The sequence below is a fragment of the Micropterus dolomieu genome, linkage group LG21, assembly GCF_021292245.1.
Source record: "Micropterus dolomieu isolate WLL.071019.BEF.003 ecotype Adirondacks linkage group LG21, ASM2129224v1, whole genome shotgun sequence".
NCBI lineage: Eukaryota > Metazoa > Chordata > Actinopteri > Centrarchiformes > Centrarchidae > Micropterus > Micropterus dolomieu.
Window position 1 is genome coordinate 28,218,510 of NC_060170.1, and position 67,027 is coordinate 28,285,536.

At 40.7% G+C, this 67,027-nt stretch overlaps 4 protein-coding genes across 11 annotated transcripts in view; 2 read left to right on the forward strand and 2 right to left on the reverse strand.

Annotated features, from left to right (window-relative positions):
* Window positions 1-6,306, reverse strand: part of dbnlb (drebrin-like b) — a 10,755-nt gene extending 4,449 nt beyond the window's left edge. The window contains exons 1-11 of one of the 3 annotated variants that reach the window (XM_046035310.1): window positions 5,988-6,302; window positions 3,915-3,970; window positions 3,583-3,695; window positions 3,410-3,484; window positions 2,936-3,085; window positions 1,927-2,004; window positions 1,296-1,447; window positions 1,143-1,197; window positions 837-908; window positions 417-540; window positions 35-151 (exon numbers count right to left, since the gene is read on the reverse strand). In XM_046035310.1, the coding sequence (XP_045891266.1) occupies window positions 35-151; window positions 417-540; window positions 837-908; window positions 1,143-1,197; window positions 1,296-1,447; window positions 1,927-2,004; window positions 2,936-3,085; window positions 3,410-3,484; window positions 3,583-3,695; window positions 3,915-3,970; window positions 5,988-6,070 (1,075 nt within the window). In that variant the 5' untranslated portion in view covers window positions 6,071-6,302. Of the gene's footprint in view, window positions 1-34; window positions 152-416; window positions 541-836; window positions 909-1,142; window positions 1,198-1,295; window positions 1,448-1,926; window positions 2,005-2,935; window positions 3,086-3,409; window positions 3,485-3,582; window positions 3,696-3,914; window positions 3,971-5,987 lie in introns of all 3 variants that reach the window. The other 2 variants (XM_046035312.1, XM_046035311.1) reach the window with 2 other exon arrangements.
* Window positions 6,307-6,609: 303 nt separating this feature from the next.
* Window positions 6,610-12,883, reverse strand: ube2d4 (ubiquitin-conjugating enzyme E2D 4 (putative)). The gene is made up of 7 exons (XM_046035204.1): window positions 12,606-12,883; window positions 11,251-11,314; window positions 11,057-11,088; window positions 10,880-10,957; window positions 10,645-10,750; window positions 9,490-9,583; window positions 6,610-9,349 (listed from the first exon to the last, which is right to left on the reverse strand). The coding sequence occupies exons 1-7, from the start codon at window positions 12,627-12,629 to the stop codon at window positions 9,304-9,306; spliced, it is 444 nt and encodes a 147-aa protein (XP_045891160.1). The 5' UTR covers window positions 12,630-12,883; the 3' UTR covers window positions 6,610-9,303.
* A 14,399-nt stretch (window positions 12,884-27,282) lies between these two features.
* Window positions 27,283-58,256, forward strand: tcf7l1b (transcription factor 7 like 1b). Of its 4 annotated transcripts, none has more exons than XM_046034941.1 (12): window positions 27,283-28,134; window positions 28,255-28,327; window positions 28,436-28,563; window positions 45,781-45,864; window positions 52,764-52,899; window positions 53,405-53,507; window positions 54,058-54,141; window positions 55,873-56,016; window positions 56,162-56,324; window positions 56,427-56,534; window positions 56,717-56,768; window positions 57,358-58,256. In XM_046034941.1, the coding sequence occupies exons 1-12, from the start codon at window positions 27,958-27,960 to the stop codon at window positions 57,831-57,833; spliced, it is 1,728 nt and encodes a 575-aa protein (XP_045890897.1). In that variant the 5' UTR covers window positions 27,283-27,957; the 3' UTR covers window positions 57,834-58,256. The 4 variants fall into 4 exon arrangements, with proteins under 4 accessions (XP_045890897.1, XP_045890898.1, XP_045890899.1 ...); XM_046034942.1 differs by having other exon boundaries at window positions 56,165-56,324; XM_046034943.1 differs by lacking the exon at window positions 55,873-56,016.
* Window positions 58,257-63,364: 5,108 nt separating this feature from the next.
* tgoln2 (trans-golgi network protein 2) overlaps window positions 63,365-67,027 on the forward strand; it is a 6,999-nt gene continuing 3,336 nt past the window's right edge. Inside the window, exons 1-3 of one of the 3 annotated variants that reach the window (XM_046034381.1) lie at window positions 63,365-63,558; window positions 66,358-66,524; window positions 66,555-67,025. In XM_046034381.1, coding sequence (XP_045890337.1) covers window positions 63,504-63,558; window positions 66,358-66,524; window positions 66,555-67,025 — 693 coding nt within the window. In that variant the 5' untranslated portion in view covers window positions 63,365-63,503. Of the gene's footprint in view, window positions 63,559-66,357; window positions 67,026-67,027 lie in introns of all 3 variants that reach the window. The other 2 variants (XM_046034382.1, XM_046034380.1) reach the window with 2 other exon arrangements.

The window sequence follows — 67,027 nt, forward strand, 5'->3', positions numbered from 1 at the left end:
GTGTGTGTGTGTGTGTGTGTGTGTAAGCTCACACCTGTGGCACGGACAGGAGAGGCGGAGCCTGCTGGCACAGGAGAAGCTTGGCGCTGAGGTGAGCTGGCTCGCTCACTTTCATACACTGGCTTAGACAGAAAAGGGCTTTGCAGGCGCCCTGAGCAGAGACGCACATGGAACCCCCAAAACATGGCAAAAATGGAGAGAAAACAGAGTGCAGACAGGCTGAGCAGAAGAAGAGGAGACACCAGGATGGAGACACAGTGTTAAGTATGACAATTAGACCACTAGACAGTCTGATGGAAAGTTAAAGCACTACCTGAGAGACAGACTAAGAGCTTTGCAGTAATGCAGGAGGGGCACTGACATTTAAAGCAAACAGATTTTAAATGGAGAGGTCACGGTGTGTGCAGGGGCAATACCTGGCTGAGGGCTAGCAGGGGCAGCAGAGGGGGGGTCTGAGTCACTGGGAGTTATTCCCCTCTCTCTCTGCTTGAACATCTCTCTGGGGTTTACAGCACGCTGAGAGATGAGAGAAGCTGCCTCCTAGAAAAAAGAAAAGAAAACGAATAACAGGCACAATAAGCATCAGAGAGGCAGAGGTTATTTATAATGTAGTGGCAGGTGTTGCTGAGAGAACAACTACAGAACAGACAGATGTCTGATTTCTGTAAATGATCACAGAGAAAGTACAGATCATGCAGTAAGGACTGAAAGAGAGGTGTGTTACATCAAGCTTCGAATAGCTCACATCTGAAAGAGACAAACGCTTTTGTTGAGATAGGCGAGAAAAAGGGAAGTAGTTTGACCAGAGAAGAGCACTTTCGGGAAGGGGAACTCACGTTGGCCTTTTCCACAGATTCACCTCTCTTGACTGCTTTCTTCTGGACTGCCTGGTCCTCCTCCTGCTCCTCCTGATGATGTCAATATTAATGTTGGCTCTGCTGACATTAGCTACCTTCCTGTCTATGAGCGTTTACAACACGTGTGCACTACCTAATTGTATTTAACCATAAACATGATCGCAGACACTAAACACGAATGTAAACTTCACACCAATCCATATTCACATCACCTCCGCCAGGCTACTTCACAGCCCCAACCCATTTATTCAACCCTGTCACACAATGGGACAGCGAGACACTCACCCAGCGTTGTTTCTCCTGCTCTTTACTCCCAGTGTCCTGTTGCTGCTGATACTTCCTATTAAACAAATGGCGGTTTAGAAATGTAATTTGAACCTTTTAATAGGTGCCTCTGCAAACAGGCCTTAACCAGCATTTCCTTCAGTTGCTACCTACTTGTTCTGCTCAATTTGAGTGGCCCTCTCCTTGTCCCTTTTGTCCCTCTGCGCTGCCTCCTTGGCCTCTCTGTCTTTCCTGTCTCTCTCCAGCTGCTGGCGATCCTCCTCTGCCTTGCGCCTTTCCTCCTGGCGACGTTTCTCCTCTTCTTTCTAAAAAGCCAAACACACTGGCAAGGTCAGTGTTGCTTTGGTATTTTGTAAATATTATAGTCATTAAAAAGCTTGATTTCACAATAGCATATATAAGAAAGCTGCAAGACAGTGAGCACCACTTTCTGGGTGCACCTGTGAAAAGTATGGTGATGAACCAAAAATTGCAAACAAAAAGGACAAAGTTACAACAACAATTTCGCTGACTATCGTTACATTTGTGATGCAAGAAAACCTGCCTGCCTTGTATTTTTATATATTGGATTTTATGAGAAATGCAATAACTGTCAAATGTTTCAAAACTGCAAACTCAATATTTTAGGGAGTGCAATTTCAATGAGTCAAAAACATCTAGCATAAAAATAACAAATCTTTAAGGGAGTGTTTTTTAAGAGAAGCTTAACGGTGTTCTTCACACTCAGCTGTCTCAGAGGTGAAGTTGAAGTTGGCGTTAGCTTAACGCAAATTCAGGAGTCTACCTCTGCCTGAGCCCAGAAGTTGTCTTTGTTGGTCTTTCTGATTTCCGACACAGCGTTGGTCTTCTGGTACACCGAGCCCTACATGAAGGAAAAGACTATTTAATGACTGTGTAAACATTTTACTTAATAAGAAGTAAAAAAAAAAAATACAGAGTGATCCAACTGCCAGAATAGGTGTGTGCCATATCATATCATTCACAATATAATGTGTATAATTTTTATGACAAAAAATTACATCGTGATAATGCTGTTACGCACTGCAGTAACAAGCGACAGTAACATTGCTACCAGCTCTTTGCTCTTCTCATTTCCCTTACACTTGGATCCAAAAAGAGGAGCAACTGCAGTACTGTGGAAGTGGCTAAGTTATAAAAGATCAGAGGTACAAGCCAATACAACAAACTTATTTCACCTCCTCAAGCAGGAGCACCCGGTGGAGAATGAGGAGATCCTAACAGTTATTGTGAGTTCTAAACCAAAAAATATTCTCAGTATTTTGTCAAGAATTTTTTTAATCACAGAAATACCCTGAAACATTGCCCACCTCTATACCACAACTATTTTTTCGCATCATTTATTTAACCAAATCCATTTCTTTTCTTTGTTTTTCAGTCATTAAATGATTAAAAATGTACACTCTTCACACCATTTACTCAGTTAAAATGAACATGTGTATCATATAGTGTAAGTTGTTTTGTTCCTTAACAACTATCTTTCAGATATGATCAGCGGTCTCTTTCTCTCAGAGCATGAAAAAGAGACTAAATTCTGTGCACTTCGGTTGATATAGGACAGAATTTTTCAACTTTTCTGATTTGGTTGTACAGATACTGGCTTAGTGTGAATGGACAGCCATAACAAAGAGAGAAACTCCCCATACAAACATTTCAAATGTATCAATGTTTCAATATTAAGGCGCTTAGTCAAGATCTAGCCCTCTGCTTATCTTTCTAGCATAACACATAAGCAAACAGAAGGGCTCGAGGCAGGAACAACATGCGCTGCATACCACGGGACCCTGAGGGCCGCTGTCCTGGAATCGGCTGGAAGCTTCTTTGTGGAAGCTGTAGTTCGCTCCTGAAGCTTTGGCCACCTTTTGCATGATCACCTCAGGTTCCACGTCCTCATCTGCTCTGGCGTTTACTGTGACATGGGCCCCCTGAAACAGCATGAAATAAAAATGTTCCTTTTCAATGCTCAGAGAAATAGAGAAACAATAGTTTTTACCTTGGATTATGCATGCACCATCCAGTAGTTTGTTTACGTGGCTGTTAGCTGATATGATATGAATGACACTGAAACCAATCCAAACAAAAGCAATATCCCAACAATGTGTATAGTATTCTTTTTCATTTTCTTGCTTAATGATTATTTGTTCTGCTCAAAGCAATCATTAACACACAAATAACCTTCTCTGTAAACAGACTGTAGTAGAAATTCTAATGCATATTTAAACAAGACTTAAAAATCAGTGCATTGTTACCTTAAGAAAATTGGCCATGGCGCTGACATGATTTGCACATATTCCCTTCCTGGCGTCCTTTACTCCTTCTCCAGTCTGAAAAACACAAAGAATTATTCTACACATTCAAGGAAGGCCACTACAAAGAGGACAAAACCAAAAACAAATGTGCAATAGTTAAGTGTAGCACAAACCCAGTTGATGAGGACATATTTAGGCAGACCAGAATTTGGATCCTGTACTCGGCAGAAAGCATACATCACTTTTCCACTGTTCAGTTCTTCAACCAGCTCTTCCAGTCCTCCATCTGATACATAAACATTGTGGAAAAGTCAAATGGTTACTGTGGTTGGTTGTGTAACTGCAGACATTTTCCCCCTTACAAATGATAGGGTGAGTAAGCAGAGGCCCGCAGTCCTTTTGTGTAGATATTCCAGTACTGCAGCTGTAAGCTGACAATGAAATTCCTGCACGCATTTGCTAATATCACATTGAGAACATAAAAACTTTCACAATATATACTCACCCCCCTTTTCTGCCAGGCGGATATCATTACTGTTTCCCTCATAGGTGAACAAGGCCCTGGGGAAAACACAAGATTAAGGATATTAAAATACCAGCTAAACAATTCCCACCGACAGACAGAAAAGGGTTTGTTCTGGCCACTGATGTGCACCATTTCATAATAAACAAAACAATGGATGTTTTGTAAACCAATTTTAAGCAACCTTCACCCTTAAGCCCAACTCCAACAGGAAACATTTTACAGGGGAAGAAGGGTAGTGTAAACACACCAGAGTATCGCTGCAGTCATAATCTTATTTTAAATTCAACCAAGTCACTAACTTTTACAGGTTGCATGCCCGTGTACAAGTAAAGATTTCACTGACTTTTGCTTGATATTAAATGCCCAATAAAAATAACCAAGGATTAGCAGCCTTACACAAACTGAGTCCCTAGCTAATACTGGGCCATATCCTGTAGAAAGGCACATTTCTCATCTTTTCTACGTCATCTTCATTAGCATAGAGGGATTTGACGAATTCTTTGCTTGTGTGCTCTTCAAGTGGGTTATATAATGGTAGGAGAGTAATAATCAAAAGATCATGCTGACACACATAATGGCTTCTCAAATGATTTAATGCTTTTCTTTGTTGCGTACAATAGTAATGTCTTTGGGGTTCTGGACTGTTGGTTGGACAAAGCAAGACATCTCTGTGGGCTCTGGGAAACCCTGGAGGGCATTTTTCAGTGTAATGTGTCATTTTATAGTCACAGCAACTATTCGACAAATTGAGTAAATAATCTGCAGATTACTCCATAATAAAAATATTTGTTAGTTACACCCCTAGTTTAATGGCACACAGACAAGAGTAAATAATATCTAGGCCTAAGGCTTTAGGCCCCATTTCACAGAAAAACCACAGATGATTTTATGATTTTGCCTCAGACCAGTACTGCACCGCAGCAGAATCATAATTTGACCTGCTCTCATACAGAAACTTACAAGAGTTTCTGGTATTACAGTCATCTAGTCATGTGAAACATTGTAACTGACATGGCAATCGCCTTACATAAAAAAAAACAACAATTAAATCTCTATGTGGGATGTCAATTTCAGACCAGTACTGTTTGCAAAAATTTAAATATAGAAGCACAAGCTCAGTTTCAGTGGTCTTTAAAAGGCATATGCTTCTAAGCACGGGTTAGGTCATATTTTCAGAGTTAGGTAAGTGGAACTTAAACTACTCCATAAATGATGAATTATTTATCTTATCTTTACATTTTCCTGTCAGCTTCATTTCAGAAGTACTTCAAAAGGCATTGTAATAATTACAATAACAAAGTTGTGGTGTTACTAGGCGATGGATGTCCAATTGCCTTGAACTGAGTGAAGAGTGGAAAACATTCACAAGAGAGACATTTTCAGGCTGAATATGGGGCCAGCAGGACTCCCTGGGCAATTGCTCCTTAAGATTAATTAATTTCTCTCATCATTAAACACTGCAGCTGTCATCAACAGGTTTCATTTTAACCTCAAGGCGAGCGCAGGGTCCTCTGTAACATTAGGTAACGCCCAGAGGAAGTTCCTAGATTTGACTTTCACATATCGGTCATTTTTAGCTTCTGATATCTTACCAGGAAGTGGTTGAGTTAGCTAGAAATGTATTCATTCCATTTTAACACAGTCACGCTTAACAAATAATAAAATACATGCAACATGTTAGAGATTAAGTGGCTAGCCTGTTAGCTGGTCGGTGTTTCCAGCTAATTAACAATGTAACTAGCCATTCAGTTAGCTCCTCTTTAGCGTCACTACACATCAGACTGCCAATAATGTTACATGAGAGAAGGCTAAATAAACCCGCATGTAAACAAAGCTGACTTTATCTGTACCGTTACCACCAATTTAAGTAGATGGTTTGCTGCGGTTAACAAAATACCGTTAAGTCACAGGTTTATCTAGTTTGTCAAGTTTATCGTTACCGTTAGGTTAACGTTGACTTAACTTACTTGACTGGCGTAAGGTTAGCCAACACTGCAGATAACATAATACCTCCCATAAGTCTAACACTGTTTTAAAAATGCCGATCCTTACCAGTTGGTAGTGGATTTTTCATCTACCACTTCTTTAAATGCAGCTGTTAATGCAGGACCATTTTTGCTGAGGTTAACTGCCATCGTGACACTGAATCCAGCTAGCCAGCTAGCTATCCGGGATGCGCACTTCCTATTGGGAGGAGTGGCGGTGATGCTGATTTTCAGCTGTACAGGAAGCTGGTTAAGCTAGTAGTAGCTACATCTCAGTCACTGCATCCTGCGGGATGGCGTGACACTCCAAAATAACGGAGATAATTTGCCCTTTTCAATTATTCTGAACTCGGCTATGCATCTGTGCAAGCCATCTTCGCAAAGATAAGTGTTAACTGCACCGCAAAAACCTGCATAACATCCCACTGAATCAAACGCACCCTAGAGTGCAGCGCGCATGGGTGTGCAGTGGCACTATACCTGAAGAGCAACTTTTTACAGCACTTTATTGATCTTAACGTCAAAACTAAATTACTTTCCCGTACATATACAATATTTCCAGGTTTTTATTTGCTTATTTAGAACATTATCACTGCTTTAATATCATCAATGCACAGCTGGTTCTGGGTCATACTACTGCCAATTAAATACTACAACATAAAGACACACAAAATGACTGCAGACAGTGGTAAACCAAGATGAGCTTTATTTATATGTTATGAGAAGATCAATAGTTATATTGTGTGGGCTATGTGAGGACATGTGGACGTTCATGGCGGCAGTTCAAGCGCACATATTCCAAATTTTAAGATGCATGAAGGCTGGTCCTCAGAGAAAGCCAGACTGAAAATTTCAACAAAAATACTGGTGCAGTTTTCCATGTCTACTAATGAAATGAATCACCCATTTTGGGGATACAGCCCTGATAGCAAATTTACAGTTTCTGATGACGTTCTCTCTCTCTCTCTATATATATACACAAAATGAGGGTTAAGGCTAAAATTTTAGTCAGAGGTGTTAGGCAGATGAATTGTAACGAAATCCCTGATATCTGGCAAATGGCTGTGACAAGGTTCTCCAGAGTGCAAAGCATGCCAAGCTGCCTATATAAACTCTATTGAGCACACCGGACAAAGGAAGTCAATGTCGCATCACTCACATAACGAATTGAGGCTGCATTCAATCGTACAGCTGGAAGATACTCAGCTTTCAAATAAATAAATAGCCAGATGAACAAAGAACAATGCACAAAGTTTGAACTACTACTATTACACACAAGTCATTTTCAATTGTCTGGTAGCAAAAAGACTTCCACTGCATTTAGAGGATATATTTTCAAAACCTTTAACTATATACTGTATTTCAGGAGACCTTGTTTTCACAATTTTCTCTACAGCAGCTAACATTGATGAAAATCTATATTTGGCGCCTAAACCAAGGTTTTAATTCTACAATCAAAGCCTCTAAAATTTTCATGCTTTATTATGGACCTTTCTGGATGAATTTGCATGATAATGCCTCAATAGCAAATTATCTTCCCCTTTTATAACATCAAATAATTCCCTTTATATTGGCAGCATCAGCACATTATGAGCCTTGATTTAAAAAAAGAAAATCGTAGCACTTCCTAACTACTTTATCCAACAGTCACACTGGATTATATTAAAACTAGTATTACATTATGACACATCACAATCATGTTAAATTCTGGTGACATGAAAGAACAAAATTGCCTAAAACTAAAGCTTTCAAAGATACAATACAAAGGGTCACAAATGCATCACCCGGACAAACTGTTTTACTGTCAGTGTGGATTATTCATCCCAGAACAAAACAAACCTTTGCAGATCCGATCATGAATATGAACAAGTGACAAATATCACCTCACTTGATATTTAAAGCAGATTAAATTGTCATGTCAAGTTACTGTATTTATTCACCACAAGTAACAAATGCACATGACTTCAAACTACCAGGTTCTGCAAAATCTTAAGTCTGTTTAAGTTCCCATTTTGAGTATTAGCGACACCAGCTGTAACCAAAGGCCATGTCATTTTAGAAAAACAGTGGCATGTACGTGTTTGACAGCGTCATTCACATCCCAAGTGTTGTTCAAAAATAAATGGAAATGGTGGTGAAAAGAACTGGAGAGGGATAATGAAAAAAATCCTCCCTGTGACAAAATGACAGTACTTCTGGGACAGCATATTTTTTTGTGTAACACAGGACATCTACACCTATATGCATAAAGAACGTCAGGAGTGCTGATCTGTCTTTGATCATTTTTGCCTCTTTGGGAAGCATGAGCATTTTCTTTTATAGAAACAAACCAGTAAACTTAGATCAGTACTATTTTTTAGAAGCCCTGGTCATTTTTCTCACCATGGGTCACTGCACGTAAAGGCTGATGTTTCGATTGGATACCTGAGTAACTGTACTGAGGAGGTGGCACGCAGCTTAGCTATATGCCAAAGAGTAGCTATGTTCATTGCTACACAACAAGTAACAAATCAAACAGTAGTATTTGTGCACTATGGACACCAGCCATTGGTGGTTACTTACACAGGCTATAAAGGGCAATGACAGCATGTGTGAGAAAAATGGAAGTTGACATTCATCTTATGGAGGCCACAACAGTGAGGCAAGGGCCAGCTAGCTCCTAACAGTAGCTCTCCAGTGTCTTCAGAACCACTAAATACTGTTGCAATTTAAAATGCAGTGGGTGATAGAAACCAATGGTTCTTTCCGTCTTTCACATTGTTTCGGGGTAGAGACAGTATGTGCCAACAGATCAGCTGCTGGTAATGGCACTGCACCATTGTGTTGAACAGGGAACATTCTGCCTCAATTGCACATATACCGTAAATAATAACACAGAAAGGCCACTAGATACATGAAAACACAGTAATAACAAGATATCCAGTGGGACACAGACAGTACCTCTGAAATGAAGAGAGAGCCAATCTCCTACATAAATCAAACATTTTGCTTCAGAGTAGCACGACGATATGACTCATGGACAGTGAAAATGATGTGTATGAACAGCAACAATGATAGTGATAATCACAATAGCGGGAGTAACAGTTTTTAAGTCTGAGAGTGGCGGTATGGACTGTGAAGAGTTTCCGGTATTCCATATGGGAGTGCTTTAAGGAGCCCGTCAGGTCCTGCTCAGCAGATCCATACAAGTCATGAAGGACAGCACATGGTAGCAGCTCAGCACATGGAAAGCCAGGTGGCACTGTACCTCATTGTATCGCTTCCTCCTCCAAAAGATGGACTGTTGTCTAGTTTTTTTTTTTTTCCTGTTGCTCATTTGCCTTAAGTTACAAATCAAACATGTTTCTTTTGTTCTCATTTGTATTTTGATCTCCCTGGCATTCTCACATTGCATACTTCTGTGTCCAATCTCTTGCTAATTTGTTGTACCTGGAAAACACATGAGAGGTTGGGAAAAGGTTTCAGGTGAACTTGCAAACTAAGAACTTTTATCTACAAAAATAATGAGCCAGTATGACAGTGAGCAAAGCTGACAGATGTAATTAATCTCATTCATGTTTTACACTCACTTTTCCCTGTCAGCCTTGTATGTGTGAGCGATCTCTGGTACCAGTGGGTCGTCCGGGTTTGGATCACAAAGGAGAGAGCAGATAGACAATAATACTGTGGAAGAATGAATCATAAAATATTCAGATTACATTAAAAGAATCTCAGTGTGTGACAGTGAGAGGGGATGTATTGGCTATGGCCTCTTGAGAAGTAAAGCCCACTTACTTTTTAGACAGACCTACTCCTAACCCCAGCACAGCCAGGTGTGATTTTGACATCTTTAAATAATAATGATAGTAAGGCCGAGCGATATTTAAGAATATCAATATATACATGACCAAGTACCTTAAATATAATTAAGTGTTTGTTCCTTGAATATGTATTGTAATGATCAAATATATGCAGGCACTGATTCATTCATTCATACGGTACATTTTAGGTATCCTATTAAAAAACATTACACTGAAAAGTATTTCAGAACTTCAGTCGATACTGGAGTCTTTTTACATTTTAACATTTACAGGTACAATGTGCCCGAAAGAAATAATAATAATTTTCTGACAGATATACACGCACAGTATTTTAGAGCTGAGGACATACATCTGAAGGCATTAATGAGGCCTGGGAGTTTAAGTACAACTGAAAAGCAATCGAGATTAAGACCTTTTAATAGTCCAATCTAAGGTATCATATATATTTACTCTTTGAGCTGACGCTTTTATCCAAAGCGACTTACAATTGCTATATATGTCAGAGGTTGCACGCTTCTGGAGGAACTAGGGGTTAAGTGCCTTGCTCAGGGACACATTGGTGGGTGTGTCGCAGTGGGAATCGAACCAGCGCCTCTTACACCAAGGGCATGTGTCTTATCCACGGCGCTATTCGCCACCACACCATTTTACCTGAAAATGTAAACGTCAAAATGGCAACTTTATATTCATGAGTATTTTGTTTTAGATGTAGATACTGTATCTGTGCCACCCAGAGTGAGAGTGGCAACTTACACATCCTTTCTATATCATTCTGCATTTAGACTTGTCAAACCTACGTATAACTAATAACATTAATACTGCTTGCATTACATTTAACTGTGACAGAGGAAGGGCCATATTACTGTGCATGCTGTGTCAACATTCACAACTGTCTGTAATAAATAAACAGACTATATCCCTTACCTTTTGATACTGTAAGTGCAGGTGACCATTGTGATCTCAGTATGTCCAGACAAATACTCCCATTGCTGTTGATATTAGGGTGGTAGATTTTTGTTGTGAATGCAACCTGTGACAAAACAGGAAAAGAATGTCATAATTTTTCCAATGAAGCCAGTGCCTTTACCACAGTAAATGACAAGTGTGCTGAAATATGTGCCTCATTATGTGACATACAAGGCTGACACTGGACACTCACTTTGGGTGGTTTGAAGGGGTAATCTGTTGGGAAGTGAATGGTGAGGAAAAACACTCCACTCTGATATGGGCTGTCACTCTAGTGAAATGAAAATAGAAACAAGATAAGCATTTTTTTTGTCTTTGTTGTCACATTTCAAATCATATTTCAGTTCGGGTAAGATACAGTTTCACTTACCGGACCCATTATTGTTGCCTGCCAATGAAACACTGGGGGGAGATCAATTATACGTATGAGTATGAACACTGAGATGCAAACTCCTGAGATAACGACATACTCTACTGATGTAATCTTAAAAACAGATTTATACATAACAATACAGAATTATTATGTTCAGGCATACACTATGCAGCAATTTTCTAACTACTTACAATCCTCTCCAACTGGTCCAGCGGAGCATTGAGCAGGTGGGTCCCTCTGCAGGTCTGACAATTCCTAACAATCACATAATGAAACAGCTTTTAATTTACCATTATTGTATTGGGTAATGTGGCTACACAGGAAAATATGCTAATGCTTGAGCCTCAGCATTAGGCCACATAGGCCAAAATGATGGATCATGGATGAATTACATATATTTTAAAATTACTTAGAGAGAGAAATATAGCTTTGCGACAGAGTCCAACCTCTTTGAAACTTCAGCAGGGCTTGATCCATATAATTTTTTGGCTTTATGTAACTTTTGGGGACTGAACCCCAAATTTAAGCCACGTTGTAGTTACTACCCCTCTGATCAGCCATGTTTGCTCTACTGTCATGATCCAAGGCTGTTGACATGTAAATGGTGGTTTTAGGGCTGATGACTTCATTAACATTTTAGTCATCAATCAATTCAATCTAACTTGCACAAGGTTACATAGCTTAATACTAAGAAACAAATATGTTCTACAGGTGAAGGCATAAACTAGGATGTCAAAATACGTTTATCATACAAACTGTAAAAGGGTATGGCCAAACCCCATTCCATATAATCCATGAAATGACGATGAGCACAGACAGCAAAACAACAGATGGTTAAATAGAAATTAAGCCCGTTATTTAACATCTCTCCACAGAAAGCGTAACGTTATCTATTCTGTTATATAAATACACACCGTGGCCTGCCCCAGTGCCCCATTTACTATTCCATATATGGCAACACTGACACTAGGGTTCAATTTTGGCAACCGGCAAGCAGCTGTCATTCAGGGAGTAAACACATCCACCGCCATACGCTTCGTGACGAACCACAAAGATAAAGACAACTGACAGGCTAAGAAGTTAAAAGCAAACCCTGTTACATGTCAGTCCATCAAAACAAATACCAAAACACCTACTAAGGCTGGCTTATTGCTAGCCTAGCGCTGCAATGCGAAATTACTTGTTTAGCTTGTTAGTTAACTTAACGCTAGCCGCCTTACCTGAAGTATTGGATGTGGTGTCAGACAGAAAAAAATAAATATTAAACACAAACAAAGCGTATCTATCAAAATAATGGCAATGTTTACGGTGGTTGTTGATAGCTAACGTTAACTGTAGCAATGCACCAATAGGGCTACCACCAGTGGTTATCTCGTCTTTGTCTGCAAATAATTTTTTAAAAGAAGCACAAAAAGCAACCAAGCAAGGCTAAGTCGAGCTGAAGAAAGGGCTACACATTGGTGTGATCTTCACACAGCGTCCCACACTCGGAAAAATACGTCTATCAAATGGTATGGTGAGCACATGAAATAAATAACATACTCACCTTCTGGATTCTTTTCAACGCCATTGCATCAATGGCTATGCTAGGTAGCCTGTCAGCTAACAGTTAGCACTTCACACATACAATTTGGCTTCTGTAGCCGCGTACTTTCAAATCTCACTTTACGTATAATCAGGAATTCGCGTGTAACATAAAGCAGGCTCGGGGCTTTTGGTTTGTAGTATAAGCTATACGAGAAACTGTGTTTAAAATCTTGATTTTTCTTTAGCTATAGAACAACCGAGATATTTTGCTCTCTCCTCTTCGTGCCTGGCAGTTTTTTGGGGGAATATCGCGAGACTTTTCGAACACCGTGAATTCACAATTTCAACTTCCATGGCTGTAGTTCTAAATACATTTTTATTTTTCGACAGTTTTTGACACGGTCCACTTCACAGAATCAAAATTATAACACTTTCAGTCATTAGGGCAGATAATAACAATAGTTTTTTCCAGAAACAACTCCACGCTGCAGCCTACCTTTTGATCAAAATTATATTTTATCAGGATATAGCACGATGAAGTGCCAGACATTTACCTACCTACCTACCTATATTTTGGCTTTGGCTACCCATTCTGTCCCATCTGTTTGACACTCTATTACATCCTGCTTTAGATGAAGAGTCATTTTTTATTTGTATTTAATATGTTCAAGTAGGCCCCCCGCGACCCTGTAGGCAGGATAAGCGGTTGAGATGCATGGATGGATGTTCAAGTAGGCTAATTAAATCATCATCGCGATCAATGCAATCGCCATCCTTACCATCAAGTTCACAGCACTAACACTAGAGATAGGAAGGCGGTGATGTAACAACAGAGTAATACATGACTTCAACACAATAACTGAAACCAGGTGTCCACAAGATGTCACTATTTGAAAAGAGCAAAATACATACACAGAAAAGACATGGCCAGAATAGATGTATGTACAGCTTTCACCGAAAAACGTATTTGCAAAATTTTGCACAGTTCAATTTATAAAATTGAATATTGCATCCCCAGAATCAATTAATTTATTCAAAGTTTTGATTTCAAATTAATTTGTTCAAGTGCAAAAGTGCATAACAATGGAGCAGTAGAGTACAATAAAGCCACATGTATTATTTACAGGAACATAAGAATAAAGAAAAATACTATAGAATTGTTCATTCAATATCACTGTAAAGGCATATTCATCTGAGTCAGCTGCGTGCTCCGGTTTCTGCACAGCCTTGTCTTGCAAAGCCTCATGAGCTTCCCTTTATATGTCTTAAACAAGAGTGAAAAAAGAGCTCTCATTATTTTAGTGAGTATGTATGAATGGGTCGCAGTGTTCATTCTTCTTAAATGGCTGATTCAGTGTCAGGTTGAGGATCCTATCGTCAATGTGACACTGAGAGGGACCATTTTCCTTTGGAAAGCTGAAGATTCCTTCAGATAATATCTTATTGTTTGCGCATCTCTGTGCTCTCAATGACCTGCCTGTCCTCGGGGCCTGCCTGTAATCAGATTCAGCCAGCAGCAGAGGTAGCAGTTTGGGTCTTGTGCAGCAGGGGCCTTGTGTTCTGAGTTTGTCTACTTGGAGAGGCCATTTATCAGCATGAGGTTTTCAGACACAGTCAAGCCCACACTTTGTTGGCTTGAAGCCTCAGTTCACAAAGCCTCCCACAGTCACCCTACTGTAGTTTCCTCTGAGATCTCAAATCACATTTGGTTTGGTTGCTACTACTGTGTATTTTAAACCTATAGGGTTTGTAGTTGACAGATACAGTGAGCTCTTCATTTATGGGGTGATGCTGCTTTGTAAATGTTCAAAGCAATAAGCAAGCAATGTCTGTGTTTCTATAAGGTAAATATCACAGCCTTGTATAGGGAATTTCCTACCTATACCAAGAAGTTGAGTTTTTAGTTACAGGACTGGTGCCCCAAGTTCTGAATTGATGTATGAGCCAAAGTGTGAATGTGTCAGACCTGGGATGATATGGGTGGGGGTAGGAGCTTACTTGGCCTGTCTCATGAGGAATATAGCCTATAGTGCTGTTATTTGAAACCATGGACTCAACAGACTCCAGTGATCTGTCTTTTTGGTCACATGAATCATCATTAGTAGACGTTCCATTGTATAAGCGTTCCACTTATTGTGGCAATTATGCAAAAGCCATCTCTGAGCTTGAGTATATTCCTCTCTGTGGCACTTTTCCCATGGTTGCCACGACAAAGCGCATGTGCTCACTGTCATTTTCAAAATTAACTTAAATGGATCTTGCTAATGTCTGAATTATCCAATAAAAGCACAAACAATTAATGCTGAGCACAAGCTGGGCTCACAGTTCCCTGAGGTGTTCTACCTTCGGTCAGTGTATTAGCTTTCTGAGGGCTCTCTTATGGAACAAAGATCTGATTGTTTCCACATACTAAGAGATATTTGTTCACTCCTTGTATCAATGGTCTTGATTTGATTATACACTCAGGCAATATGTGCAAGCAATGCTCATGTTTGCAGTGAAGTCAGCACTCTGCACAATCAAATAATTCTTGAGCTAAGCAACTGGAAAAAGGGTCATTATGTATGGAGTAATCAGTGTTTCATGGCTCATTTCCTTAGCTGTGATTTGATTTTGCTTGTCAGTGTTAAGGTGGCCTTTGACCTAGCAAATCTCTGAATTACTCCTCAAATCTTCCTTTTTACTTTTGTGGGTATCAGCATTTATGAGTTTTACAACTTGGAGCGATCACCAAAAGTCCATTATAAGAGCTTGCTTTACCTTGACTTCTTCTTGTGTTGTGGACATTGAAACAAGCTGGCACATGTTTGTTTTCTTTTGGCTTCAATGTTTAAATGATGCAATCATATAAAAATTTATAGCTTCAAGGATGTGCTTATTAAATGGCATTATATGCTTAAACTGTGGTCGTAGAAAACTCTGCAGCTTTTATTGGCCTAATTACATAGCTGGTTACGGGATGTCTCATTTACAAGTAGGGGTCCTAGCACAAAAATAATACTTCAGTTTAATGATTTCAGTGACCAAACCCGTTTAAAGTGGCAGGCTGAGTGATGACTTGCTGAATGTGATGGTGATGGTTTGCTGAATAACAGTTTGTATACTGATTTGTATGAAGTATCAAATTACAAACGCTACTTTTGAAGAATACTTTTGTTGTTTGAAAAGCATCATGATTTAGGTAGTTTGAACTTAAGCAATGTATCAGATTTAAAGCTTATCATATGTTTTGCATGTAGCCTAATATCCTAATTGGGAAAGTAAACTCAGCCATTGGCGAAATGTGGTGCATTAAACATGGAAGATTTTCCTCTGAATTCTTCTAAAGTAAAATTATTATTTTTTTCACAAAATAGAAAACCTCAGGTTGAACCAGTTCTCCAAACTGCACTTATGTAATGTTCTTGTTCCACACATACTTTACTTTCTACATTTGGAATAAAGCAATATATCGAAACATTGTTGTTATTCTAACAGCAAACATGAGTTATGTATGTCTCATCTCCAAAATGATTTATGGGTTATTTTTCAATTCTTCTCTGATTATCAGGATTTAATTTCCCCCCAGAGAGAGCAAAAAGAATGAGCTCAGATCCAGCCCCCTGTGTCTATCACCTCTGATCCACCCATATCAGATGTGCATCATGTGGAGCACAGGCACAAACCACACATATAGTCATAAAGAACCAGTAATCCTTCGGGGTTAAGCACTTAAAGAGCAATCCCTAGAGCCCTCTGTGTCTCTGTGTTGCACCACAGTTCTGGCATGGTGATTGACAGTTCTGGAAACAGTTTTACTGTGCTGCTCTTGCAATGAGCAGTCTCCAGAGCCTAGGTAATAACTAGTCTGGAGTGTTGACTAATACATTTAGCGGTGGCTCTCCGTAATCAAATGCGTTCCAGCTGTTTGAGTTCTGATGAAAAATTCAGGTTCTCCCAGTTTGCTGAGCTTCCTTGAGACACAAAGGAGGGATTTCCTCTGAAACAGACAGGCAGTGGCAGCACCAACAAATGTCTTGGTACTGTTATCAAACAGAAAGTCTGACTAAATATAAACTTATATTATCTGCAGCCTAAGCCAGTGCAGAAATGAAGGATAAAGCAGGAGTTGTGTACAAGTTTTATACTGGCTGTGTCCTGAGACATGTACAATGAAAGTAGATTAATTGAAAATAAAATAAAAGGTCAAAAGGAAAATATCCTTGTAATCTTTATACTTTTGTTACAGCCAAGCACACACACACTTTCACACACACGTGCACACCCCATCCACAGAATATACGGGAGATTTGAATGTGAAAGTGGCTACATGGTGCATGGAGTTATTAAAGCAGCCACCTGTTGTTTGACTGGATTTTACTGTGCAGAGGTGTGTGTTGATAGTGTCTGTGATTGTGACTGGATTGTAAAACTAAGTGACTGGGTTATGCAGGGCTGTCCATCCTGCTGAACAATAAACAGTTTGTTTCCCAGGAGCACCCCTCATGTTCCTGTTGTTGGCTCCATCGCTGCTCACTGGGAAACGTCCTGGCCTCTATTGTCCAGAAGGTCAGAGGTCACAGGATGCTCCTAAAGGCCTAAAAGGGGAGGTAAGAGGTTGGATAGTGAGGCATGATAAAGAGCAAACCCCCCTTACACACATGCACCCCTTAAAAAACAAAACATTAAAATTGCTTTTTTCCCTCCCTTGTCACAACGTCTTTTATTCGAAATCCCAGTCATTATCAAGAGTTTCAGGAAATGCAATGAGGACAATGCTCTGACTGACTATTTCATATTGAGCATCCTGATTGCCTTTAGTACGTTCTTCATGTGTAGAGCTCTGTTCCTTGCATGCGTTCTTTGCACATCTTAAATAGAGGACTTAGTCCATAAAAATGGGAAATTCAATCTAAGCAGCTAGCGGAGGGTAAGGCATATCATTAAAGAAAAAAAAAAACAGCCAAGAAAGGAGCGGTTGTATTGTACCATTTTCACCACACAATTGTTATACTTTAGTGAAGGACAGAGCTTAAACACAGGCTGAGACTATGGAGCAGATACATGCTTCTGATTGCAGTGACCTTTCAAACAGCACAGCACATAAACAGCATACAAATGCTGTTTTTGCAGCCTGATTAAATATGTCGACTCATAGGAGCAGACGTTTATAAGAGTTGAACAGAGACACCATGCTGCCATAGTGGAAACTTCTAGCACCTCTCTTGAGACTTTACAAGCTGGCAGCACACTCTGAGGTGTGTATCAGCTCTTGTGATTGTGTGAAACAACATCCATTCAATATATTTTGTTGAAGTTTTTTTTAAGGCTTTTGAGCAATAGTCTTATTTTTTTTATTGCATTTGAACAGAATAGGTTTAGGGCCTGCAGACTGTCCTGTGCCCCAGTGCACTGGAGGAACGGGATGAGTAGACATGCTACTCTCTGGACATTCACAGGGACACATTTATCTTTTTTATGGCGCTAATCTCACTGGAGCTTTGAACAATATTCCAGATGCTTGTTGCATTACATTTTATTTTTTTGTTATTCACATTTTTTGTGCTATTCACAGCACAAACAGACTGTGATCCTTTCTGTTTGTATCCGTCCCCAAACTGATACAGTTTATTTTCATCTACATACCACACAGGTACCACATCACATTGGATACATAGTACAAACAGCTTGACATATGTTTCTCACCTTTATAGGTAAAATAACACATTATTTCCTAAACTAATTATTACATAATTGCAATGGTGGGAGATAAGCAAAGGAGGAAGTAGAATTCACATTTTCCCGCAACATCAGTGTAAGATTCTCCATCATAAATATTGTCCTGCATTCCCAACCTTACTGAAAGCAGCTATAATCTAGATTTTTATAATGAACAATGTATCAAATAACGATGTGACATTGAGAAAAGGATAGCTTATAGTGATGATAGAGAATCATCACATCTTTATCAATTATCTGCATCTTCCCTCCCCTCTGAGCTTTACAGAGAGTTCCAGTTCATTGTTTAGGTGTTTGTCCCACAACTTGCCTGTTTTGGTTGACTCTCACAGCGCTCATAGTGTCCAGCAGCAGGCAGCTGTTTTCAGCAAAAAGCCTTAAAACCCCATTGTACACTACCTGCTCAATACCAAACAGCAAACAGACACACTAGCTGGTAAACATGGTTGGGAATTTAGCAGTTAAAGAGACAAAGATTTCCTTCAGGAGTTGGTAGAGACCAAAAACAGAGCTTAAAGAGAGTGAATATCAAACTTAGGTTCACCAGGTGGAGTCCAAATGAGTGATAAAGTTGTTCCATAACTGCTGGATGTGCAAATAAGCTAAGATTTACTGACATGTTCATCAAAGGTATGTCAGTGTTGTGTTCACAGCTTGTTTAAGTAAATCACAGCGTTATTATGTTATTGGTGGATAACTGTGGAACTAACTGTGTTTTCTGGTGTTAAGTAGTTCAATCTGTAATGATGTGTCATATTTTATAAGTTTATAATATGTTTTGTATGTAAAATGAGCAAATTCAGCAAATTGGCGAAAGGATAATGTTTAGCTCTTAAAGGTAGTGGAGTAAAAGTATAAAATAACAGTACAATTCAAGCACTCATGTGAAAAGATCCTCAAATTAGTACTCATGTACAGTACTTGTGTAAATGCACTGTGTAAATCCACCACTGTTTTTTCCATTGTTCTTAGCCTTGTTATTGTATGAAGAAAGACTTGTAGTGTCTGGTGTAAGATTAGAAGTTAATGAAAGTAACTTGAGAGACAATGGGTGCAGCAGTCGGCCATCTTCACTTTTCAACCACAAGCAATTATGAATATAATGCTCATAGTTTGAGTTACATGTTATGAATCTTCCTCAAGGCCTGACCCTCACCTTGTCTTGCCCTTACAGATCAGGTTAGGAATTGTATTAGAGCAAGGACGTGACAGCTGGAAATGGTTTGAGGCTCTCCAGATAGTTTGTTTTCAGACCGCGCTGCAGGGATGTATGTGGTAGTGCTCATGTGCCTCATGGTGATAAAACTGTTACTGTGAATGATATCACTGTAAAAATTTGCACTGCAGCATATTTAGTTCTTAGTGTTCTCTGCAAGTATGACAGGCTGATCAGAACTGTCCAGGTATCCCAGTGATGTGTCACTATCTGAGTTAATTAGACTCCTCTGTGCTTCAAGCACTTTGACCTGTTGGAGATTCATTTCCTGGCCTGTTGTGTTTCTAAGTCTGCAAATGGGGTTCTGGCATAATTTGCGTTCTCACTTCCCAATCCTTCTCAGATGGTGGGGTGCTTTTCCTTTCTTTATGACCAAATAAATCTAACTGGTGCCAAAGGAAAAAAAATGGGATTAAAATTCCCCTTTCACTGTCTTAAGCAGCCCAGCTGCACTGCACTGTTTGTTTTCCACAGCACGGTGCAGCTGCAGAGTTGAGCATTACATAGAGAGGTGGGCCAAAGCAAAACAGAAAAGACTTATTTTTATTGGCACGTACCTTCTCACTCACCGAGTGATAATTGTATTGTGGAGCTAGAAAGCAAGAACAGCAGTCTGGTTAAGATCATTTGATTAAACATGCGTTCTGTGTACATGTAATATCTTCAAGGTGGTTTTCTTCACTCTGAGGACTTTTACAGTAGCTCTTTTTCTCACAACCAAATTCTGTTTTCCCACCACAGTGTATTTCAGAAGACAAAACTGTACAAGTAGCACTTACTGTAAGATGTTGAAGTGCATGAGTGACACAGATAGTGATTGTTGCCAGAACACCAAGAATGATAATAATATTAATAACCTAGATGGTTTAAAGATAATGTAAACTCTACAGAGGAACGTGTACAGTGTTCTTTTTAAAAAATGCTGCAATTATTTATCAGACACACAACAGCTATTTTAATGACCACACAAAAGCAGCTAGTCATTCATGCAAGAAGGAATGAGCTGTATGGACAAAGCGAGAGAGAGAGAGATGTTGATGCATCTTGAGATAACATAGGAAGAAATGTGGTGCAGCAGGTAAGACATGTATGTGAGTAATATTATCTGGGCTATGGCACCGTCCAGGTGATTCTCTGTAAATGACGTCTGTAAATGAGCACGACTACCCAGCAGGTTTATGAGAGCTCAGTCTCTCGACAGAACCACTGCCCTAACCTGGGAACAGAGTTCACCACAGAAGAGATGGAGCTGGGTTTTGCACTTAACTGCGCTACTTAATTACAACAACTCATCTCATGCCATTTCTCTTGGAATAATTATTTTATTTTTTGCACAACCAGTCCTCTACAATCACATCAATTTTCTGTTCTTAGAGTTCAAATGTGTCTCATCAACATGACTCAGTTACTTGCAGAGAGCACACTGCCAGCACACCAATTTACAAACAGCAGAACATAGCACCTATTTTAGCCTCTGAATTAATAACAGGATTCAAAGTAGATCAAGAGTATTTACTCCCTGGCATAGCTCTTACAAATGATCTAATCCAACTGATATTTTCACATTATTTGAATCCAAATCAACACAGATGTAAGCAACTATTGTGTTGGACACGGCAGAGCTCAGTCTCCTCATTAGTCCTTATGGCCAGCAAATTAAATTTAAAATATGTAGACTTTGTTAGACACAAGATATGCAACACATGTACATTACAGGCTTTCTGTGATTGGGCACACACTACCAGCTGTGGACATTCATCCACCAGTAATTCTATGGAAGAAAGATTTACGCACCAACACACAAAGATGATGGTTTCCAGACCCTGTGCATTATTCTGATTGTGTGCTGGGCATGCTCATTCTATAGCTAAAGAGGGTAAAGAAATCAACCAAAAAGACAACACTAATAATAAATAATCCATGTGAAAAACAAAAACCCTCATGGACTGGGAATTACTTATCTTCTCCTTTGGATACACACAGACAAAAGCCAGCAAGGACGCTAAAAATATGCCAAAGACTTGTGGTGCAGTTTCCCAAGGCCAGAGAAAGGAAATAGACTGACAGTTTCTCCCTGACCCCTTTACTACCCCCCTGTAACCTCCTAACAACCCCCATGGGGGATCCTGTCTCTATGTGTAAAACAGACAGTCAAAAAGCATCCTGGAAACTTTAGAGCCACGAAAACAAGGGGACATGAGGAAGTCCAATAAGCTTGCATGTAGAGGGCTCAGTCGGGAGATAATCTGGAGGCCACACAGACCAGGCGCCAAGCCTATAGAGCCTAAAATCTCTGTGGCACAGCAGAGCAGCATGGTCATTGTTGTCTTTGGTAAGTAAGCAGCTTCAGTGAGGCCAGTGGTGTGAAAGCCACCTCTCTTCTTGAGTGTCTGCTCCGGACCCTGTTGTTGACATACAGGGCAGGTGCAGCTGCTCTTGACAACAGCACCAAGTAGAACCCCATCAACACAAACACATGCACACACACATGGAGCTTGGATGTCACAAGGCAGGGTTATATGGACAAAGACAAATCTACCATTTTCTTTAATATCTCTGCAACAATCAGCGAGGCACTGCTGAGTTAACACAGGGCCCACAGAGATGAAAACAATGGCTGGATTCTTCTGGCTTGAAGATGGCTATGGGAAATGGCAGGGATGCCAGGGCTGATAAGTGACCGAGGGGCTCAAGTTACTTCCAGCTGTCTGCAGCCATGCATGCCTCTGCGGAATGTATGGTTCACGCATAATGCAAACCATTTAATTTGCCTAATGCTCATAAAAATCTGGCGGACATATTAAATAAAGTCAACAGCCTTTCACTTCTTAGGCAGGGTTTACATCACAGGAAAGAATCTCCAATCCTCCAAGGAGCGGCGCAGTGCGTCCTCAGCTGAGAAAACACAGACAGTTGAAGACTGTGACCTTGCAAGCGATAATTTTAACTGGATCAATAAAAACCAGGCGATACCAGGAAAGCCTGAATGCAGCATCTGGAAAGAGTCTGACTCAGGCTTTGTGGACAATTATGGTAGTCACAAAACTGTACATAGTAAATAGTGTCCATGAGGACCTGTTGGCTGTGCTTGGTTTTTTTCCTTAAACCATAAAAGACAGATTTCCATATAGACACAGCAAAAATAAAGAGTAGGTTTGTCTTCTTGGAATTAAAATGATGGGAAATTAAAGTGAATATAAAATCAAGCCTGTAAAAGATTAATTTGCTGTATTTTTGTGCTGTAAACTGAGCTACACTGAAAAACTAGCGCCACACTGCATTAGCATCACCTCAATACCAGTGAGGGCCTCTTCCTGTCCATTTGGAAAATATAAGTACATTTTCAAGCTGCCGCACACTCCAAAAGGAGAGTGCTTTTGGCAGGCTTTGAAGCTCTCAGAAATAATGCTCCTTAAAAGCATCCTCTGCAATACAGAAAAACATGAACATGTATTTCAGTAAAGAGACGTGAGTGAGCACTTCTTAGCAACCATGTAAATACGCATTGGAGGACTTGGGCATGTTTGATGTCTTTTAAGTCTTATAATGTTACACCCTTTGCATGAGCTGCATTGATTAGCCTTTGTTAAGGCAATGTTCATTCATTCATGTCTTTCACTGATTCATTAATTAATTCATATAACTTCACTGGAGTCTGTCTGAGCTGTTAAAGCAGTGGACAGAAATGTGTTAATTCAGACTGTATCTCACCCCAATTAAATATTATTGTTTGTATTGTATGTATTTTTTCTAATTTGATCACTTAAAAATTAACACAGCCAACACTAATTTCACTAAAGTAGGATGCCTTCACTGAGCGTTGTTTCTGCAAACGTGAAAGGACACTACAAATGCAACAAAACACCAGAGAGAAGGAGAAGGGCAGGAACAAAACTTACTTTTTTCTTTTATTTCCCCTTCTTTGCACAGTTTAGTGTTTCAGTTACACCCTTTAGGCAGTAAAAACTGTCATCTAATCATATCCTCACACAGTCTTAAATGCCATATACGCCCATACCAGCCTGGAAAGGGGACCTTTCTGTGGATTAAAACGGATATGAGGTTATTTTTGTGAGATCCATGATTGCATGAGGCACTCCCATCCAGACTTAGTGTGATGACTGAGGAGGTGAGCTAATATGGCACAGTGGTGATACAAACAAGTTGTGTAAGTTCATCTGCAAAGGATCTTGCCCTTTGGTTGAAACGGCTTTCTTTCTATTAAATCTGTTGATCCTTCTGTTATGTCTGAAAGAAAGTTGGTACACACTTGATGTTCATCTAATTGGGTCATATGAGGGGGAAAATGTATTTCAAAATGTTCAAAAAAATAAAGATATCATGGATAATTCAACACCAGTGACATGTGCTGAATGATGTGAAGCCTGGAATCAGCCATTTATTGATAAAGACTCTAGAAAACAGGAGGACAACAATGTGTCATATATACTGTAAAAAAAAAGAAAGAAAAAAAAGCATCTTACAGGAAGAGCAGCATCATATAAAGATTCGATACCACATCTATTACAATAGTTCCAGATTTATTTTGTCCAATTTCCCTTTTTGCTGCATCTTGCAAAATCTCAAGCTGTATGAAATCAAATAAAGACATTCACGTGGGCCCTTTGGATTAATAAAAGAACATGACTTAGGTATGCTTCAAAGACAATCAAGGGAGACCTAAATCTCCTGAAGTGAGATAGATGGAAGCAGCAGTAGCACATTGTGTGATCTGACATGTCCTCTGCACACTTTAACTAGTATCATTAGAGAGCTTGACAGGGCGGGTTTGGCCTGGCAAGACACGTTGGGCACACTGCAGCAGATCAGAGGCAAGACAAGGGAAATGCTTTAACGCCTCTGAAACAGCGAGGCGAAAACGTGATGAGGGGATGGGAATTACTGCTGAATTAAGCACCACTTTGATTGGAAACTGATTGACCGATGGTTGGCAAAACATGAAAGGATGACCTTGAATTCTCCAAAGCGAGTATGGATTGGCACACAGCATCTCTCTCTCTCTCTTCCTTTCTCTCTTCCACTCTCAGTGTCTCTCAAACACACACACACACACACACGCACACACACAAACAGAACCGCAAACACACAAGCACACTCTGATAGAAACACACATCACGAGGAGAAACACATACATGGGTATCGACACACATGAGCGCTCCATCTCTGCTTTTTCACACTGTGTGTGTGTGTGTGTGTGTGGAGGGTGGGGTGGGGTGGGGTGGGGTGAACACAGTCACGTACGACAAGCCAGAGTTGTGAGAGCAACTTCAAAGTAAGGCAGATGCAGGGACAGCACCCTCTGAATAAATTTTCTGGCCACCAGTCGATCTGCCCCCAGGCTAAGATTGTGGCTGTTCGCATCTCTCCTGACCCCTCATCAACTCCCTGTTAAAACCAATCTCTCTCCAACAAGGCAGTCATAGAGAGAAGGGAGAGAGACATAGGTAAATGTAAAGGAGAACAAAATCCTCTTTCACATGTTACAGGTATAAAGACATTAATTTTTCATCACATCCTCGATTGTCAGGCTTCCCTAAAAGCAAACGTGCAGCTGCTTTGATGAATAGATCAGTGTAAGGGGCTTTATACCATCACAAAACACATAAAAGATACCTGAAATGTATCATGGAGTAATTATATATGTGTGTGATTGTGTCCAGAAAATAATTATGTTTTTCAAGCAAAGTTAAAAGCAATCAATTGATGTGCTTTATTTTCACACCAGCAACCATTTTGTAACAATAGGCATCATTTTGCTATTGAATCGGTGGCTTTCTCACTTTGGAATAAAACATTTCAGATGCGCTAGATTTTATTTATTTTTTTTATCTATCACAGAAGTGTTACATCTCACTGTGCTGTTACAGCTTACTGTGGACAACAGTCTACTTACTGCATGCCAGTGGTGCTTAATAGCACACTGCTGAAACTTAATGCATGTGTGAGAAGTGTCAGTATTTAAGAGATATTCTTGTTCAGCAACTGCTTATGCACGTCATTATTATTTTTCTATGTTGACTTGTTTTAATATTTGATTTCTTTATTAATCATTCATGAGGCAATGGTGCATGAGCACTGAATTATTGTAATTACACCTGCTGGGACACGCACAGTCCATTACTTCTCTGACATGTGGTACATTTAGAAGAAAAAAAATCTGTATTTTCTCTATTTTGTGTTGGTTTTTGGGTAAAGAAAACAATATTGTGTGTCAGTGTCAAACGGGTTGCATTATAAAACTGGATGAACAAAATGAACATCTTGTCTGGGCATCATTTGGAAAATGCGTTTTCTCACATTCTCTGCATACTGTAGCCCAGTAACAATGATATGTACCCTGAGGGCAAATGTTCACCTGTGTGTGTGCATGCAAGTGCAAATGTGTCTTTCTGTGTACAAGAAACCCACTGCCCATAACCACTGCATGCAATTCACAGAAACTGCAATATGCACCTACCGTATATGTAGGTTTTAACTGAATACAAATACACACACTGACGTGCACGCACACACAAACGCCCAGGAGGAGTGGTGATCTAATGAGGCCCGTGGAGACATTGCCGAATTGTCAGTCAACCCGGAGCTTGCTGACATGCAGTCGACAACATCAATGACTTCTTTTCTCAAGCAGGAGAAGCCTGTCGAATTGCATCAGAGGTAAAGAGAAGTCTGAGGTCCATTGGACTTGGACGGAGAAAGGTGGAGATGGAGGATGGGGTAACGAAATGTTCTACAACAACATAAGGGACACAAGAGTAACAGCTAACGTATGTGTGTTACAACTTAGAATGCCTTGCAACTTTCTATGTGCCGTGAGCATACACCACATTTCTTTTTGCATTTTAAGCACATCTCCCAGTCATGATTTAGATTTATGTGCAGGTTACTCCACAGGAACAAAGAAAAAAAAGAAGCTGTAACCACTTCCCTTGTTCTTCCAAGACTGCTTGCAAAAGTGGGCCTCCAATCCTGTTCCTCAAATCAACAATGGGGCCATGTGTTTAAGTCTAGAGAGAGAGAGCGAGAGAGAGAGAGAGGAGGAGAGCCAACTTGTCCTGCCATAGGAGGCCTGAATGTTCAGAGGCTCATTGCCTCACTCTGTCATGCCTACAGTTGTGCAATAATAGGCCACGCTCATCCCAGGTGTTATTGTCTTACCCAGCGTATTGTTTCAGGACACACAGACGTGCAATTTACATGGCAGTGTGTAATTATGACTTTCTCACCAAAGCCTGGCCTGTCATTTTCACACACATGGAGGCAGTGTGGTCTCTGGTGCTGGTCTGGACAACACTGGATCACTATACCACATGATAGACTACTGCTCAAATTAACTTCAACTCTTATAAAACATATAGGCCTACTTAGGGAAACACCTCATTTGGGCTTATTTTCATTTACAATAGGCCTACAAAGACAAAATTAGCAGATGGAAGGGTTTTGCTCCTGTTTTTGATCATTTATGCGATAGCTACGATAATAATAATTAATAATAGTAATTAATAACTATGTATTTCATGTATTTTGTTACTTTATTTATCCTATTATTTTCTGTTCAACTGCCCTTGATCATGTCATGTGTGCGTGGCTACGCTTCGGTGGCTTGAGGGTGAAGAATAGTTGATCTGCATGGTAGTGAATGAAGTGTCGGTTTTCAGTGCAAACTCCTCCCCTACGGACGGGCTGCGCTTTTCTTCCACTTGAACGACCAAGTAGTTTTTCAGGGCGCATTCCCCGGCAGCAATGTGGAGGGAAAGGGCGACTTCTTCCAGCTGAACATTTTATACTTTTGCAATCTGTTTTTTATTTTCTCTTTTATAGTTTAGGGAACTTTGCGTGCGTTAAGAGACAACAGCGAATCGTCGGGAAAGCAAGCGAGTTAGAAGTGAAGAAAACGTTTTTTTCCTGTTTTACTCCAGCCATTGTTTTCTTACACATGGATATTAGGAGATGAAACCGGACGTGTGTCTTGTTCTTGAGTAACGTCGAGAAACGTTGGACTCGTAGTTTATGTGGTCCCCGGGCTCTGTAGGAGGAGGAGAGAGAGTCCCATTCCTCAGCAGCACAACAAGGAGAGACGCACAGGGGCCACAAGTTGTCCACAAGCTGCGAAGGAGGCGAAACTTTGCCAAGTTGCTGCGCATCCGGCCACTGACGCCAAATATTCATCAATATTTTCTACCAGCGTCTCTGTTGCAACTTTAACTGTGGATTATTATCGCAAGGCTCGCCATGGACCGCGGGGTCGCCTTCAGAGGATGAAAAAGGAGTTTTGAGACATGAACAGTGTCTTGTAGTTAGTTTGCCACTCCAGCGGCGCGTTTGGACTACACCGATCTGATAAAAAAAGAAGAGAGAATTGTTTTCTCGCGATTGTTTTTCCTCTCCTCGATACTATACACACTGTTCTGCTAAAATGCCACAGCTGAACGGAGGTGGTGGTGATGATTTGGGGGCCAATGATGAGATGATTTCTTTTAAAGACGAAGGGGAGCAGGAGGAAAAGATATCCGAAAATGTATCAGCGGAAAGGGATTTGGATGATGTGAAATCCTCCTTAGTGAACGAGTCGGAGAGCTCGTCAGACTCAGAGGTAAGGGCACTGCAAATATAACACGTCCTCCACACTGCTCAGCGGGAAGAGAAATTATATTTAATGCTGTTGAAAGTTTCAATAGTTTCCCCTCCGTGTGTTATGTTCTCCCCTTGTCAGCCAGCAGAGAGGCGCCCCCAAACCAGACCCGACTTAGAAAGTTATGAGAAAGCCAGAGACTACTTCAGTGAAGGTAAAAAATAAACAAACATACAAACATCCGCAGAACTCTGTGTACTGTAACTTGTAATTATGTCGCTTTTGTGGCTTCACCAACCCTGACTTTTCTTTATCCCTGCAGCACTGAGAAGGCAGCAAGATGGTGGCTTTTTCAAGAGTCCTCACTATCCTGCCTACCCGTTTCTCATGATTCCAGACCTCACCAATCCCTACCTATCCAACGGTTCATTGTCTCCGAGTGCAAGAACAGTAAGTGTCCCTGTGGTTATGTTGCTCCTTTCTGTCCCTTTCTAAATTTTTCTTTCGCAACGTGTAAAAACTTTGGCCGTGCGTAAAAGTTCCTTGTGCACTGCCAGACCGCCATATTCCCTCCGAGTGGCCTCTCAAGGAGTACTAACTACTTCTTTGTTCTTTTTTTGGGGATATGCATTTCTCCCTGCCACCCACCCTCAACATGGCTTGCGTTTGACAACTTCTCATTTGGCTGAAAGTTCAGACGCATTAGTCATGCTTTTTTTAATTTGGCATGATTTATGACAGCTCCATGTCGAAAATACCCTGCAACACTAATTCTGGATCTTGATTATATAGGCTACTTCATAGCAGACTTTGTCTTGTCATGTGCTACTACTATTAATTGCAGGTAGGGACTTATATCTTGTAATGTAGAGTTTTAGTATTCTTCTAAAAATGTTATTTTAGAATTGCAAGATATTTTTAAGTTAGCCTACACCCTCCAGAGTGCTTTCCCTTTTGTACTTAGGGTGCTTTAATGGAGGCATTGCTATATTTTACTGACTAGTAACAGTTCAGTGTACTTTAGTGCCTACAAGCTTGTTGCACACATTCTCTACAGTAAATTAAAAGTTGTTCATGAAATCATATCCTACAGTAAGAACAATGTAATACCTTGCTTTGACACACATGGGAGGCATTTCACTGCTTTGTCCATGACAGTTGTTGTCCAGAGACTTTTAAAGTCTTAAGTAAGTGTTGTTGATGCAGAGTTTGCAATGAGTCATTTACTTGTTGCGCGGTTGCATCACATCAGTTGCCCATGAAACTGTAAAGGGGTTTTAACCAGTATTGTTGCATTTGTTCTTTTGCTGCTATTGTGTTTTTGTTTCCCAAAACAAGCCACACAAACAACAGGTTAATTAAGCACAGAGACACAATGCTTACAGTAATTTCACACAAGTCAGCAATGTTGCAAATGTGACTAATGAATGGCATGTAAGAAAGTTCATGGAAAGAATCCCACGCTAAGGTCAAAGAACATGTTTGAACCAGTAGTGACATTAAATACTGATTCCAAACAAACATGGCTGATTTTAAACAATTTAACCACCACCTTTTGGAATTGTAACCTATTTAATACAACTGGGGCTAATATGCAAACTTCCTTGAAATAATCCCCGCTGAAGAGCTGTGTTCCTCCGAGCTCGTCCATCCCCCATTCCATGTCACAACCCCCAAAAACAAGTACTATCGTTAAGGCCTGGCAGGCATCTGAATAAAAAGACCCCCCCCACACACACACACACACACACACACTTTTTTTTCTGTCTCCTTTTCAGTGTTCCAGGCCCACTCTCCTCGCCTCCCTCTACCTTCCATTCAATTAGAAAGGCGTTAGTTGACCATTGTTATTCTGAGCAGTCTTGATGGCTTCATTGGAGGTCTCCATTGGGGCTCATTAACTAAATGGCTACTCTGCTCACGCTAGCTGACGAGTTTCATAGGAATAACGTCAGAGATACACACACTGAAAAATAAATGCATCATAATATTTTGTGGATTTTTGCAGGGGCTGTTAGTATATGTTTTTATTATAAACATTATAGTTTAAAGTAATGGACTGAATTTTTAGCAGCCTGTTATGTAGCCTCTCGCTTCCTTGTGTTTTTGTCCAGCAAACCAAAGTTGAAAATTAAAATGGCTGTTCTTGTTGCTTGAGGCAAAGTAACAAATAATTGGAAAGGATTTAAAATTTGGAGGTATAATCCTCCATTTTAGAAGAGAAAAAAAGAATGAGGTCAATGGGACAGAGTGAGCTGACACTGTCAATCACCAGCGCAGCAGAAAACATGCAGACAGACAATGGCTGGCATACTTACCAGACGTCTTAAAGTCTCCATATTGCACATGGCTCAGTGTGAATGCAGTGAATTTGATTGATGAGAGGTTCCACTTAGTATGTTTTTAGGCTTGCATTTTTTTGGTGGGGGGGGGTCAGTTGGCTTGTTTACACCTGTAGATGAAGTTCAATACAGTCAGATTTACTGGTTGATATTTACCAGTGGCCTGCACCCGTGTCTGGCCAACAATTTAGTTTAACTAATGAGCTCCACAGCTACATTTACCATGCATAATCATTCTGTGGAATATGCCCACAGGGTCACCTAATTTGTGTTGTCACCTCCCTGCTGTTGAGACACAAACAATCCCAGGGCCTGCAGGCAGTTTATTATATTGTATGTCTTGGAAAGCCCTGTTGGGACCGACAGATTTGTTTTATAAGTGTGGTGTGGTATGTGGTTGTACTTGTACTGCATGAGACACATTAAAGTTATGTCTCTCAAGCAGATCTTGCGATTAACACCAGGCAACAGAGTCCAGGTAGAGAGCTGCCGTTTCATGGTGTTGAGAGCGAAGAAAATATGTTTTGTAATTACAGATAGAACAATGTGTGTGTGTGTCGTTTTTACATTTCTTGCATAAATCCTCCCTCTGGTCTCACAAAGTAGTATTTGTGTGTAACAATAAAGCAGTATAATGCATATATGTTCTGTACAAGTCAGTATTTAGAAGAACACACTGCTGGATAGTAGATACGAGTTGTTGCTTAAGAGTCATCGTGCAGTGATTTCACTCTGCAATGTGCTACATGATGAAGGATTTGAATCCCAAACTTTTCAATTTGGATGTGGCAACCCTATCATGAGCAATGAGAGACAGGCCTACATGGGATCAGCACAGAGTTCCCCTGAGGGCCAAGCATAACTGATTTAAAGCCTGCTCAGAGCTGACATTCTGCTGTAATCCACTGAGAGCTGAGGAGGAGGTTTTATGTTTGCAGAGATGTTCCACCAGACCTCTGCCTGCAGTGGGGTGCAGGGCCAGGGAGTTTTTTTTTCTCTCCCTCTTACTAAAGTCAGCCCAACAAATCCAGCTTATTGTTTGTGGATTCATTGACATGATTATCACCAAATTGTTCCTGTAGTGACAGACTAGTGCCAGATTTAATTGGTGAACACATACACTCTGCTTGACGCCACCTCTTGTCAGCTCCATCAGCACTTTTACATAACTCTGGGAGTACATCATCATCATCGCCAAAGAGCGAAATGCCTCTTGTGTGTGAGAGGTGGCGAGTAAGCAAGAGCGAGGTTAGCCGCTCAAATATATCTTCATCAAATACGCAGTGGGTCACCTGAACTCATGAGCATGATTGTTGAATGGAAAATTGTTTGAGATTGAGATATGAATGGGGAGCTTGTATAAGTCTGAACATGTCAGTGGCTGTGATTGCATGCCTCTCTGACTTCCCCCCCCCCCCAATTCTTTCGGCCGCTTTTGCTGCTTAAAAATGTGCAGACAAAGAAAAGTCAACACAGACATTGTCCCGCTGAATAAAAGGGCCTCTCCCTGCATAAGCAAACGCTGTTTGCATGGAGGTGTCGTTTCATCAGGTGGCTCACTTGGCATTTCACTCACCTTGCTGTGTACGTGTGTGCAAGTGTGCACCCGTGCGTCCATGCGTGCTTCACGTTTGTGTGTCTGGGTAGGGGTGGGGGGATGTTCAGGTGAAGCTCTGTGGATACTTTGCAACAGAGGGAACAGTGTACAGGGTTCACATTCTGACAACCCTCAGTGTTGTATTCCTGAACGTTAGCGCGCAAATATTTTTTCAACCAAGCACTGTGTCAACAGAGCTTGACATTTTTTGACTAGGTTGATAGTTTTTAAAAAGATTTTTTCTTCAAAGGCAAACACATCTACATCAATTTAGTGGCTCTGTTCAATTAAAAGCAGATTGCCAGCAGCCACAGAAATGCCATCGCTGGCAGAGAGCTCTCTCCCAGAGTGATTCATTTTGATAATGAACTCATTGCTTGGGCTTGAGGAAATTAAATTAAATTTTGGCAAAAAGTTTTGTTATGAAACATTACATTAGTTATAAGAAGGAGGGGGGAAGATTTGGGCTGATGTTTGCACTTTAACATTTTAAATAGAATTATTTCAAATAGAGGAATTTTAATTGGTTGCTGAATGAATTGTTACTGTACATATTTCAACAGTTGTACGTCTCAGCACTTATATTACACAGGGGCAATCGGGGTCAGGTCTAATTAGTGCAACACAAACCAAAGCAGTTTATCGTGGTGATTATAGTGCCATAGTGTGTTGATAATTTTCCACTTTAAGTGCCTTATAAATTACTCACTGTGTGACAGACGTCTAAATCAGCAGTCATAACTGGAGACAATACACTTTCTGTAATCTGTAGATTCACATACAGCCTCTGTATTGGCATTTTACAGAAACATGCAGTTTGCATTTTGTTTTCAGACCGTGGACGCTCATGCTTGCTTCCTAACTTCACTTGTATAGAACTGTGTGAAATGGTGTCAGTCCTGGTCTGTATCCTTCCCTCTTTGGTCTCTGTGGAAAGCATGAGCTGGCGTCAATTCCTCCCGCTACCCCATAGCCTGCTAGTTCACTACCTAACCCACCCACTCGCCCGCCTGACATTAGAAATTCTGTTTATAGCGCTCTCTGGCTTCTCAAGCGCGGGCCCCATCAGGAGCATCTCAGCACCCTTTGAGGAAAGGATAACCAACATCTCCCCTCTCCAGCCGCAGACTCCCCATGTTCAGTGACATCAATGAATCCCTTTGATGTGCCAAGATGAATATGTGTGCAAATGTGTTTTTATCAATTAATGTGTTTTTCTCATTTGCTATGTTTGGCCAGAGCTACAGTGCAGTTTGGTACATCACTTTTCCCTGTGAAAATTTGGGCAAACTTGTGTTTCAGTTGGGAGACATTTAGCCAAAGGGTTGGCATCTCTAACACACCTGAGTTCACGCCAAAACTGCTTTTTTTATTTAAAGATGTGTTTTTGACCGTGTCTTTATCAACATCCTAACAACAACAAAAAAACTCCTATTGTAGAGTTAGAAGCTCAATAAACACCAAAACTTGTAGCTATTTATAGAGGAAACTGCTGGTCATGTCTACACATGTTCTGTCTCTACTTTTAAACAATTGCAATCCTTATGTAGTGAGTGGATGGTCACTGCAGGGTTGAGCCATGATGACAAAGACTTGGCAGAGGGGAAGACAAAGATTAAAGCAATGGAAGTCTTAAGCTTGTTATCTGTAGTCCTCCACAGCTGGTAATTATCCCAAAAGTAAAAGAAAAGTTTTTGGAGATGGGGATGTGGGAGGTGGAGACATATCATGTGTCATGTGAATACCAACTTAGTCATGTCTGTTCTGCGGTATTAATCTGGAATCCTGGTGTTAGGGGGGTGGGGCCCTGGATTTATCAGGGGGGTATAGACTCACTTCCAGGTGTCCACCGAATCGTCAATCTTATTTATTCAGTAAAAATCCCTTTAAACTCCAAACAGGAGCTCTTTGCAGCTTCAAGTCAAGCTTCACAAATTAAATATATTTATTTTTTTGCCTGCAACTAATTTTTTTTTAATGATTGTTTTTTTGATTAATTGTTTAATCCTTTGGACAAAAGACTTTTAGAAAATAGTGAAAAATGTCTATTATACTTCCCCTGAGCCCAAGAACAATCCATCTAAATTGCTTGTTTTGTCTGACCAACAGTCCAAAACACAAAGACATTCAGTTTACTGTCACATATTACTTAGATGTTCACTCACAGTTGAGAAGCTGGAAGCAGGAATTTTTGCTTTAGAAATGACTGAGCTGTAGAAGGGATCATTACAGATTAACTGGTAATGAAAATAGAACTCACTTGCAGCCGCACTTCTATCTAACTGATGGGTGCTAACTGATAGGTGGTAGTGATGGGGGGCTGTCCCATGTAAGTGTATATGGCGCTTTTGTAGCCATAACCACTACTGTTTAGCTCGCATAAAGAAATGTTTTCCCTCTATAATTGTACCTTAAACGCTTCCCTCCATGCTAATAAAACGTGATTGTACAGCAGGAAGAAAAAGAAATAGCTCTAAACAGGGTTTCATCAGTCTGGTATTCCAAGCAGCTGTTTTCAGTTTAAGCACTGCAGGCAGCAGGAGAGAGAAAGAGAGAGAAAGAGAGAGAGAGAGAGGGAGAGAGAGGGAGAGGGAGCAGGCTGGAGGAGAGATTGTTGATGAGATGCGGTGGTGGGAGCATAAACTGGGGCAGATACGGGTCCTGCTATTCCTTTGCCTGTTATCCCGAGGTGGGCCGGCTTCCAGACCTTGAGGCACTCACTTATCTGAGGGATTCTGTCTCCCACAGAGCACAGTTTCTCAACCGTAGACCACAATGCTTTGCCATTCCCTTGCAGTCACAGCCCAATCAGCAAACAGCAGGAGGCTATCAGATCATGCACATGTTGCATCAGTACTACTGAGATTTGTATCAGGCTTCGCTTCAGTTCACATACAGGCCATAGAAGAGAATTCTCCCGAGTGTGTTAAAGGCCATGTCATACAGTGCATGTCTAGTATCAGTGAGGTTGTAGTAGTCATACTAAATTAAGAAGAGGATGGATATCCGTCCAGGATGAGGTTAGCTGACAAGGAGCAGAGCAGCTGTTCTTCTTGTAGAAGTTATAAATCAGTTGGCTGCTTCCCACTGAGTTTGTCCTGCAATGGTAGAGCGAGTGTGGACTGCCGGTGCAGCTTGTGGCCCCTGACTGACACGTCATGTCAACATATTGCACCTGCATACACGAGCAACCTACTGTAGCAGACTGTAACAACTTTATGGTAGATTGCTTTAATTAGATTATTGCTTTACTCATATTAAGTTCCTTTTCCTCTTTTATATATTTTATATTGCAGCGTGGATTTGTCTTCAACTGATACTGATACCTATGAAAAAACAAAGATTAAAGCTATAAACTATAAGCTAACTGTTGATGTAACTAATGAGAGTGTCGTGCCATCTGTAATCTGAATTCAGCTCTGGCTCTAAAAACAGTCACAACTTTCTTTAAAACTGTAATTTTAGCTGTTATTTTAAGTGTCAGTGTATCTTGGTGGTTCGCATAATATCATACAAAAAGTAATTATTTTCATTTTACATTCTACAAAACAGACTTTTCTGTAATTTTCTGTAACAAATAAACAAACAATAAAAGTGTAAATTTGTCAAATAACTATGGAAGTTATTAGTCCGCTTTTCATTTTTTCTAAATTAAGGTCAGGTAAAACAATTTTGGTTAAGGTTAGGAAAGGGATGACAGGAGTTTTTAATAAATGATTAATGTAAAAACCAGCCTGGATGAGTCCAGGCTAGACTCATCCCCATGAGATCAGGCTTTTTGTCCTAATACTGATGATAACTTAACCTCTAGGTGCCCCTTGTTTCCCTCAGTTACCCTTCTAAACCAATTGTACTTGTTAAGAAGTCACAATGTTCTGCAGAGCAACAAATGTGATTAAAGCCGAGCAAAGGCACAAGTCATCTAAAATGTGTAGCCCCCTTATCTGGACCCAGACTTGTGAATCCTGTTAAAATAAATAGCAGAAGCAGCAGAAACCTCTGATGGGCGGATATTTTTGTGTTGAATCTCACTCTTTCTGACCTTATCTCCTCAATTTAAAATTATGAGGTAGTGTTCTTGATTAGTTGGGAGTAATAGCTGTTGTTGAGGGCATAAGAGAGCCTTTAGTGATGGCGGGATTTCACTTGTGCCTGCCTGAGATGGTCAGCATCATTAAGTTTTTTAGTACTGAGATTTTATCATTTGATATACTCAGGTTTGTCTTGTGGTAGTGCTCTTTCTATAAAATCCACATTAGCGTGAGGTGAGTCTTGGATGATGATGATGATTCACGTAAGGGGGTTGGATGGCAGCTCCACACCTCTGCTGACATAATCCCTTATCCATTTACATGCTAGATACCAAATCCCTACAAATGTGACTGACCTATTAGCTTCAAATTTAGAGCTAGCTATATTAGAAAGGAAGATCTAATCAGCCCTATATGACATGGAGCAGGCCACGGAGCCCTATTGTTTGATTGGTACATGGGTTGGAGGGGCTGGCTATTGGAAATCCCTGAAGCAGGCTTTAGGGGCAGGTCTGATTCTCGTGTGAAATGGGAAGACTCTATAGCTCTCGGCTGACTTGACTGGGGCTGTATGGGTGTGTTGGCAGGGGGAGCGCCGGTCATGAATAGGGTCTTTGACTACCTCAGACTTGCCCTGAAAGGCAGGACAAAGACCCTAGGGCAACGGCTTAGAGCCTCACAGCTGAGCTACAGAATGCTTGGCCGAGTCTTCCTCCCTCCTTGCCTGATTTAAATACTACAGTGGCTTTCAGCATTCTGGCAACGGAGGCTTGCATTCACTGCAGCACATTTACCATCAACTTTTCTCTCTGTTTTTGTTTACAGTATACGAATGCCAGAGCTGTTTACGTAATCCATTGTATAGGATCCATCTGAGGTGCTGGTGAATATGCATCAGTGACTCTCTTAAAACCGCCTGAAGATTAGCTTCATGTTGTTCGTATTAAGCAGAATTTATTTGGATACAGACTAACTGGTGGCATATGTGTTTATCACTGCTAATCACAACTCTACACTGAGTCGTTAATTATGGAACATTTTTGCTTATCTTCGTGCAAGATGGAGATGTTGGCAAGTAAACAAGACGAGACTTGGTGCGCACCTCTAATTGCTTGATTATTTTTGACAGATCAGTGCGACTCTTCAGCTTCGAGATTTTCAGGGGCAGAATAAAAAGCCATAAATCTTCTTTGCAGAGTTAATGGGGTTATTTGAGTCCTGTCCAGACACTCTCTCCCCACAGAGTGTCTAGTTTCAGATGTCACTCAGAGCTTTGTTTGCCCCCCAGGGTGAAGGGTTAGAGGTCAAGGTTCAGGGCCAGTTGGCTGAGTGGCCACAAAAGCCCAGGCTTCCCCTCAGCACATCCGATCCCTTCTTCCACACCAGCCTGCAGCCACAATGAAGGGATCGGTTTGCAACATTCGCCTTTTCTTATTATAACCTAAAACTAATTTTCGCTTATGTCAGGAATTGTAAGGCGTGTAATTCACAGTTTCACAATGAGGTCATAAAACTAGCTTAGGTTTACGGCTTGAGACTTTAATTGTTTCGCAGTGGAAACTTCAGTGCAGTTCTTGTTTTAGAGGAGTCTTGTTGCATTTGCTGTCCAGCTACTGTGTAGGTCCATTAATACCATAAAAACATTCTTTAATTGGTGTTATTTGCATGATTTGAGAGTTTAGATTTCTGAGACCTTCTTTCTCTGTCGACATTAACAATCAACAGTTACACCTCAGTAAAATTTCACATCAGCCCGTTGAAAAAGTTCTCTTTTTCTTTGTTCAAAACACCTCCGAAACTTTGTGAGCCCACAACCTTGCCCACATCAGCCACCACCCACAACCTCAACTTTTCTCCTTGCCCCACCACCACCACCCAAACATGTCCTCCAGCCAGGTTTATTATGCCGTTTCACGCAGACCAAAATTGCAGCTGCATGGAGAACAATCTGGAGCACATTAGCTCAGGCGCTGTGATTTATAAATTGTTTCTCAGGCCATAAATCCCTGCTGTAATTGTGCACAAGCACCCCTCTCTTTCTCCAGTAACTCCCCCTTCGTTCTCTTTCTTTCTCTCAGTCTCTCTCTCATTGCAGCTTACAGTTCTGGGGTTAACACTAATTGTTTGCAGAAGTGTGCAGTTTGGATTGAGTAGACGTTTGTTGCGTTGTGGCGCAGCTTTTGGGGCTCGCTGAAAACAGCTCTTCATGAAAGATAAACTTTCCTGCTTTTTTTCATGTTGTTCGTAAACCTTTTCTGTCACGTGGTGTGAGCTAAACGTCCAAAATGGGATATGAGCATTTTGTCTTCAGCTCCATGTTACTGTGCTTCATGCTCTGCATTCCTGAATACTGTGTAATTGTAAGGGGCCTCTCCTAAACTCTGTCCCTGGGAATTTGATATTTACAGCAGCCCCTGATCGTAATCACCTTGCCGTTTTCATTATACTGTATTGAAACTGAAAGATAGCAACAGCTGTATATATTGTTTTAAAAAGCATGTCCAGCCTTGAGTTCTCACTGGTCTGCTTAATGTTATGAAGATGTTTTTCAGCAACTTTAAAAACTGGAACAGATCTTTCTTCTCAAATTGTGTAAAAAAGTATTTTATTCAAAATTGACAGAACAAAATAAAGATGTTCTCAGGAGATAAGCAACCCCTTGCTTATGTTTCTACTCCATTGTTTTACTTTCAAGAGACCTGATGAACCTTGAAGAGGTAGGGGACCTCATGACCCAACCTCATCCCCCCTTACGACTCCTGTAGAGGCGTTTTCTCCAACCCTGAAAACCTATACATTCTTACTGGGAAATGTATTCTTTACAAAGTTTCAGACATGTAAGAGGTTCCTGGATGTGAAAGGGAATTAAATTTATAGCCAAATCACTAGATCATGATTTAGCGCTCAATATCACTACGCACAGCACGATGAAAATGAAGCCTGCATATTGCAGAGGAATGATTTTTACAAATATTTCAGGTATAAAAATGCACTGGGAAATGTCATGGTCGTAAGTTTTGCACTTATGTCGCACACTCTGGAAGTTTGATACTACTTTTGAAAATATTTTATATCTGTGTAATATACCAAGCATTTTATGTAAAATTAGATTATTTTCAGGCCAAAAACATATGATTTTTTTGTTGTAATTTGTTTTGGAATACGAAAAATGGCAAATAAGAGCTTCTAGCCCAATTGATTAATTGATGGCACTTTTTTTTTTGTCATATGCCTTTACGTATTTCTAGAAGTGTTCATAAATGATGTTGGTTTAATTTCAAACAGGCAACCGCTCTGTTTTGCTGAGGGCTGAGTGTCGAAGCATACCTGTGCCGTGTGAATGTGTCTGTGTGTTTGAGTAGAGCTGCAGGGGCAGGCGACTGGGGCGGGCGGAGAGGAGACGGAGAGTGGAGTGACTGGGGTTAGCAGTGGGGTGATAGGGATGTCAGGTAGTAAAATCTGAGATGAGAGAGGGCCCAGAAGTCTGTGGGGCCTGGAGATTTGTGCACTCAGAGAGCAAACACTGGAGGCATCTGCAGGCAGCTGTGTGTGGGGAGGGGGGAGGGAGGGGCTGCTGCTTAGGACAGGGGGGTGGGGGTGTGGAGCTGGGTGGTGGTGTTGGGTGGTGGTGAAGAGAGGGAGGAGGAGAGGGGGGGTGGACTTGCACAGTGAACACAATCAGCCCTCTGTTTTCATAAGACTTGTGGTATGTGAGAGCAGAAACAAATGTGTTTAATTTAGGCCCCTTTTTTTTCTCCCTCTTGCCTTCTCTACTGCACCCACTTATGCCCACCTCAGTTTTTCAAAACTGACGTTTTCCCTTCAAAATGCCTCCTTGCCTCTCCTGCCACTGTCAGCTGCTTTAAGGAAGTTTAAAAAAAAAAGAGCCAAGAAAAGCTTTAAAAAAAATAGAAACAATCACCCACTGTGCCCTGTCAGAAAAAAAAAGCCACACTTTTAGCAGACGTACTCAAATTTACTCTTGGAGGGTGGGGGTAAATATTTATCTGCAATTTCTGGAAAAAGAAGAGAAAAAGATTATTTTTATGTCTTCCCCGAGAGTTTGGAGTGATTACTGTGCTGTGGTATTTGTCCTGTTCTGTGTGAAGAGTGCATGCTGGACTTATTATTGCCTCCTAAATGCCTTGGCAGGAAACTCAGTATTATATTGGTAGCCCATGCTGTCTCCAGTCAATTTGTGTTTGGTCATAAATGAAAAATTCAGGTCTCACTTATGTGTCATTGGCGTAGACTTGGATGTACACACCTACACTTAGAAACACACACACACACACACACACACATTTGATTTCTAAGTCGAGCTTTACTGTAAACATCCAGCCAACCACTGGTAACCACCTTGTGTTCTGGAGTTAATTATACAGACGTTTACGGCTGTGAATTTCAATGAAACGGGGCTACTCCCCAAACAATAAAGAGTTGTGTTCCTGTGCGACTGGACAACAATGCTACAGGACATGGAAAAGCAGCATCTTTGACATTTGAGGTGTAGGCTGTCTTGACATCAGATCACACTGACATTAAGCGGAGCAGTGTGCAACAATTGAAAGCAGATCTCCCAGGTATGGGAAACCACATAACTGACTTCACATAATTGACTTGAATGGCTTTGCACCCTCCTCTCTGTCTTTATGAGATGGCCTTGCTCTTACCAGATGCATAATTATTTTCTTGTGTGTCTAATTATACAGTGAGTTTTATATGACCTGCTGTTGTGCTCTGTACCAGAATTTACTCACTTATTCCAAACTTTAACCTCAGCGAGACTGAAGAGCTTTTCCTTTAACTGCATCTGATTAAAAGTACCTGAAAGTCAGTGAGACAGAATAAGAACAATGGCGAATTCATTTAACGACTCATGTGAGCTCCACGGTAGCACTGTAAAGCTGTGGTTACAGGAAGTAATAACTCTTATACTCTTATCGTGCAAAAGGAAGAAAGAAAAAAAAACAATGCTGATTCAAATAATTGCTTGAGTTGCTAAAATGCAAACTCTTGCTGAAGTCGCAGCTCACTCACTGGGACAGAATGTTAAAGAAGTGTTTTAGGGGAATTTAGTTTGGCCTTGTATTCTGTTAATTCTGTTTTATTACTGAAACAGCAGTAAATTCACTCCCTGGACTTTTCAAATAAACCCAGTTAGCTGGCCAGTTTGGCCTTGTACAGAATATGCATGAGGCTCTCATATGACACCATTGCTCATTGACTTTTTAAAAAGTTCAATCTATGTATGCATGCTACGTACAGAAGTGGATGGAGCTGCGGGCAGAGTGTGTAACCATCTTAGAAAAACCTTGACGCTATGTTGTTAGGACCTCCCTCACGCTGCCTCCCCTCTTCACTCTCGTCTCTCCCTCTTTGCACTAATAGTTCTTTTGTGTACAAGGGCACGTTAAGAGGCCAATGAGCCTGGCCTTAATAGGCCACGTTGCCATAGAAACCACAGCACTCTGGATGTCTGACCTTTGACCCATTTTTTTTTACTTGCTGTGAATAAGAGTGCAGGACGATCAACCAGGTCACAATAGAGGCCCGGCAAACTGAGGGAGTGCCCCTGTCATAGTCACTTAACTTCATTCCTCTATGGGCTAATGGACACTTCAAATGTGGTAGCCATTAGCAAGATGCTATCTCCACTGCAGGACCGCAGACTTCTCAGGGTTAATATAATGTAATCCAGGAGACTAGGCTTTGTATGAAATCCAAGTTATGAACTGAAAAGGGGAAACTAATAGTTCTTATAGTTTTTTTAGGTGCCTGATGTGACTGATCTAAATACAGTTAGATGAAACACATCTTCACCAATAAAATTTCAGGGCCCGAAATAGTCTGTTTAAACGAATACTATAATTTATCTACCAGTTACACTATTTTAGTTGTCTCTCTCTCTTTGTACCTTTCTTTAAGATAGCTTTAATTAATAACTTCCTCCCTGACTAATCTACTTACTTCATAGTGGACCGGATAATAGGACATGGTCCCCATTCAGAAAATTTTACAGTGGCCCAATAGTGCATTGTGGGTCTGACCAGCTGAGCTGGTTGTCGTTTCCCCATCAATTACACACTAATTAGCACAATGACTGCCGAGGTTTGCTTAAGAATTGTCAATGTAATTGCCTCTAATATTGGCAAACAATGAGCCTTAATGCAAACTTTGAGACAACTCCGGGGCTACTTATCACACTGTCTTTGTCCCAAAAGCTTTAATTGTGTTTCATGCATAGATCAGGTTGAGGTATCAATGGCCCCGCATGAGCAGGTGATATCAGCAGAATAAACCAGGGAGGGACTGTTGTGTAGGGGGCCTGACAGGGCTATTGTCTGAAGTTGCTGTTCATATGGACAGGGGACGGTAATTAACACCTCAGCCAAACAGCAAGCTGTGCTGCCCATTTGTTTTCTGTTGGGGGGTAAAAGAAAACAATAGGGAGGGGTTCTCCACACAGTAGGTGATTGACATTATCTACTGGAGCGATCCGTGGAGGCATTCCTGTTGCTCCGGCATTCACCACAAGTTGGGCAAAGCTATTTCACAAGAGTTAGGCCTCGTCTGAGCTGCCACTTGATAGATATTGACTCTTTTATTTGTCTAATTGTTTGCTCTTGATTGATTGAGTTAATGCAATTCAGCACAACAACACATTTAATCTGTTTTAGATAGTAATAGCTATTTGGCACTACTATCTACTGTTTTTCAGAATCAGGATGTTTTTTACATTTCACATAAATATTATTCTATATTAATATTACTTTTGACTTTACTTTTTGTCTGATTGACAGTCATTATGACTTCAGCAGCGACAGATAGTTTCTAGCAAAGTTTGGGCTTTTTTTCTGTCCCCTTGGCAGAGTGTCTGACTTAGTTTGACAGCAAATGTCCAGACATCTGTCTCTTCTCTGTGCTCTGATGTTGGCCTGCAGTATGGCACCACACACTTCAGAGATGACAAAGACTCTTGGCTGTGTTTTCCTCTGCTCTGTGAGAGCAATGTAACAATTAGAACCCAGCTCTGGCAGGCCACATGCCCCAGAGCATATGTTGCATTCTCTCTGTTCAAAAAACCAAAGGGCTCCAGTGTAGCTTTTTGGAAAATTTCAGTGGCTTCACTGCCACCTTTGTCGCATCTGGGTCCTGTAAAAGTAGCACATTCTACTGATGTCTATTCTGAGTGTTGGAAGCAGGGAAGGTTGGAAGACAATTAGAGAGCTATGAAAATGGATCAGCTAAACTTCACTTTAGTTACACATTTCTTTCAGTACTCTGTCCGAGTCTGTTTACCAGAGCTTCCAGCTCCCAGGCTGAAAGCGACATTGCTATGGGCCCTGACCATATGTTTGTATTTGTTTCCAATAAAATAAGGGCACGTGTAAAACATTACTAAATGTCTTGCAGTTACATTGATATTAGTGTATCTCCTGTTTCAATCTTTTACTAACATTTAGTATCACTTAAGCCATGTCATAACTATTTGAATCATCAGTTTTAAGTGCTGGCTCTCCTTCAGCTGTCCTAACTTTTTTTCTTACACTTCCCTTGTATTCTTTTTTTTTCACTCTAACAGCGAGAAAGTTTTTGCTGAGCAGTATGGCCCACAATTCCTCTCCTTTTGTTTCCTGAAACAACTCATAGACCCAAACACCCTCCCTCTCTCTCCCTCTCATGTGTTTGTGAGTGGTATGCTGCTGTAGTCTGGACTGAAGCTAATGTGACAGTGTGCGGCTGGCATTACCTGGCTGGATGTTTCAGGGAGTGTGTGAACAGTTGTTCCATAGGGCACACTGGCAATTAAAAGAAAAGTAGGCGCTCAGAAAAAAGTGCCTGGGGGCATGTTCCTCAGTCCTGGCAGAAGCTGTCAAATAAGGGATGGATTGGGTGGGAGAGCTGGGGTGGGCACGGCCGGGCAAAACCAAACGCTCACAATAGCGCTTGTTTCATTTGTGGAAGGACTCATGATTGACATAGATTAGACAGAGAAAACTGCATTGTTTTGGATTTTCTCTCCAGAGAGTAGCATTCATTAGGCACCAGGCACACAGCAGAGTAAAGTTTCAATAGGGAGCTAGGAGCCTCTAAAAGCAACTGCCTCCTGACAGTTGTATGGACTTGGGCCCATTAGTTGGAACCTACGATTCAGCCCTGAGCAGTATAGTGAAAATGAAGAGGGCTGATGTCAACTCCAAGAATTCCCCCCCTTTTCGAAGGAAAAAAGGGACCCCCTTCCCCCTGCTCTGTTGGACCCCAGCTGTCAGGAAACAATACCCTCTGCCTGCTCCGACAAACTCATTCCTGAAAATGTTTTTTTTTCCCTCCTCTCCCTTTCCCCCCTCCTGCTATAATGTCTTTTCCATTTTTAACCCACAGTCATCCAAGCTTCCTTCCTGCTTACAAACCCTAAGTGATGAATGAAGTTTTAAAAATCAAAACCTGAATGCCTGACGTCTTCAGTTTGCTTGTTTGTCAACATTTATCCTGCACCAACTTTTAAAAAGCTTTACATATATTCTTTAACTGGTCTTTTTTTTTTTTTTAAGTGTCAGGTACTATCTCTTGTCTTTTCCAGTCATCAGATTTTTGCTATGAGTGGACGTCAAACTGTTCATAGGAATTCATAAAAACAATAGTATACACTGGAAAATTGTAACAAACAGATGATGCATAGCGAGATTGCACAATCACGTCTTACAGACAAGTTTTAACCCATAATACACTTCCATGCCCAGAAGGCAACTTATGTAATAAACTACGATACCTTTATGTCTCTGCACTACTTGGGCTTATATGACCAAAAACATAACCTATAATATAAATCCCCTTTAATTAATTTGAAATTGTACCAGGGAGAAAATCCACATGCATGACAAGCTGCTGTGTCCGGTATTTAAACTGATTCATAAACCAGATGGTTGAGCCGTGCTTTTGGAACGCTGGCTCCATGCTATCTTCATTGCTGGCGGAAAAAAAAAAATGCTCAGCTTTTTGTATCAAGCAGTAAATCACAAAACCCTCTTCTGGAGTACACAGCTCTCACTCCAGGGCACAGCGGCAAAAGGAACGGGCAACAGTAATATGGAGGTGGAAAAATTTGTGACGTGAGAAAAAAGAGGTTATTATAGTGATACTGAAAGGAGGAGCGGCTATGTTTGGGTCAAAAGGCCAAACCAATTGAGACGGACAGACAGGAGTTAGGTTGGAGTCCGCAGCTCAACCTTTCGCTGCTCTGTAGATGGGGCTTCCTTCCAGCTGTCTCTTCCCACTTGCTCTGCGATGGGCGCCCACAGCTGGCCTCTTGTTTTTCCTTGACAAACGGCATTTTCACAGTCCTCCACCAGTCCGTTGTGTTCACATCGCTCTCCCTACTCTCCCCCGTGCCAGAATGCACTGTCTGACTCCAGCAGCAATGTGGGTCTTGTACAGGTGTCTGCTGGAGATCCCTGTGGGCTTGACACCAATCGTAGCACTTTTACATGCTCTTGGAAATTTTACAGTCCCAACTGTTCACTAAGAGTTAATATTAGAGAGATTTTTTTTGTTGCAAAATAGAGCCTTAGCTTATTGGTCTCTATAATGCATATTGTTAAATCTTGTATATTTGATGTTGTTATTACTGTGTATGTTTTCCCTGCAGTGAGTCTGGGTCTGTTGTATAATTCTGCTCTTTTTCTCTCACCCACAGTACTTGCCAGTCAAATGGCCTCTTTTGGATGTCCCTGGATCTGCAGGACTAAAAGACTCCCGTTCTCCAACACCAGGGCATTTAGTAAGTAGACGCTTCCACTCAAAACAAAACACATTTCTTTGTAGTATGATGGTTATATTTTGTATCAGAGTTAGAGTATCAAAGTAAAAATTTTGAGCAAGGATTCATCAATATACGACCTCTAAATTAATCTATATTTGAGATTACTGTTGCATGTGTACACTGTAGTCTGATTTATCGTGTGGGTTTGATTTAGTGCATGCTTCAGAAAGATTTGCTGTAAAGTTAACCATGAGATTTGACTGGATGGAGGATGAAGAAAAAAAGTCCACCGTCAAATTTCACACACTCCAAATAACTGAACCATGGTGATCAGTAAATTAATGAATGAGTAGAGTCCCATCATTTTCCCTCCGTTATTTTGTGCCACTAATAAGATGTTTCCTCCCTGACATTAACCTAATTATCAAACAAATCATCTCAACTTACCGTATAAATGGTTTAACCAAACTATCACCATAATGTGGTTATTCACAATAATGAAGTTATACTGCGCATGTAAATATATTGGTTCCCATCCGTCCACGGACAGCTTCCCCCACAACCTCTACAGCACAACAGTCTGTCTTTACCACAATAACTCAGCCTCTGTCGTAAATCTCTCAAGTCTGAACCTCCTTGCCATTCCTGAACTTTCCCACACAGGTGTGAACTAGTCATCATGGTGTCTCACTCTGAGTAGACAATGCGGGGCCTCGGCGGACCTGTTTGGTTTGTGGCTTTGCTGAGGGTAGTGTGTTCGGGATTATAAACATTAGATAACATGAAGCCCATAGCATCTATCTAGCATCTTACCTGTGTGATTATATCAGGATGTTTCCTGGTTCGGGAAGTCATGTTAATCAGTGCATGGAGCAGAAATCATGGTTACTACACATGAGTAGAAAAGAGCCACTGTGACTCAGCCCCTTGACCTTACATATCCTGGCTAGACGTGCTTGCTGAGTTTGTGGTTTATTCGCTGGATCCCATAATCACAGTGATGCACATGACAAAGTCCTCATTGAACAGCGTCAATGAGAACTTGTTGCGGAAGGGACGTAGTTTGCTCATGGGAATCCAGGACTGACTTGAGTCTCAATGGAAACCAATTAAAGATATTTTATTAGAATAAATGCTGACCTGTTTGTGACCCTGTTGATTTTTCTGTGGGACACAGCAGCTATTGTTTGAAGGTTTGTTGCAGCAAACTGATTTTAAAGAATTTAGCCCTCGGCTTGGATGGTTTCTGTTGTGTTCTTCAGTGGTTGCTGCTACTTTTCATGTGGCTCTGTGTTGGTGCTTTTCTCTTTTTGTTTGGTCTTCAGCTCGTTGAACGTCATTAAACTGAAAAAGTCGATGCAGAAAGAAACATTGTAGAAGACTGAGAATGTGAGGGATCAAACTTTTTCCTGGCAGAAATGTTACTCACATTGTCTGAATAATATAAGTAGCCTTGACTTTTTTGTACTGAAATATGTACTTTCCTTAAGTGTGCAGCATTTGTTAATTTGCTGCTTTTATAGCTGTACATTCGAACTTTTGTATATGCAGGTTCTACATTGCTGTTATCATAGATGGAGGCTTCTTCTTATCTCTTGAATTAAAATCCATACTTTTGCTTTTTAAGCGAAACAAGACATATTCATTGTGATCATTTTACTAACTGAATGGCACAGCTCTAATGAATGGGCAGTCCAAGGTCAAACACCTTATATGAATGCAAAATTATTTTCTAAGAAGTCATGTAACGTTTTCCTTTTAAAGCAAAGTGAGAAAGGTAGTGAAGTTCACTGAACATGTTAACAGCTTTCAGTGAACTAAAAGTGGAAGTCACCACGCTTGATCTGGTGACCTGTGACCAGAGGGTCATTTGATGTGTGGTGAAAAGGTCTAATAATGGGTACGGTGTACCCAGGGCAAGGAGGATAGAAAGTGAAACACCCCGCTGTGGCCTTACCCCCCACTCTGGGCCAGGAGCCCACATGCCCCTCTGGTGTGCTGCTGCTGACAGGGAGCCAGGCTGATTATGTGCTCATTACTCTAGCCGAGGATAGAAAGAGGGAGAGAGGGAGGGGAGCAGCAGGCTGGCTCCCCAGGCCTGCAGGCTCCCCAGGCCCCAACACTGCACTAATGAGAGCAGGGGGAGCGGATGGGCACACATGGAGAGGCCAGGGATTACTGCCCAGGGCCAAGAGGAGCCAGAGAGAGAGACCCGAGGAGAGAAGGTGAGGAGACACCAGCAGGGACTCCTAAAGCAGACCTGCACTACTGCAGTCATTCCGCAAGCATGTGTTGAATATGACATTGTTGTTTAGTTTTTATGATGGACTGACATGGTTTGGAATGCAAAGACAATGCAACTATGCATAATGTTAGTTTAGTGATCGCGCTTTTACAGTGTGTTAGTTGGGAGGCCTGCTCAGTCAAGGGCCTCTCTAGATAAATAAAAAGCGACTGACAAGACACAAAAGGAAGACAATGTGATATTTAGATTTTTTTTTGAAGATCACCCCACATTTCTACGTATGCCTGCAGAGATCCATGTAATTATTGTTGCTTGAACTGAAATTGCTTTGACATTTCTGCTGATTCTGGCAATGTGGAACAACATTAGGAGGATGTAAAATAGAAATCAGAGCATTCAGTGGATACGAAAGTCCAGGGAAAGACCATCCTGTCACTGTGCAGATTGGGTCCATAAGGCCTGTATGCTAATCAGAGCCTGCTCTGGCCTGAGATCCTCAATTATTCAACAGGCAGGTTTGTTTAGCATTCAGTTGGTATTGCTTTTGGTAGTAATGGTGGTGCTGGTGATGGGGTGGGGGGACTGGGAAGAAGGGAAAAAGCGCTTCTATGAACATACTGCACCCCACCGTGCATACACACGCACACAAACACACATGTGCATGTAGACACATACGTCGAAGCCCCCCAAAACCCCCATATAAGCTCCTGTGTTCAGAGGGCTGCCTCATCATGAATAATACATCAAAGGCGCTGCAGGGCCAGGTGATGCAGTATGGGGAACTTGTCAGCCCATCAGTAGTGGCCAAGCTGGACCAGGGAGGAGAGAAGAGGAGACACTGCTGTCTGAATGATGTATGTCTTGTACTCATCTTCCACAACCTACTGATGCACAGTCATTAACACTCAGCTGATAATGATGTCAATGCTGCGTACTTCCCTCACTGAGGTCATTCAGTCACTTGCAGTAATTTGTCCATAAGGCCTGTTCTCTATGTCATTACCGACTACACTGACTAGTACTGTTATTCTGGATTAGACGGAGCTGTGACTGTCTAATGAGGTAGAACTGACCAGAATTGCTGTCCGTCAGTTACGGCTGATCTTCACTTGACAAGGACACACGAATCGCCCTCATTGTTTCAATATTGTATTAGTGTCTAGAGTAGTCAAGGCACTGAGGGAACTGGTCCTGTCACGGTGTCATAAGTCACTTAGTCACCAAATTGTTTAATTGAGCTGAAGTGGCAAGGTCTAGAACATCATATCAGAGATGCCTTTTTTTCTGGGGCAATCTTCAAACCTCAGGGCTATATGGCAGTTTAAGTAGAGATATAAACTTAAAAGTATGCTGTTATTTCCTCTCGGAGCGTTACATATACTTGTTACCCATATTCTTTTAGCAGACCTTTGACTGGGAGTCCAGGGAGATTTTCTCATTTTGCATTAGGCAGCGAACAACCGGGATCCATCATGAAATCAAAGGGTTTGGGAGGACTGAACTGAATACTGATCCAAGGTCTGCAGCCCTGCTGGGCCGCTGCAGAGACAAGCTCCTCTTCAGAAATGGAATAAGGAACCGGTGCTTTGATTCCAGTCAAACTCTGAAACGAGTTCATGAGGGAAATTATTAGATACTGTCCATTAGTGGCAGACTTACTAGACAATAATGTTAACGTATGTTAGTTCACAAATATTTATTACCACACGAGATCCAAATGAGATTTTTTCATGTTTGTGCATATATAGGCTGTTCTGATTATGTTACCACTCTTTCAATTTATTTAATGACCATTGGGGATATTCACTCCAGTAATATGTCGCCGCTCTGCGCTGTATAATTTTAAGCTAGAATATAACTACCATTGACCTTTTCAGAAGCGATGACCAGACGCACATGTTGTCTGTGATGAATGGCATAGTTTTGGAGCGGTTGATTTTAAAGACATATGACACGGTCAGTCCCCTCTCACGTCCGCTTCCTGTTGGCGTTGACAAACAAGGCTTGGATTTCTCAGCATGCCAGGCATTCTTTTCACCCTGTCTTTCCTGCAGTTTTGAAAGGCCTCTGAGCCTCCCACCCAGAATCACCGAGCATAAAGACACACAAAGCTGCGGGGTTATTCAGTTTGTTCTAAGCTCTCTTCCCCATCGGCTGTTTGCCTAGTAATTCAATTCAGATGTGCAGGATCCAAAAACATGTTTGCTTGAATGAAATCCACCCCTCCACCCACATTGACCAAGGACTATGCTTTTCTTAGCACCGTTCCAAGTTGGACAGCCAAACGAGGTACTGCCACCTCGGCCTTTTAGTTTCAAAACCTCTTAAGAGACAGACGTCTTTTCTCTGCACCGGCTCAGCAACTTTTTGCTGTGTTTTTTTCCCCCTTTAAACCTTCCTGTTCCTATGTCCAATCACTCTAAGACCAGTTCTGGGTGTTTTTTCTTGCATGCTGAGATGTCTGCACCACTGCAGACCTGTTTGCAACAAGCATGTCTATGTAAAGAGCATGATTTCTGCCTGTCGATGTAGATACCATCTGGTTCCACGTTGCCCTTTATTGGTCCTATCGCGTAGATGTTGTTTATATTTAAAACAAGGCTCATGTTCCTTGTGGCTTCCTTATTACACTTTGCTTGTGGATCATGAAACCAGACATATGAAGCCGTCATGGGCTGACGGAATATTACCTCTACACATAAAGCAAATGAAAGAAGGCATTGATACACACAGTGTTTAGTTTTAAGTCAGGATTGAGCAAGTTAGTCTAGTTTTTCAATTTTGCTAAAGTTTTTATGCTCTCAGAGCTCCAGAGAGCTTAATTAATTTAAATTGGTTTAAAAAATTATGCTGATTTTGATTAATTTAATAAAAAAAATGTTCTGAAAGAAAAGAGCTTTTGTGATGAAGCAGCAATATTTTTTTCTAACAGGAGACATTGTGGCAGGTAAGATACATGTCAGAATAGTTTTGCATCCGTGCAACCTGCGTACTTCATTTTTCTCCACATTTTGTTGGGCTGCTGAACTGAAATCCAGCCTGGAGTTGAAACTAGTGCCTTCAAAGTTAGAAATATGTTTAGAGCACACGATTGGTGTATTCCAGGATATGAATAATTAATAAAGGCATCATTTCAAATTCTCACTGAAGTGCTTCCCAAAATGTGTTGGCACCCAGGTCTAGAGGTCTCGAACAGCCCTCACAATATAGGGAAAATTCAGGCATATTGTACATGAAGTAGAACAACAAAGCAAACTCAAATATACATGACATGTGGGACCTGGGAATTCAACCCGGCAAGTCAACACTATTTCTGCCATGAAGCTTTATCAAAGCCTATTCTGTGTGTGAAATCGTGTTCTCTGCGCATCATCATATACATTGACCTTATATGCTCTGGAGTCTGGAGGAAACCAAAAAAAGTCTTCTGCAAAGTGATCTTTATATAGCCATGTTTAACACCAGTAAATATTTTCCTCACTCCATCTGGCATTACCAGAATCAAAGCGTGCTTTAGACGTGGGAGAAACCAATTTGCTAAAGATTTAAAATGAGGAAAAGGTTGGGCCTTCCTTAAAAAAAAATTTGAAAAAAAAAGCTACGATTTGGAACAATTCTAAGCAGCGTGAAGCAAGAGAGTGTACAGAAGCCTCAATGCAAACCTTGTTTCCTAGCAGAAGACCACGTTGGAGAGAGACGAGAGGTTGAGAAGGGGGTGGGAAGGGATATTGAAGAAAGGTTAGCCTGGAGGAACAAGACTCCTTTCTACCACTCCCCCCCCCACCCACCCCCACCCCTTGACCCTCCCATGTGACAAGTTGAGCCAACAAGTGCTCTATTCAGCCAGGCAGCCAGGGGAAATGACTGCGAGGCTGAGCGCTGCCTAATGAAAGTAGAGACGCTGGTTATTATTATTGTCTTCATCATCCTCGTCATAGGCGTAATGCTGGTCAGATCCTGGCAAAGATCTGCATTTATTCAAGTATTGTTGAAATGAGAGAGATCCACACTGCATGTAAAAGGAAGTTTCATCTCTAGACTTTCTGTTCTTCACCAATTATCTTAAGTTATACATTGGTAGTGTTTTTCTATAAGCACGGTATTATAAGAGTGGCAGTGTAATCCACCCATGGGTGTGTGCTTACTCCCATCAAGTGAGTGTTGTCAGACAGAGTGGGAGATGATGTCTCCACTTGTTTATGGGTATTCAGTTTACCTTCGCCTGATTGTATTTGTTTGCTTGCTGGTGTGACTGTTGGACTCGGTGGCACCGTTGTTTTTCTTGTTGGACTGAACAAACAGTTCTCTCCTCAGCTAAATGACCGTAATGGTCTTGGCATGTGTCTGTAAGGCTTTTTAGTGTTCCTTGGTGCTGGTCCAGATTGCATCACAGGGCCGGTCACACGCACAGACTGTGATGTTTACCATGGAGGGCATTCACACATGATGACCTATTTACTCCATGCATTTCTTTTGAGCAATGGCCAACAGAAATCATTTGCATGTATACAGTTTGGGATAGTAATGTGCTTGTTTCATCTACAAGCACAGGATTACTTTGCATTCGCTCTGTTTTGAATGTTGAATGTGTCAGGCACTTGTTGCACACTGGTCTCCTCCTGCTCATAAATTCTTTGTTTCTGATCTTCTCTTGTTTTTTCTTTACCAACAGTCCAATAAAGTCCCAGTGGTGCAGCATGCTCACCATGTCCACCCACTGACGCCCCTCATAACATACAGCAATGAACACTTCTCCCCCGGCACGCCGCCATCGCACCTCTCCCCAGAGATCCTCGATCCAAAGACAGGTAAAGTCTCATGGATGGACACTGACTGATTAAAGTGATTTCTCTCTGTGTGGCTGTACAAAATGTAGTTCCATCTTTTATGAAGCTCAGAGGTTTTAGTCAGCCACTTGTCGCAGTAGGTACTGAAACAGGTGGCAGGCACAAACAAACGCTAATGAGCCTAACAGGTTCATGAAATTTGAAAAAGAAAAAGTGTGTTTAGACACATTTTGATCAAACCTGTTTCTGTTTGGAACATACTGATCAAGTTTCTGTTGACATTTTGTTACCTTTTTTCCACCATGAAAACTTGGCCTTATTGGAATCACGAAAGTGAATTCCTGACAGCTGTTGTAGTATGAAACTACAAACTTTATACAGCTACCTCTCAAACCTTCCCTCAAAAGATGGATTATAAAGAGTATTGTTGTTTTGTAAGTAACTCATCTATAAAAATAGCATGTTACCTTAGCAGGTATGCGCTGCATTTTTAAAAGCTGGTTTATTCTGTCTGCGGCACCTGCAGGTATTCCTCGGACGCCTCACCCATCGGAACTCTCTCCATACTACCCCCTGTCTCCGGGTGCTGTTGGTTCCATCGCACACCCTCTGGGCTGGCTCATGCAACAGTAAGTTACTTTTACTTTCAGCTGTCCACAAAACCAGATGTGTTCACACTACTGTTAAAGCACTGATGTTGGCGAATTATCTTTTGTCAGTTGAGTGGCTTATTTCAACCAGCTACTCTGGTGAGTTGCAATTTATGAAAGCACAACACATTTTTGAAGTTCACATCAAGAAGCAAGAAGAAAAATGTGACACGGACAACGTTTTTGCAATTTAATTTTGTTTAAAGCAATGTCTGATTTGTATGCTCTGTTGTCTAAGTGCAGGTGCTCAAAATCAGAACAATCCATCCATCGTCAACCGCTTATCCTGCGTACAGGGTCGCGGGAATCAGAACAATAACAAATTAAAATAGTTGAATTTACCAGGAGGAATTTATGAACATTTATGGGTTTTGCTACGGCTCTCGTAATCAATTGCAACAGTGCTGTTCCACAAGCAGGGGATTTGAGTCGATGAGTAGAGGATTAATGCTGGTGGGTTAGCTGTCAGCTATGTTTGATCCACCTCACACTGGAGCTTTCGCTCACTCTGTCTCCCTCTGTCTCCCAGGCAGGGCCAGCCCATGTACTCCATCTCTCCGGGGGGATTCCGTCACCCCTATCCAGCGCTAGCAATGAATGCATCCATGTCCAGGTGAGTGGATCAAGTTCAGCAACACCCCCACCCTCCCAAAGGGAGACATATAATATCTACTGCTTCTATGCTATGCTGTAATCACATTTTCCAGCTTTCTTTGCCAACCTGCTTAAACACTAGGTACAATATGGCTAGTGTGGAGTTTAAAACCATTGTTTACATTGTTTAACTGTTTTGGGAACATGTTACTGAAACAGCAGAGATCCTATTTTGAATTTGCACTTCTGACAAACATTGTCAGATCACGGACAGGCAGCGCTGTCGGGACTACAAAGGGATGTGAGGTCTAAGTCGATCACAGACAAGTTCAGCTTTTTAAATAGAGTGAACGCATTATTGGCATTCAGTACTCCTCTCCTGTCTTTTCTCTCTGAGCTAAACTTCTGTGGTCAGGCCAGTATTCTGAGCCTCTCCGCAACATACACACACACCATTGAGATGAAAGGGCTGAGAATCGATTAGGACAAATCAAAGCTCATCTGAACCTACACGTCCCATCAGACTTAACTCTCTCACCCTCTTTCAAAATTGGAAAGATTTGTAGCGAGCCTTCCGGTGTTAGTATAAGAGGAAATATTCTGAAGGGTCTCTGTGATCAATAGCATGTGTAGCTCCAATCCCGAGATGGACTCTCAACAATCAAAACATACCTCACAGAAGTTCTTTACTATTTAATGCATCTGATTTAGGATTTTATTTAAGTTTCTGTGTGAAGCTAATATTTTTGACATCATTTGCTAATCAGACTGCATAAGATGTAACTCTAAAATTGTAAGTGAAAATTAAACAAGCAAGAATTAAAGTAAAAATGAAATCTAATGGCAATGACATAGGTTACATAAATAGCATTATTTTCTAAATGTGGAGCTTGACTGCATGCCACCACTTAGAGCAGCATTGAGTTATTCATCTGGGACTAAGTGGGATGTTTACAGATGTAGTCGGTATAGGTTTATTACAGAGGGAATGATATGGCACCTCCTTGTTTATACAGCATGAATTATTAAGTGTTTCAAAGAAAAAATAAAGCAAAATCTCAGTTCTTAATTACAGATTAAGACTTTGTGTATTTACACACATTCAGTTAGATAATGAATATTGAATGAGGATCTTTCTGTGAGAGCATGTGTAACCTCGACTAGAACTCCATATATACGTTAACACTGGGTTGTGTATCATAAGGCAAAGCTGATGACTCTAAACTCACTCATACTTGTGCATTGTCTGCGTGACAAGTTAAAAGAATTAAAAAAGAATTTTCCTGTTTAACATTAACCACAGTTTGATAGAGGGATATGGAGCTTAATTCCCTTCGTTGTTCATTACAATGCTCCATTGTATTAACAATTGGAAATTGAGAGACACACTTTGTAAAGGTGTTCTGTGTGGACGGCTGTCAGAACGCTCTCCATGGTCTGGAACGTGGTAAGGAAAGTGGTTTCAGGTGTCACGGCCATGCTGTCACCATGGTAACAACACACTCCACTTTTCTCCTGCCTTTGCTGAATAAAGGGGCTTTTGAAAAAGTCTTTATTTGAACAAAAAGCAAGCGTTTCAGTCATTGTGTGTATGAATTTAGTCTAGACAAACGCAGTAGGCACAAATTTTGCCCGGAGGGTAAGGCAGGGCACTCATGTGCCAACTTAGCTCAACCTTTTTCTCGTCAGGTTAACAGAGGTTCACTGTTAAATTCGACTGTTAAAAAGTTGCCTCCTTTTGCCCTCTCAGCTTGGTGTCCAGCCGTTTCTCCCCTCACATGGTGACTCCGCCTCCTCACAGCCTCCACCAGACAGGCATTCCCCATCCTGCCATCGTCTCCCCAGCTATCAAACAGGAGCCCAGTGGCGACAACATTAGCCCCTCAATGCATGCGTAAGAAAAATTAAAATAGTCTTTTAACTGTATCAAAACCTGCTTTTGTTGCAGCATAGTATTTCCCCTTGTTTGCTGTAACTCACCACTACGTCTTTACCATTCACAGTATATTAACAGCCTCCTACAAATTTTTTCGAATTAGCAGGAAATCCCCCGTTCCTCCCAAGAAAGAAGAGGACAAGAGGCCTCATATCAAGAAACCCCTGAATGCTTTCATGCTGTATATGAAGGAGATGAGAGCCAAAGTAGTGGCAGAGTGCACTCTGAAAGAAAGCGCCGCCATCAACCAGATCCTTGGAAGACGGGTAAGTAGCACGGACACAGGCGTGCATGTGAGTTTACAACTATATACGTGTGTTTGTGTGTGCGTTTAACAGTCCTTTGATATCTTCTCTCTTTGTCCACAGTGGCATTCCCTCTCAAGAGAGGAACAAGCCAAATACTATGAACTGGCCCGAAAAGAGAGGCAGCTCCACTCCCAGCTCTATCCAGGATGGTCAGCACGAGATAACTATGTGAGTAGCACATTTTGATCAGGTCTTATGTTTATGAGTTGAGAAAGTTAGAAAAACAGTTTTTCTCACATGTGACTGTAGCACTTAATTAAGTAATCATACTTTTGTTGTCATAAACTGTACTTGCTGAGGTGGCTTATTACTTACTTTCAGTTTTTTATGGCATTGTTTTATCTGTGCAGGGAAAGCGGAAAAAGAGGAAGAGAGACAACAAACCAGACTCAAAACCAGAAGGTAAAGGGCCTTATCCTCCTGACCACCTTTATCAGTTTAATTCCCTCACAAAGTGGACTAAGAAAGAAAAACTCTAGTAAACTCAAAGCTAGGGAGTTTTTTTTCTTGCAAAGCTCAAGTGCGTCTTTTTTCTATTATGTTTATCTATCCTTTTGCATGGATTCTTTTCTTCACTAACACATACTAACTTCTTTCCCCACTTCTATACTTTGACAAGCAGCTTATGAGGTTCAGTGCTAATAGTGGCAGGTATGTCTGCTGTTGCCCAACCCAATGAACACTGTAATTTGCTCAAAATAAGAGAGCTTTCCACACTCCAGTGCACATTTTAATGTAGTGTGTCATGTTGTGTTTTTTGCATCATAAATGCATACCATCTGGATATGTTTAACATCCTGTTACGCTCCCCCCTGTTGTACTGTGTTTCCAAGTTTATTTGAACGCGTCATGCTTTCAGAGCTTTCACCGCCATCATCTCCACTGTTTTAGTAATCACTCATTCACTTCTGTCACTGGCAGCATTGAGGGACATGAACCAGATTTGAAGCCAGAAGCAGATCCATAATTCAGCTTCTTCACTTTCTTTCAGACTTCTCGATAAGAAACAAGAAGCAGTGCGTGCAGTACCTGCCCTCGGAGAAGATGTGCGACAGCCCTGCGTCGTCTCATGGCAGCATGCTAGACTCACCAGCCACTCCCTCTGCGGCCTTGGCCTCCCCGGCTGCTCCTGCTGCCACTCACTCTGAGCAGGCGCAGCCACTATCGCTCACCACCAAACCGGAGGGACGCATGCACCACCACTTCTCCCTACCTGGGAAGGCTTCTGGATCCTCCTCCTCTTCTTCCTCCTCCTCCTCATCCTCCTCCCAACCCTCCATCTCCATCCCAATTGGTACTTCAGGTAGCCAGTCGACCACACCCATCCTCACCAGGCCAATTCCCTTCACCTCTCTGCACCACTCAATGCTCTCTCCCCCTTCCCCTTTCCATCAGGCAGCCCTTCACTCCCATCATGCCCTGTTCCAGTCACAGCCCCTCTCCTTGGTTACCAAACCAACTGAATGAATCCGCAAAGGCAATTTTTCCCCATTTATTGTGCTGTATATTGCTTTTCTTTTAAATAGGTATTAGAACAACTTTTTTTCTAAATAATGAAAAGGAAGAAATATTATTGGTCAATATTTGACTGTCTCCTTTTCTACATCTCTGAATGAAAACAAAATGTATTTTTTGTAAAGTTTACTGCAGAACTGGTTTCTTTTTGATGCATTTATCCAATGAACCTCTTGTATAAAACAACCAATGTACATAGTTTCTTTAAAAAACAAAAAGGAACAAAAACATGTTTTCTTTTTAGCCAAAACTGATTAATGTTAGTATAAAGTTTAAGTCATAGTACTTGCCAATAATTGCAGCCCCCTTTTCAATTCACGAGTGTGTGCCCCTTCTTTGACATGTTAAATAAACATTTGAAATTGTTTCTTAAAAGAAATGCCTCTTCTTGTCTTTTCACATTCTATCAGCCCATGTTTTTGTCATTTAATAAGAAGTTTCTTTAACAAGGTAATGTGGTTTGGATAAATATTCTCATAATAGTGACCACAGTGCATAACAAATTGATAAATGCCATTTGTAGCTGCTGAAAATGTCTATTTAATGAGCAGTATAATTTTATTACGTCACTGAAATAGAATAGGAGTCCATAACATTCCTGTCATTTTTTTTCAGTCTTGTGCTATGCTTTATTTCTTAACAGGGAACATCTTCATTAAAACCTGGCTTATGGTGGCAAGGAGTTTAACATTTAATAAAGCAGAATTAGGCTAACCGCATTGGAAAATGTGTGCCTGAACCAGGGTAACAAAATAAGAAGCCCAAAATAAATACAAATAAAAAAATAATAGACATCTGCTCCTTCTCAAAATATAGCGTCCCACAACAATGACAGAAAAGCAGGTCAGCCCCATCCCAGCACACCGAACCCTGCCCGGGTTCCTTGTTCCTCTTGCACTTTTACTGCATCTTTATTCACCGTTTGGCACACTGCTTAGGCTTTAATTAACTCAGAGGTAATGGGATGGAGCCCTTGGGACCTCATTAGGCATTTCAATTAGTGAAAAATACACAAGGTAGGTTACAGTTTTTGGTGGCTTTGGAGATGCAGAGAAGTGCCAGGGATAAACCAATTATGTCGGATCTTGGGGGGGGGGCAGCCTGGATGAGCCCACTGACAAACCCCTACCACCACCTACTGACTTAGAGACAAGCTCTTACCTACAGGGAGATCAACAGAGCTGGGAAATTCTAGTTTTTTTTACAGTCTTTCAGCTGATTGAATTCAGCATGTGCATTTTACAAATAAAGATACCTTTCCAGATAGTAGACAGCATCAGCCACATTGGACCAACAGAGCAGTCTGGGTTAATTGATTTTAAGCTTGACTTTAGATGCCATGATAATGATCTTAAACAATGACAGTCATCTTACTGATTTTACAAAGATTTACTGAGCAAATATTATTTATCATCAATTTACTGTTAATTGTCAGCAAGTGAACTGAGGATGTATTTCCATATGCTCCCCTAACCCACACAGTAGAGGCACCAAACTGTCAAGTCTCCCCCGCAATGTTTTAAGCAATCATTAGCCATAATAAGTCTTTGCTTGTTTGCTGTTATATCTTACATCATTTCAGAGACAAACCACACAGTCTCTGGTGCTACAGCTGCCTACTCTGAGCCACTTCACCAATCTGTCAGTGAAATTACAGGTAATGAGTTGTCAAAACAGACAGCAAAAATGTCTCCTCAAGGCCATACATCCAGTGCAATGTTCAATTTTCCTAAGACAGTTCCCTTATTATGAGACTCAGTCCCCAAGAGAATGACTTCAAATGTGCTGGTTAAGTTGTTCTTTTATTAAATACGTTTCCCCTACCTGTGCCTACTTATTTATACCATATATGAGTTATAATATATTGAAGGAAATAACCCTAAAATCCATCAAAACATTAGTATTACAACACAATTTGATCGATTCAATTAAGTAAATAATGCATGAGCAAGTAGGACTTTTAAAGCGTAGGCAATTTGCTCAGTTTTAAACAAAATATCTATTTGAAATGGAATAAAAGGTATGTTATCATAAAATTCCCATGCTCCACTCAAAATGTAATACACCACTGTTTATCTATTAATAACGTATCTGGTTGCTGCTCCACTCAACATCTGCCATGTAAGCACGAGGTCAGATTTAATACATGTTAATTTTTGCTCATTAAATTCTTCCAATCTCTTGCCAGGGTTCTTTTTTGGGCCTTCCTTTGATCTGGAATTTATTCCAGGTTATTCCTTTGATAGTTAAAGTGTAATATTACACTGAGAACTGTCATTTGAGAAGTCACTAAAATAAAATAAATAATAAATAAATAAATGCAACACTTTCAATTAAAACCACTAAAACACACCGGCAACAGCACATTTTAGTGTGAATGCACACAACAAGGGCTGACCCTGATAAGTCATTGTGTTCTTCTGATGAAGAAGTAAACTACATAAAACTAATCAGAAAAGGCTGATCATATATCTTCACTCATGACCTTACACTCTCATTAATAACAGGATGCTGTGTTTGCATCACATGGGGTTTCCCAAAGTGATATTAATTGATTGTTTCTGTAACATTTCACTGAGCTTAGCAAGACTCAGCTGGCGCCTTTGTGAAGGTAGGTATGGCTAGCTGTGAGCTTAACAACCTCCTTAATGTATTATTCATACCCATTTGACCTTAAAGATGGAAATGCAAATGAGTGTCAAGAATGACAGGGATCATCGGACTTTTCAAATGTCAAATAGCCTGCCACAATTAAGACATATTCATTACATGAATCCACAGGTCCCCCACACCCAGCTGAGATGTAAAACACCTCAAATTAACATTTTGATGATTATCTAATTTCTGAAGCTACTGTACAAATACACTTGTAATCCCTTAAATATTGTAACTTGTGTTGCTCAGCTGTAAAGTTTAGTGCCTTTATGTTAATTGTTTTACTTAATGGTAGTTTATTCTCTAGATTAAATACCCATTCAAATTATTGTAGGATTATATAATGGGTTTTTGCAAACCCCCGCAATCACACAGACATAAAGTAATCTGGTGTCATGATGCTTTTGTCACATTTTTTACTTGCACTGTATATCAATACTGCCATCTGCTGATAAGGTCAAAAACTGACACAACCACCTCATGTGGAACGAATATCCCCATCATGTCAGCACCTAACCTGTGGGTAACTGTAATAACACAAACATTATCTCCTCCACTCCTAATGTGGAGGATCATTAGAATAAAAAATGGTCATGTATAATAATAAATATAACATTTAAGTCTTTATCAGTGTGTCTTCTCCTTTACAATCTAATGTGAGTACAATAGGAAGGTGTCAGCCTCAGCCATACAATAGCAAGTAAATATGGCCTAAATATTAAATCTCTATTCGTGCCATTAATATAAAATGATATAATGCAGCAATGAGCCCATCCTACCACTGAATGTCTGCCTATAGCAAGATCCACAGACATAAAGAGCTCAAGTCAAGCCTTATACACAGAGATACGTGCAGGTATATGTGAAGGAAAAGGGGAAGAGGAACCTTTTATATTGTCCCAGCTTCAACAATTGTCTTACACAGGATACATGTGGATGACTGTTGCATTTTAGCTGTGTGAATGGATCGTTCAAATCACTTCAATGATTGGCCATAAGGAATGAAAATTTTTAACTCTCAACGCACTGACATCGGTTATCATAACTGCAGTACTATTATAAATATGTAGCCTAACGCTGAGTCACGTGCTTTTTATTTAGTGGCAAGATCTGAGGTTGACATAGAGGAATTTTGGTTCTGTCTGACCATTTGATTTCTTTCAGCATTCAGATTAATAGCCATGCCTTAAGCAAGAAAACACATAGGTTGTATGAAAGAAAGGTTTGTGTAAAGCAGCTGGAAAGGCACTGTGGTAACTAGTGAATTAAAAGTTTGATGAGGTTCATTTGTTGCTCTAACAAACAGTTGTGGAAAAAGTAAAAGTACAAATACCACCATTTATTCCATTACAAGTTAAAGTCATTCACTTAAAATCTTCCATCCATCCACAACCGCCTATCCTGCGTACAGGGTTGCGGGGGGCTGGAGCCAATCCCAGTTTACATCAGGCAAAAGGCGGGACAGGTCGCCAGTCCATCGCAGGGACAGACACACATTCACACCTAAGGACAATTTTGGAGACACTAATTCACCTAGTCTGATGGTAGGAGGAAGCCGGAGAGAACCCGTGCGGACAACATGCAAAATACACAGAAAGGCTGGGGCAACTGGGGTGTGAACCCACAACCTTCTCACTGTAAGGTGACTGTGCTAACCACTTCACCACTGTGCCTCCCTCCTTTAAAATCTTATTTAAGTAAATGTACAGAATCAAATGTACAGAATCATTATAATCAAACTATAGGCTACTTAAAGTATCTAAAGTAAAAGTACTTTTTTTGCAAATTACACATTATTGTATTTTACATTATAAGATTATTAATACTGTCAATGTGCAAGTAGCGGTCACTGGAGCTAGTCCTAAATATTTTATACAGGAAAGTTTGGTAGTACAGATCAGTGGTTCCCAACCTAGGGATCGAGCCCCTCCAAATGGTCACAAAATAAATCTTAGGAGTAGAGATGATTAATTGGGGAAGAAAGAAGAAATAAAACAGTTCTGATACATACATTTATATTAATATTTTAGACTTGTCTCTAATCTTTGATTTTTTGTAAAATATTGGATAATTTTAACTGTTTGGAATTCAAACAGTTATTTAAATGGCACCATGTGAAATGATTAGAAGGGAAACCAAGCCACTTGTTTAATCTTAAACAAACTGTATTTTATAAACTGATTGACCATACATAGTTACATACGTCGGAATATAATTAGAATAATTACATTTATGCACAATTATTTAAATGAAACCATGTGAAATGTTCAGAGGGGAAAAGTCCCTTCACCAGCTCATCTACATGACAATGTAGGCTAACTAGACCTGCCACTGGTTTAATCTTTAACAAATTGTATTTTATAAAGTGATTAACCATACATAGTTACATAGGTTGGAATATATACATAATAATTAGGTTTATGTACGGTACAATTATTTAAATGAAACCATGTGAAATATTTACCGGGGAAAAGTCCCTTCACCAGCTCATCTACATCAGAGACATGACAATGTAGCCTAACTAGACCTGCCACTGGTTTAATCTTTAACAAATTGCATTTTATAAACTGATTAACCATACAGAAGTTGCATAGACCGGAATATATTGATAATAATTACACAGAATTATTTAATTGAAACCATGTAAAATGTTTACAGGGGAAAGGTCCCTTCACCAGCTCAGTACAGTAGGCCTACTTTTCACTACAACAGGCAAATATTACCAAGCATCACTGGCATGAAAAGAGCTGATATAGCAGCGCTCCTCAACCTTTAGGTGGCAGTACACCTCACCCCTGTGTTGACATCTGCAGAAGAAGAGCAGGTTGGTTTGTACACGGAAGTAGAAAGGGGACTTGTCAAACCCTCCAACCTGTCGCGTTGCATTTGTCAACGCGGATTTTGTCGTTAACCCCGCAGGAGAGACTCAGTAGATTTGGTTTGTGTTTTCATTGTTGTGTGGACACGATGAGGGCGGCTTTCCTACTACTCACGGTGTTTCTGTACTGCTTCGTGGTCAGAGGTGAGTGAAATTTTCTGTCGTTGTGCGACATGTGCCTTCCTCAGACTATTTAACTAAGGAAACCGAAATTATCGACTGCGTACAAGTTAGATGGAGCTATTGATTTGGTCTATTTGTTGCTTCTGTCACAAAACAACACGCACAGCAACAAATATAACGTTACACAAAAAACAGAAACACGGAAAGCAGTGATACGGGTTAATATGGAAATCGAGTCCCGTGCATGCACCGAACCGCTATTATCTCTATAGGTAGATCAGGGGACTCTATTGACGCAACGTATGAGCACAATGTGAACTCAATCTAGGAACCAGGAACTGACATTGTACTTTCCCTAACAAAATTCAAATTTTTATTTATTTTTAAGTCATCCTTATTACAAAAATAGGTTATAATTCACAAGTGACTTACCAAAATGTACATAACAAAATACAAACATAATACCTAGACAACATAAAATAGAGTTTTTGCCAGGGGAAGCTTATAGGTCATTATAAAAAGAAAGAGCACCATATTGACAGCTCTAACTGCCTTTTTGTTGTTGGCGCCAGAAATCAAATTAATATAATGTACAACTTCATGGAGACAAAGTACAAAATTTGTTTTTTAGTGATGAATTTACATTTATGAATGTGGAATTTTGCCAACAGAATTAATACATGTATAATGAAGTACATCTTTTCTTTACTTTGACTTCTCTAAAAGCAAAATACAATATTCTCCCACAATAAGGCAAAGTCTTAAATAAATATGGTCAATGATGAATCTGCTGAAATTTTGCCAAAATGTTCTGGTGTGTGAGCAATACCAAAGAGGTACAAAACAGTTTCTGGGTGGTCTTCACAAAAAGAACAGTTTGTATTGATGCCTTTTTGAAAATTTAACCATGTAATGATTAGCAGGGTAATATCTGAGAATAACAAATTTCAAATTACCAACACTAGCTGACATGCAGTGACGCTAACCAGGGGGAAGTCCCCAGCCTTGCCTGGTTTTTAATAGCTCTTGCATAACTTTATTACACTTACAAAGCCTATAATTTATTTTATTGTTGACACTGTCACAGAGGTGTTAAATTAACTCAATGCATAATATAAAGACCGCAGTTAGTGGTGGTGTTGGATTGCATTATATTTAAGGGAGTTAATAAATGCCCGTTTTTACGGCAGACATTTTTTGGCATGTCATAACAGGAAAAACACATTGTGAAAAATTGGGTCCTCATTTACATTACATTTAATCTTTTATGTATGTTCTATTATTATTACTATTATTGTTATAGATATATATTGTGTTTTTATCCTTAACCTTTCCTCTCCTATACTCCTTATGTTAGTCTGTCCACATTTACTAGAGTTTAGGTCAGAGCTGTGAGATTGTTTTGGTGCTTTACCCCTCTTGTTGTTCCTCTCCTCTCCTGGAATGTTCATTCAAGGCTGAGAGAGGATCTCTGTTCCCCAAAACACAGAAACCTAGACTGTGTAAATGAAGATGCATCCCTTTGCTCGGGGCCAGAAGCCCGTAGCCGCCCTAGGCGGCAGGTCTCTGGACCAGCTGTATATGTGTTTTGTTAAATAAATTCTTAAAACGGTTGGTTGTAACTCAATTATTTGATCAACCCCTCACCAGGAATATAATTTTCACGACATAATAACATTAATGATGGCTGCATTCTATTTAGGTAAGCCAGTTCAGTGAGGTGAGCCCTAGTCCAGGTGTTGTGCATGCTCGTTTACTGGGTCACTTAAATGGAATGGAGCCATTATTAACAATATTAGTTTTTCTGCTATGACATGTCAAAATGTCTGCTCTGCCCTACTCCATAAAGGTAAATGGGGTGGGAAAAACACTGGAAACACCATGAACCGAACTGTCACTCTCTCCTCTTATTGCCTGTCGTCTCTCTAATGTTGCTGACCAACAGAGGCCTAAAAAATGCCCAAAAGAACAATTTAAAAAAGAAAGTAAATGCTCCAGAATAATACAGTCCAATACAACGCTTCTATTGATTTATGTCAGTGTCACCAAAGACTGAAAAGCTTTTTGAAGGTAGATTTTATGGCAGAGCAGCTGTAATGGATTGCATTAGAATGTAAAGTGGAGTGTATGTCTTAATTTTAAACAATCCCACACTTATGCCCAACAAATAAATCGCCCTTGAACTACCACTGACAGTTTTTGATGTTCACCTCCCTGTATTATAATCACAATTAATATCCACAGAAATTTGGCTACATGAAATTAAAAAAGCAAGATGTCTGAATAAAATGTCTTAGTGATTTAAGATTCAAATATAAGGTGTATCACTCGTCAATAGTTTGAGGAGTCACCCGAAATGGAAAAAACCCAAAAGATATCACAGTGATATTGTAATTGTTCAGCCTGTGCACCAAACTAGTTGACATTTTGCAGCGCATGGAGGCTGCTTCCTTTGCCTTTAATGTAATGGCCTTTATTTGATGCTTTTTACAGCAGATGATATGATTATGTAATTAAATCATCTCAGCTAATATACTGGTAATCATGCTGGAAACGCTAACAAGAAGACGAGAGAGGACTTATTAACAAGGTGAAACAGAACAGACGAGAAGTGGAAAGTAATGTGCAAAAATTTGCGCTGGAAACAAGGAAGGGAACGAAATAAGGACTAGCAAGCAGATGTGTTTAGGTCACCAATTTACAAAGGCAGCATTCATGGCTTGGCATTTATTATTATATTGCATTATATTCTGTTTTTTTCTGTTATGCCCTGTATTCTGCTAGTTAAAAATCTACATTTGTTATTTTTCTTATTTAAAGGGGCTCCAACACAAAAACCTCAGGAGCTTTTAGATCATAGTGAAGCTGGGAAGAACCAAAAGATGGCTGTTATTAATGGTGTGAAAAATGGACCACCAGAGACAACTCATGAAAAGTCAACAGGAAAAGCAAACGATGGAATGCCACATGGAGACAAGGGCAATGAGGAAAAGTCAGCTGGAGACAAGGGCAATGAGGAAAAGTCAGCTGGAGACAAGGGCAATGAGGAAAAGTCAGCTGGAGACAAGGGCAATGAGGAAAAGTCAGCTGGAGACAAGGGCAATGAGGAAAAGTCAGCTGGAGACAAGGGCAAGGAGGAAAAGTCAGCTGGAGACAAGGGCAAGGAGGAAAAGTCAGCTGGAGACAAGGGCAAGGAGGAAAAGTCAGCTGGAGACAAGGGCAAGGAGGAAAAGTCAGCTGGAGACAAGGGCAAGGAGGAAAAGTCAGCTGGAGACAAGGGCAAGGAGGAAAAGTCAGCTGGAGACAAGGGCAAGGAGGAAAAGTCAGCTGGAGACAAGGGCAAGGAGGAAAAGTCAGCTGGAGACAAGGGCAAGGAGGAAAAGTCAGCTGGAGACAAGGGCAAGGAGGAAAAGTCAGCTGGAGACAAGGGCAAGGAGGAAAAGTCAGCTGGAGACAAGGGCAAGGAGGAAAAGTCAGCTGGAGACAAGGG

Coding starts and splice junctions, on each gene's coding strand:
- ube2d4 (XM_046035204.1), bottom strand. CDS start 12,629: ATGGCGTTGAAAAGAATCCAGAAG. Junction 11,089..11,250: donor TGGACCAGTTGGAGAGGATT/GTAAGTAGTTAG, acceptor ATCTCCCCCCAG/TGTTTCATTGGCAGGCAACA. Junction 9,584..10,644: donor TGCACTTACAGTATCAAAAG/GTAAGGGATATA, acceptor ATTCTTCCACAG/TATTATTGTCTATCTGCTCT.
- tcf7l1b (XM_046034941.1), top strand. CDS start 27,958: ATGCCACAGCTGAACGGAGGTGGTGGTGATGATTTGGGGGCCAATGAT. Junction 53,508..54,057: donor CTGGGCTGGCTCATGCAACA/GTAAGTTACTTT, acceptor TCTGTCTCCCAG/GCAGGGCCAGCCCATGTACT. Junction 56,325..56,426: donor ACCAGATCCTTGGAAGACGG/GTAAGTAGCACG, acceptor CTTTGTCCACAG/TGGCATTCCCTCTCAAGAGA.